Genomic DNA, 72,089 nt, shown 5'->3' with positions numbered 1-72,089 from the left:
ATGATAAAGTTATGAAACTTACCTTAGATGGTGGTGGAACAAGCCTAGAGAGGAGTTTTTCCTTTAGCACTAAAACCCTACTTCACCTCTTTTGGAATTTCTTGGTTTGGATGAACTTCACTTGAGTTTCACACACTTTGTTTCATGGATTTAATGTGGTAGATCTTGATCTCCCTTTGATTCTCTTAAATTCTTGTGGATGAAGTGTTTTGGATTACTCTAAAGAGTTCTTGAACCGTGTAGGTGAGAAATGAAATAAAATGACCTTAGGGTCCCTTTTTAATAACTCAAAATCTGATTTTTAATGAACAGCAGTCGGGGTGTACAGTGGTCGTAAACCCCACTTTACGGGCCGTATACTGGTTTAAGGTCCGTTCTCCACTACCGTATTTAAGCATATCAAAACCAGAAAGGTAGGCTGAAGATCATGGCAGTTTACGACTCAATTTACGGGCCGTATTTCAATTTACGGTCCGTATTCCAAGTCGTGTTTAACCATTTGATGCATTTGACCGAAAGTTGAAATTTTGGAAGGTTGAAGGACGATGGCACTTTACGGTCCATAAATCACTTTACGGGTCGTATTCCATTTTACGACCACTGGGATAAAATGAAATTCTGCAACTTTCTTATTTCCAAAGTTCATAAATAGTCATCCCCTACTTAGTAAAACATCGCACACTCATGCCCTTCGTTGTTCTATTCATTGTTGGCTCACAAAACATTTCCGAGGTGTAACACCCACTTTACATCACTACGATAAAGTTATAGCTTTTTTTGGGCTTTCATGCATGCTATTTATATTATATATATGTATATATGGGATATGGGAAAAGGGCGAGGCGTTATATACGCATAACCACCTGATCAGTTGGTATACTATGATATCGTCCCGGACGTGGGATGCAAGGACGCAGGATATATGGTTATGTATTGGGCTGCACGTTCTGCAGCACTTTTATGTTATATATGTATGAAAAATGTTTTTTTCAAAAGAAGCTAAGCATGCATGGTATCCGCCCTAAGATGAGAAAGAAAGGTGGCACGCTTCACATCCATAAACACGACTCTACTGGACACGGCTCGTAGACAAACCCTAGCACGAACTTGTTATACCCCGTATTTTTTGCATGTTTGGGAATTTCAGAATAATTGTGACTTGTAAAGAATAAGGCCATATTTTTTATTTCATTGGTGTATATGTTGTTGCTTATGGAAAATATTGACGCGGAAACATCGGGGAAGGCTAAGGGCGAAATTGAAATTTCGGAAATTGGTTTCGAAAATTACAAATTATGATCCATAGCCAATTGGGCTCAAAAACAAATGAGAAAACTAAGGCCCAAAGTGAAGAGGTGGCCGGCCATGTAAGGATAAAAAGGGCCCAAGCCCAAATTTTTAAAGATCATGTGATAAATACATGGTAAGGAGGGTCAAAGTCTTCATTCTTCAAGAAACTTCAAGAGCAAAAAAAATTGAGAGAAAAAAAAAGGGGCATTCGGCCCTTACAAAAAAAAAATCTAGTTCTTTACTTTTGATCCAAAAATCTTGTTTTCCTTGAATTCATAACAAGTTCAAGATTCTCTACAACGTGGTATAATTATCTTGTCAAGAAAGTGATTTTGGCGGCAAGGGGAACTTTGAAGAAAGAGGTAAGAATTTCATCCCTTTATGTTATGGAAGAAGTATATGTGCTATGATGATTAAAAGTGCATGAAAATCATGAAATTATGGTGTGTGGGTGCATGGCCGTGTGAGTGTGTAAATATGTGTGTGTGGCCGTGTGGTACTATATGTTGGGGAGGACGTGGATTTGTTGTATTTAGTATGTTAATTGTGTTGTTGTAGTCTTGTGATGAAAATGAGAAAATTGTTGTTAAGTGGTTGTCGGAAAGTAGGTGATTTTATTATAGTTTATGTAATTATAAGAATGAAGTTGTAAGATGCCAATTTGTTGTGGTTGTAAGTGAAATTGGAAGATAAGAATATGTTGTGGATGTTTATGTTGAAGATTGGAAGTTTGGGTGGATTATGGTTTTGGTGGAAAGTTTGTATATTTTGTATATCTTGTGAATATTTTGTGGAAATGATATGAAATGCTTCCGAATTGTGTTGTAATGATCTTGATTAGTAATGAATACGAGAATGTCGATATTGATTTGAAAATACGAAGTTGGAAGGAAGGTTATGACATTATGTTGGAAAGATGGCTATTTATGTTATATTGTGTTTTATATGATAGTTGTTGATGTTGTTGGATTGTTGGGTTGTTGTTGTTGATATATTAGGCCGAGCTAAGCCTCGGGGATGCTATATGTGTAGGGGAAATGCTGCCGAAATTTCGGTAGATAAACATGAATTCAAGTTGAACTCTTAGAAGCTATAACTCACAATTGGTAAATATGACCATTTGTAGATTTTGGGCGAAACGGGAATCGAATTTGAGCGAGTGTAAGGCGCAGCTAAGGTATGTAAAGTTTTCCCTTCATTCTTTGGCATGTTCTAAACATAATAGGCTCGGACGCGAGCCTTAGATACGACTCTGTTCTTAGAAATCCGAGATTGGAATTGGCCCCATTTCATTCAGTAAGATTGAACTAGTTTCGTATAAATTGTCGTTAAAGTAACCTATATGTATGCAACTTTCCTAAACGGAGTCGGAATGCCTTAAGACGATCATGGACGGCCTCATAAGGTCTATTATCCATAACTTAAGTACGCCACCTCGATCTGGTCCGAGGTGGGCCCACAAGTCCTGATATTTTCCGTATGGCTTTAATTGACTTATTTCTGTCCGATCTTCACAGGCAACATCTGGGTTATTATTCTGTTTACTATACGATAAGTGTTATGACAACCCTTATGAGTCTTATAAACTACTTCTGACATCTGGAACGCTTCTGGAAATCTTATTCTGATGTAATTTGTCGTTCCATCCCAAATGACATATATGAGTATTGTCCGATTACTTTGATTTGATCCACCGTTTGGCCTACTTCAGCTTCATTGAGTCTGTATAATGATCTGTATACATATGGTTTCTCATTAGTCTGTTCGTGGACGCCTCAATGCTTCTTTCACTGCGCCCGGGCTAGGTTCTGTTATTCGTGCACATTCCACTGCATTGTTCACCGCGTCCCTCGGTGTGCGGGCTGGGTTCTGTTTACATCTGTATATGATTTGATGATGTAATGGTATGGGGATGGCGGCCAGGATGGCATATGATCTGATTTGTCTGTCCACCGTGTCCCGTACTAAGAGGGCTGGGATCTGTTACCGCGTCCCTCACTAGAGGGCCGGGATCTGGTATATATGCTATCTGTATCTGTATATGCTTATGATTCTGCATGCATGATTCTGTCTGATATACATCTGTACATCTGATCTAGACTATGATTCTGTCTGTTGCACTTCTGAAAGTCTGATTCGGATACTGATTCTGTCTGTTGTACTTCTGTACGTCTGATTCGGATTATGAATCAGTCTGCCACACTTCTGTACCTCTGATTCAGATTACGACTCTGTCTGCTACACCCCGTACTTATGATACATGTTGTGGTTCTGTCCGTGTACTCTGTATTTCTGTTTCAGCTTCGGGTTCGATTCTGTCCGCTATATTTCTGTACTTCTTGTTCGGACTATGATTATATTTGTTACATTTCCGCTTTACATACTCGGTACATTTTTCGTACTGACCCCCTGTTCTTCGGGGGCTGCGTTACATGCCCGCAGGTACAGACGCACCGCGCGATACGCCACCAGTCTAGCATCTCTGTTCTGCTGTTTGGGAGTGCTCCTTTTGATCTGGAGCGTGTATTTTTGGTATATATCTTCTGTCATTTACCCATTCTGTATGTATGGTAACTTGGGGTACGGCGGGGCCCTGTCCCGTCATCTGATTCTGTTATGTCTGTTAGAGGCCCGTAGACATGCATGCGGGTCATGGGTTGTCACTGTTCAGGTAGGTACGTACGAGTTTGTGACTCTGTCTGCTATCATAGCCTCAACGGCTTATGTGTATAAGTATAAGTATGTTTATGTAATTATGTATTTCCGTGCGCTGTAATTATGTTGGTTTGAATCCGCGTACTTCTAAAATGAATTAGCTATTGGATACGCCACATCTGTTAGGTAAGTACGTACGGGTATCCAGTTAGGATACCAGTCGCGGCCCACGGGGTTGGGTCGTGACAGAAGTGGTATCAGAGCGGTTTGTCCTCGGAATGCCTACAGGCCGTGTCTAGTAGAGTCTTGTTTATCGGTGTGTTGTGCACCACATCTATAAACAGGAGGCTACAGGACATTTAGGATGTTACCCTTTCTTTGAATCTTAGATCGTGCGATAGAGCTGTATGGTTAGGATGTTTCTCTTCCTACGAATTGTTGTATCTACAGCGAGGCTCCAACGAGCAACAGTGTCAGCATTTGGGAAATTGTTTCTGATCCTCTTTCTGCAGGTGACTGTAGATTGACAAAGAATGAAAAGGACAGCTCCTGACGATGGGGATAGGGGTGCTAAGAAGGCCCCCAGGATATCACCAGGACCGAGTAAGCAGAGCCCCAGCTACTCGATTGAGACAGACCCTTCGGAGGATCCAGAGACAATTCCTCCAGAGTTTCTGATCCCCAGAGCAGAGGATCTCAGAGAAGATAGTTATGATACTGACCCTTCGGAAGATCCGGCGACGATACCTCCAGAGTTTCTTACCCCCAGGGAGGAGGATAGCCACGATACAGATCCACTAGAGCATTCCTCTGGGACACCGGAGGAGGAGGTTTCCGGGGACATGCCAGCAGCTCCTGTGGTGGAGCACTATGTTAGACGGGCCTCCCCGGAGAGTGTTACGCCCTACTCCAGTCCTTTGTCCTGGCCATCAGTGAACCAGGAGTTGCCGGGCTACCTATACTCCTCCGATTCGGATGCAGGTAATAGCGGGAGCCAAACGAGTGGGGGGCAGACAGACGATGATGATGGACACATTTCCCACGGCAGCTCCCCAGGTCAGGCCCGAGATTGATCATTTATAAGTATATGAGTTTCCTAGAATTTCCTATGTGTGTATGATTTCTGTAGAATATTATTCAATGACGGCAACGGAACAATTTTAAAAGGATTAACGACCCAGTGGTTAAAAGCAAGGGCGACTGAGATGTCCCCGCCACCAGTGTGAATCTAGAAACCCCAGATGAAAGTGAATATTGAAGATTCAGAAGGGCAATATGGTAATTGTATGGTTTAAACCGGAGTGGGCCCCGTTACGAGAACTTTTCGAAAATTTACTAAGACCCCGATCTGCCCTAAATCACGTGACAAAGGTCGTGTGGGGCAGTCGACGCAATTATGTTAGCATTAACGCATCAAAACGCATGAAAGTTTTGAGGCTAAGCGTGCTGGGGCCAAAGCAATTCTGGGATGGGTGACCCCCTGGGAAGGATACAAAAATTTTCATAAGTGTAAGTATAAGATATAAATGAAAATTTGGGGTGACCTAAAGAAAAAATGCAATACCGCTCGGGAATTTGGGCGAATTTGAATAGCGGTTGGAGACGTTTACAGGTAAGATAGTAGTAAACGTATATGTATGTGTATGATTTTCCTCTGGGGACCATATTGATCAAAAGCCGAGTCCCAGCGACTAATGTTGCGATAGACGGAAGGTTCTACTAAACGGAATGCATGAAACGAAGCGGAGGTTAGGATACGAATGTTGTAAAAGAATAGACAAACCCTGATTACATTACAAATTAGTCTAGCGCGACGATATCTGGAAAAGAAAATGAGTACGGACATTGGAAAAGATGAAGGATAAGAAATGTGATTAAGCAAAACCTTCGAAAGAGCCGACAAGCGACACATAAAACTATTTGTGTGGAAATTTGACGAACAAGTCTATAAATGAGTGAACAGGTTTTGATGAAATAACTCGTGGTACAACGATCGGGGTGAGTAATGAAATGTCGACAGGGAAAATTTTTGTAAATCACTGAAGCCTTAGTGGAAGTGGGCTGATTCTAATCAAAATTCTGTCTGTTATACTTCTGCGCCTCTGATTTTGATGAGGCTCTGTCTATTATGCCTCTGTACTTCTGAATCTGATTACGTTTCTGTCAGATATGCCTCTGTACGTTCGAATCTGATTACGAATTTGTCTGATACATCTCTGTACATCTGATTCTGATCACGGATTTGTCTGACATACTTCCATACGTCTGACTTTGACTACGAATCTGTCCGCCATAGTTCAGTACATCTGACTCTGATTATGGATCTGTCTGATATGCTTCTATGCGTCTGACCCTAGTTATGAATTTGTTTGATATGACGTGGGATTATGATAACATTGTAAGGAACCGAGAAGTGTGACAAGAAGTGAAAGATGTGGATGGTTGGGCCGGAAAAGAAAGGACAATAGCATTGTTGAATATAGAAGCGAAAGATATGTTAGAATAGGAAAAGCAGGAGTTGGGAAATGAATGCCCTCATAAGTGGGCTGATTAAATACGAGTACATAGTTGGTAAGGGGACCTCCCCGAAATATGATGAAGCTTCATAAGGACAGTCGAACATTCGTGGATGAATGTTCTAAAGGGGGGGGGGGGGGGGGGAGGATGTTATACCCCGTATTTTTTGCATGTTCGGGAATTTCAGAATAATTGTGACTTGTAAAGAATAAGGCCATATTTTTTATTTCATTGGTGTATATGTTGTTGCTTATGGAAAATATTGACGCGGAAACATCGGGGAAGGCTAAGGGCGAAATTGGAATTTCGGAAATTGGTTTCGGAAATTACAAATTATGATCCATAGCCAATTGGGCTCAAAAATAAAATGAGAAAACTAAGGCCCAAAGTGAAGAGGTGGCCGGCCATGTAAGGATAAAAAGGGCCCAAGCCCAAATTTTTAAAGATCATGTGATAAATACATGGTAAGAGGGTCAAAGTCTTCATTCTTCAAGAAACTTCAAGAGCAAAAAAAATTGAGAGAAAAAAAAAGGGGCATTCGGCCCTTACAAAAAAAAAAAATCTAGTTCTTTACTTTTGATCCAAAAATCTTGTTTTCCTTGAATTCATAACAAGTTCAAGATTCTCTACAACGTGGTATAATTATCTTGTCAAGAAAGTGATTTTGGCGGCAAGGGGAACTTTGAAGAAAGAGGTAAGAATTTCATCCCTTTATGTTATGGAAGAAGTATATGTGCTATGATGATTAAAAGTGCATGAAAATCATGAAATTATGGTGTGTGGGTGCATGGCCGTGTGAGTGTGTAAATATGTGTGTGTGGCCGTGTGGTACTATATGTTGGGGAGGACGTGGATTTGTTGTATTTAGTATGTTAATTGTGTTGTTGTAGTCTTGTGATGAAAATGAGAAAATTGTTGTTAAGTGGTTGTCGGAAAGTAGGTGATTTTATTATAGTTTATGTAATTATAAGAATGAAGTTGTAAGATGCCAATTTGTTGTGGTTGTAAGTGAAATTGGAAGATAAGAATATGTTGTGGATGTTTATGTTGAAGATTGGAAGTTTGGGTGGATTATGGTTTTGGTGGAAAGTTTGTATATTTTGTATATCTTGTGAATATTTTGTGGAAATGATATGAAATGCTTCCGAATTGTGTTGTAATGATCTTGATTAGTAATGAATACGAGAATGTCGATATTGATTTGAAAATACGAAGTTGGAAGGAAGGTTATGACATTATGTTGGAAAGATGACTATTTATGTTATATTGTGTTTTATATGATAGTTGTTGATGTTGTTGGATTGTTGGGTTGTTGTTGTTGATATATTAGGCCGAGCTAAGCCTCGGGGATGCTATATGTGTAGGGGAAATGCTGCCGAAATTTCGGTAGATAAACATGAATTCAAGTTGAACTCTTAGAAGCTATAACTCACAATTGGTAAATATGACCATTTGTAGATTTTGGGCGAAACGGGAATCGAATTTGAGCGAGCGTAAGGCGCAGCTAAGGTATGTAAAGTTTTCCCTTCATTCTTTGGCATGCTCTAAACATAATAGGCTCGGACGCGAGCCTTAGATACGACTCTGTTCTTAGAAATCCGAGATTGGAATTGGCCCCATTTCATTCAGTAAGATTGAACTAGTTTCTTATAAATTGTCGTTAAAGTAACCTATATGTATGCAACTTTCCTAAACGGAGTCGGAATGCCTTAAGACGATCATGGACGGCCTCATAAGGTCTATTATCCATAACTTACGTACGCCACCTCGATCTGGTCCGAGGTGGGCCCACAAGTCCTGATATTTTCCGTATGGCTTTAATTGACTTATTTCTGTCCGATCTTCACAGGCAACATCTGGGTTATTATTCTGTTTACTATACGATAAGTGTTATGACTACCCTTATGAGTCTTATAAACTACTTCTAACATCTGGAACGCTTCTGGAAATCTTATTCTGATGTAATCTGTCGTGCCATCCCAAATGACATATATGAGTATTGTCCGATTACTTTGATTTGATCCACCGTTTGGCCTACTTCAGCTTCATTGAGTCTGTATAATGATCTGTATGCATATGGTTTCTCATTAGTCTGTTCGTGGACGCCTCAATGCTTCCTTCACTGCGCCCGGGCCAGGTTCTGTTATTCGTGCACATTCCACTGCATTGTTCACCGCGTCCCTCAGTGTGCGGGCCGGGTTCTGTTTACATCTGTATATGATTTGATGATGTGATGGTATGGGGATGGCGGCCGGGATAGCGGCCAGGATGGCATATGATCTGATCTGTCTGTCCACCGCGTCCCGTACTAAGAGGGCTGGGATCTGTTACCGCGTCCCTCACTAGAGGGCCAGGATCTGGTATATATGCTATCTGTATCTGTATATGCTTATGATTCTGCATGCATGATTCTGTCTGATATACATCTGTACATCTGATCTGGACTATGATTCTGTCTGTTGCACTTCTGAAAGTCTGATTCGGATACTGATTCTGTCTGTTGTACTTCTGTACGTCTGATTCGGATTATGAATCAGTCTGCCACACTTCTGTACCTCTGATTCAGATTACGACTCTGTCTGCTACACCCCGTACTTATGATACATGTTGTGGTTCTGTCCGTGTACTCTGTATTTCTGTTTCAGCTTCGGGTTCGATTTTGTCCGCTATATTTCTGTACTTCTGGTTCGGACTATGATTATATTTGTTACATTTCCGCTTTACATACTCGGTACATTTTTCGTACTGACCCCCTGTTCTTCGGGGGCTGCGTTACATGCCCGCAGGTACAGACGCACCGCGCGATACGCCACCAGTCTAGCATCTCTGTTCTGCTGTTTGGGAGTGCTCCTTTTGATCTGGAGCGTGTATTTTTGGTATATATCTTCTGTCATTTACCCATTCTGTATGTATGGTAACTTGGGGTACGGCGGGGCCCTGTCCCGTCATCTGATTCTGTTATGTCTGTTAGAGGCCTGTAGACATGCATGCGGGTCATGGGTTGTCACTGTTCAGGTAGGTACGTACGATTTTGTGACTCTGTCTGCTATCATAGCCTCAACGGCTTATGTATATAAGTATAAGTATGTTTATGTAATTATGTATTTCCGTGCGCTGTAATTATGTTGGTTTGAATCCGTATACTTCTAAAATGAATTAGCTATTGGATACGCCACATCTGTTAGGTAAGTACGTACGGGTATCCAGTTAGGATACCAGTCGCGGCCCACGGGGTTGGGTCATGACAGAACTGCTCTAATACCACTTTTGTCACGATCCAACCCGAGGGCCATGACGGGCACCCGGAGCTAATCTATCGAGCACCTCAAAATGTACGTCTCATAGTTATATCTGAGTGGGCCATAAAGCTAACTCATAAATGCCATAATCTACAAAGGACACAAGCCCAAAAGCCATATAAATATATATATATAAATATATATATATATATATATATACACACACACGTCATTAAATTGATCTCAAGTACACAAGCCGACAAGGCTATCAAAAATATGATGACATAACAAAGTATGGATGGAGATGGTCATAGAATCTCTAATTGTACATATCTATCTACAAGCCTCTACATGGAGTACATAACATAATAAGGATGGGATAGGACCCCGCCATGCCCAAATGTACACAAAAGGATCATACCAAGCTGAGCTGCAACTCCGGAACAAGTGGAGTGCTCTTGTACTAATGCTGAGATGGAAACCTAAGGATCTATACTGTCTCCTTGTCTACCTACGGGCATGAACGCATCATTCACAAATAAGAGAACGTCAGTGCGAATAATGTACTGAGTATGTAAGGCATGAATAACAACATAATAAAGATATGAAAGCAATAAGAGATAACCTGTACATCTGAATGTCTCTTAAGGCGGATGTCATGCATGCTTTCCTTTTAAACAAAATATTTTTCATACATGTACATATATCACAATACCGTAACCGGCCATATAGGCTCGGTGCCATCTGTACCCGGTCATAATAGGCTCGGTGTTATCCGTACCTAACTGCAGTGGTGTGCACAATAGGTGTCATACCCGGTGTATATATATATATATATATATATATATATATATATATATATATATATATATATATATATATATATATATATATATATATATATATATAAAGCATGCATGAGAGCTCAAATAAAAGATATAAACCTATCAGAGTGACGTAAGGTCGGTAACCTCCGATTATCATTATGGAACTATCATCATGAGCATATCTCACCTTGAAGAAATAATAATCATAAGATGGGATCAACATCAATGAATAAGATCAATAACCATAAGATGAGATCAATAATCATAAGATAAGATCAATAATAATGAGACAAAGATCAATAATATCATAAGAACATCAAGAACCATAAGCTTCTAGTATTTCTAGGAATAGGGACATTATGGATATGTAACACTCCGTAAATTGGGGTTAGGTGTGAATATGTAAAAATCTAGTGTTAAGATGATATTATATCTATATGAATCCATTCTTGATGAATTCGGGTGGAAGATGGCCGTTTCGAAGTCAAACCAACAATTGAAGTTCTTAAGGGCTCTTAAATTCGCTTACGTTTTGGTAGGTCTTTCTTATGGGCGATTTTCATGAAAATGTGTTGCGAATTTGGAAACACTTCCTCAATGAAAGTTGTAGATCTTTGAAATATTTTTCCTACCAAGTTGTAGATCTTTGAAATATCTTTCCAATGGTAGGTCGCCCTGCCCGAGAAAAGTTATGTATAAAAAGTTAAGTCCGTTTTACTGAAGGGCACAAAAGCTGGAGATTTTGCCCAAAGGACGCCCGGAAAGTACGGGACGTCCTTTAAAGTACAGGACGTCCTTTTAGGACGTACTTCTTCTGTTTCTGGCAGAAAATGGGGTTTAAAATGGGTATGGTCTTATTTTGTTCTCATTTTTTTCATCCTTCCAAACCCTAAGGACGAAAATCGTCCCTCCAAGTCTTCAAATCAAAGGTAAGAACACCCTTAACATTACTAATCTATTCTAACATCAAACCCATGATTCTTAACATGATTCTTGTGACCAAAACCTAGGGTTTGCAGCATAATTCCTCCCAAAGTGATTCAAGCTAGGGTTTGGGTGTTCTTCATTACAAAAGTGAATTGTTAAACTTTGTTTAACGTATTAAGGTATGTCTTTTTTAAAAATCATTTTTTTTACTATAAAGATGATTTGTATGTCTCTCTTTTGAAAACTTATTTTGAATGAAAATCACTTTTGAACCTATTGTTGGAAGTATAAATTTTATTCAAGATTCTTTAACGAATGAAAGGAAAAGTAATCTTTTCATGTTTCTTGAACTCTAATGCATGTCTAAATAGTGATTAATGTGTGTGAGGGGACAAACCCACGTTAAACCTAGTTTGTAACAAACCCTAGTATTTTGCTGTAGAATTTCCTCCGACCAGCCATATTAAATTGACGTTTCCCGCTAATATAACTATTGGATCGAGCCCAAATTTTAACTGAGTTGTCCCAACATATAGGTCTTAAATGTGAATGGTGAAGATTGGATTTTGAGGTATGTAACCGTGCGTTTCAAGCTATGAACAGTAGCTGCGAATTTGGTAAATATCTATAGTTTATTGGTCATACAAATATCAATTAGATGTAGAATGATTCTTTGAATCATGGAGCTTACGTTTGGCATATTTTAACGGGATTTAAGGTATGTCTCTTTAAAAATAAAATCCTTTTTGAATATAAAGGTAATTTATATGTCTCTTTTGCAAACTCTCTTGAAAGATTGATTCTTTATGAAAGCATGATTTGAATGATATGATGAATTGGTTTTACACTCTTGAAATCTATTACATGTTTTGATTAATGGTTAATGTGCATGAGGGGACAAGCCCACATTAAACCTTGATTGTATTATCCTCTGTATATGTATATGAAATCATAATCGTTTTCTTCTATAAGAGATGATCAGTGATGATGGTTAATTGTTGGTATTGATGATTTTACGAAGGAACTATGACAAAGGAATCTTGTTTAAAGAAGTCTAAACGTTTTCAAGATTATCTATGAAATTATGGATTTTCATAATAGCATAATGAACTTTAATGTTAATTGATGGTGTGACATACCTTGAGACAATTTGTTAATCAACTTCTATGCTATGAACTTTGTTGTTGTGTTTGGCCTAGCTACTCGGGAGGAAGGGTAGCCACTATGGATCCTAGTGTGGTAATTGCTTAGCCATTCGGGAGGAAGAGTGGCCACTACCGGGTTCGCTACCCGGAGTGTGGTTTATGCCTAGCTATTCGGGAGGAAGGATAGCCATCGAGAATTACATGTTCCGGTGTGGTGCGCTGTGTTTAGGGAACCTCTACGGTCATCCCTTCGATGTGATTGATTCTTGGGCCTGTATTGGCATGTGTGATATTCTTATTCTCTCATGGAACTGTTGTTGACAATCATGATCAATTTGAAAGGCATAATTGAAAGTTGTAACTTGCCAAAAGGCTTTATAATCTGTTTTGACAATTCTTATTGAGATACACAAGCTGAACACCTTTTTTTATATTGATTAATGGCTTTGTAAACTGTTTAACAAATGATATCAAGAATCATAAAGTGGAATGGCCGTTTTATACTATCTTTTCAGAACAGATTTCTTTATGTATTATTATATTTTATTTTTATATTACTTGTTGTCCCCGATGCACTCACTGAGTACGAAAGTACTCAGGCATACCATTGTTGTTTTTGATGGTATGTTAGGTAACGAATAAGAGCCAGTTCGTGATACTCTTGATGCTTAGGAGAACTTGCTGCTGTTGTTGATTTGGTGAACCAACATCTTTGTTTGTGGGACACTTCCTATTTCATTTATTATTCTAGATTTCCGGGTTGCGTCCCGAAGTTAGATGATTGTTGTGTCTCTTAGAAGCTCCATAGATAGTTATCAGAATTGTGGGTAGATTGTCAAAGTCTCGTACGACTTAATGGGTGTTTGCCACGTTTATGAGCGTTTACTTACATTAGACTTCCGCTGATCTTATTTCATAATTGTGATCCTGATATATGCAGTTACTTATAACTTTTTTTAATTTAATAAGGAAAGATTATTAAAAAGGAACTTGATGTTACATTTATTTTATAAACTGTTGGAGGCGAATTTTGAACCCGGCGGGTTCAAGTGTTATTATTGTGTCGTTTAGGTTCTTCGGATATTGTTCATGATGTCGGATGCCGGTCACGTCTAGGGTGGGTTTTGGGGCGTGACAGGATATCATGTGAATGGGTTTGTATCGATAAGATCATGCTATAAGAAATAAAGGGGCAGCCTTAAGATACCTTGTCGTCTCCTTAACTACTCAACACCTATCCTCCCGAACTTGCAAATCTACATTCAAGATGATTCGCACTATGGTCAAGTCATTGAAACTTTTATAAGGTCAAACTAAATTAATTGGTAGGCTAGCGAAATTCGGGCAACATTTCCCCCTATATCACTTACTTACTCCAAACTTCAAACAACTCCCAAACAACAATATCAACATCAACAATTCCATAGTCAAGAGATTACATTCAAATTACACTCAAATCAATCCAAAACTTCCTTTCAAATTCCATTCATAGCAGACAACTACAACACAATACTTTATGACATTTTCTACCATGATTCTTTTTACCTTTATGACTTACTAACCTCCCAATCAACTCAATATAAGTAATAAAGGGAGAAACGTACCTTATACTTGAACTTCAACCCACACAATTTTACTTTAAAACCAAATCCATCACAACTTCAACTAAAAGCAAAAACAATCATCTTCCATGAACTAGCTTAGGGTTTTAATACTTGATTTTCACTTGAATTAGATTAAGATGTTTATGGAGGATTTAGGATGGTTGAGAGAGCTTATAGGGTATAGAAGAATCTGATTTTTTGTGAAAATGGCCCCTTTATTTATAACAAAAGAGAAAATTCCCACCGCCTCAAGTTCCTCGGTCAACTCGACAGACCGTCGATCGATCTGCTCGACGACCGTCGAGGGGTGGCGTCAAACTGCCAGATCAGAGCTGACTCTCTGATGGTGGTTCGACGGTGTGGATTGACGGACTGTCGACCTTCTACGGTCCGTCGAGATGGGCGCCGAACTGCCCAACTGTCACAATCGTTTCCTTTGATTCGTTCAACCTCCAATCTTTCCGATACTTGTTAGACATAACTTAAACTCTCATATACATAGAATAATCATGTAGAATCTCTTATGACCTTGACAAAATTTTTACTTTGTAACCCCACTTCGGCTAACTTATGGCGGAACTCAACGTATAAAGTACAGGGTGTAATAAGAATACAGATTATAAAAAAAAAATATATAAAAATTAATTTCCTTAAGATTGTTATGAACCTGTATCCAAAAATATACTTAAACCATAAACTAGTAATTTCAAAAAATAAAACCAGAATCTAAAATTGTTAGAAGAACAGACTCTGAAAAATGTAGAAGAATTAAATCGAGCCCACTGAATGCACAATGTGTCCTTAAGGAAATTATTCCCCTTAATGTACCCGAGGTTGTGGAATATGTCCTCCCAGGATAGAACGATTTACTCACCGTTGTAGCGGTACTGCAAACTCCGGCAACAGCGAATTCACTCAAAGGCTGTAAATCACACGAAAATTTATTATTGTGCAAGAAGAAGAAGAGAGGAGAAGAACAGAAACTTCGTAAGGAATATCTGAAGATCAAAACGTTATATATAGCCATGGAAGCGTTGGTTCAGAAAGTTCACACTCTTTCAGATAGGTTGTGTTCTTAGCAGATGGGCGGGAATATTTAAATTATTCCGGGAACTTAAAAACGGGTTAGAAATGGATTTGGGTCATAATTAATTCGGAACCCGGGTCATGATTTGGATAATTAATTAATAATTAAAATTAATTAAATTTGGTCCAAAATCATTAGACAAAAGCCGAAGCCGAAGCCGAACAGAGCGACAACGACGGCGCGAGGGGAGGTCCTCTTCTCAACTCTTTATGATCTAAAAGATGTGCTTCTATATATAAGCACAAGAACTTTCCTTTCCACAACCAACATGGGAATGCTTCATCCAAAAAGCAACAATGGAACAATTCAAAATTTTCATTTTCCTCCATTTCTCATTCATCTAACATTAAAACGCAACAATAATTACCTGACTGCCTGGTTGCCTCACCATATATAGTGACATATGGTGTCAGCGTAGTGTGCTAGCAATGAAGAAAAATGTCTTTTTGGGTTGGTATGAATAGCAGCAATTTAAATAATTAATATCTACGTATTAGAAAAGTTCTTTAAGCTTCAAATTGAAGTTATGAATATAACACTATATATATTAGGATTAGCCTCTATCCTTTAAAATTTTCTCTTTAGGAGAATATATATGCATATTAGTTAGATGATATATTAACCCATGATATATTAGCTTCAAAATATTAACCCATGATATATAGATCATATATATACGACAAGTTGGCATCTCGAGTTCTCGACAGGAAGTTATCTATACCTATATATATATATAATATAAAGTTAGGCATAGATAAGGTGATGTGGCACCTCTCTATGACCTCCATTAGTATTTATCTTTTTTCTCAATTTTTGACCTTTTTCTCACTAAATAAAATAAAATATTAAAGGTTCATCCCCCACATATAATAAAGACTCACTCACCATTTAATAACATTATTTGTCATTACTTCCCTTATAATTATTGTAATTACATATTTGTTCAATTAATGTGATAACTAAAAACATTCAGCACGTAGTTTTAGTAAATTTATATTAAATTATTGGTAAAGGTAAAAAAAAAAAAAAAAAACCTTTCCTCACCCCGCGTTTAAGAGTTAAGACCGACTCTTTAAGTTTTGTTTTTGTTATTTAAAGGGAATCAACTTTGTACCTACTCCCTAGAATCATCTTTGTACCTCATTCATGGTGAGAATTCTCAACCTTTTTCTCCTGATTTTTTTTTTCATGTTAAGGATTTCCTTTTTTTTCTAACTGTGTTAAACCCTCGGTCTATTTAGTAACCGACACTCCATGCGTTCCTTCAAACGGTTGTACGGTGTACCTATAAAATGTCACCTCAGTTGTAGAATCCGCCGTGCAAGTTCTTGATTCTGGCAGCATATGGGAAGAAAAGATTATGGGTTCTTACTTTAGATTGGTTAATGAGATAATAGTATGTCCTATTCAAGAGGTTCTTCAGTGATGACATCTATGAAGTTCGGGAAACAACCAGTAGTTAGACTGAATAGTACTTCCTCCAAGTTCAGTAACAACCAAAATTGACAAGGACTGCTTTTATGGAGGATCACATTGATAGGCTTCTATGGCCATCACAAGCCATTATATTATAGTTACATTTCATAATTTTGAGTTAAGAAATATTCCCGACGCTTCTCCCATTATTAATAGTCTAGATTTTCTTTTCACATTTTTTCCTTCCATATTTTATGCTCTAATTCTATTTGTATCTCTAAACTAGCAACAAGAGGGTTTGCTCTCATCATCAGGGTAAGTTTCAATTATTTTCTTTTCAAACTTACATGTAGGTTACATTACCATTATTTTTAGATTTGAATGTTACAAATTTGATTTCTAACTCAAATTTATCAAATGTTTCTTCATTAGCAAAATTAATGAATGTTGAATCAGTGCAACAAAGTATGTTGAATTTTTATTCGTACATGAGTAAAATGTGATCACGGAAAATAATATTTTAGTGTCAATTTGTTTCCGAAAACTAAGTTTTTTTTCCTCTTCTTTTCTTGGAGAGAGAAGCACTGTTGATGTTTCATTATTCTTGGTGATTGTTCACTAATCCTTCAACATATGGAATTTTAAGAGCATCATGCTTTGTTTGGATGGAGTATATACAAGTCTAATTTAAGCATCCATATATACATATATATATATATGATAGACACAGATAAGGTGATGTGGCACCTCTCCATGACGAGCATTTCTATTTATCTTTTTTTCTCTTTTTTTTTTTTTTTTTTTTTTTTTTTGCCTTTTTTTTCAAAATTTTCAACTAAGTTATATGTTCTAATTGTCAATAATATTTGGAAAAATATTGACAATAATGGAAGAACGTAACAGTTATAATAGCGGAAAGCAAGTGAAGTGGCATAATTTCCTAATGAAACGGTTGTAAAGATGGAGGAATGATGAATGAAGTAATTAGCAATAAAGATGGAGGAATGATGAATGATGTTTATGTGGCAGTTGGCAAAAATAGCATGAATGTTCTTCAATGGGCACTTGATCATGCCATCTCTCCAGGAATACAGAACGATGTATACAAGAAAACATGGGAACGTCAAGTTAGTATAATCAGCATATCTAGCAAAATAGGGAATTCAACATGATTAATAGTTTTTAAATTTATAGGATTAGGAGATTTCAGCTATAGTCGGAGACACCTTCTACCAAGTGGCCTTCGTGGAAAAAGTTAATTAAATTACTCGATGCTGAATTACGGAAGTCCTTTTCATATCCTTGAATTAATATGGACTAAATTATAAAATAATCACCTAATAATCTCTTCCTCTCGATCCCTCTTCCAATATGAGCTCTTACTTAGATAGCAATCTTTATATTTAGGAGAATCAATATCTTTTCTGCTGATACCGATTACTTTCATTTTAGCATTGTAATTCTTGTAGGATTTTGATTTTTCTTAATTTTCTTATCCAACCGATGTTCTCAGAAAAAGGCTTGAGGCTAATAAATATGTGGTATATTCTTATTTCCCTCTTTTTTTCTCTTCATCTTTATCTCTTACTTTTTATATATCTACAATTTTTATGCTTTTTAGCATGTTAGTTCTACATCTTGTGTATTTATATCGTAAAAAATACTCTCTTTGGTCGCAAAACTTGCTCCTCCTTTCTCAATTTATGTAAAGGGGTTCCGGGTCAAAATAATTAATTTTTACTATGAGTTTGGGTAAAGATCTAAATTTTTAAAATAAAATTTACATATTTGAAAACTACACAAAAAAATACAAGTCAACATAGCTAATGATTCAAAACATTTAAAAATAGTTTGAGAAAATTGTAGTAAAAATGTTGTTTGAGTTCAGAAACAGTAGTACATTCACGTAAAATGAGACGAGGCGATATTTTTCACTAAATACGCAGACTAATGTCTATAATTCTATTTTACTTATCTATCAATTTTCTTTTTGTATTTTCCAATATTGTTCTTCCATTAAATCGGTGAATTTTGTTTTGTAAGAGAATTTTTTTTTTACGATCGTGCGAAGCGCGAACACGTAGACTAATAATATGTTATTCTTAAAACAGAAGAAAGGAAGTAGTAACCTATTTGATCGACTCCAGACCGATGCCAGTTCACAAGCTGAATATAAAATCAAATCATGAACCTCATCTTTTGATCATACGATATAAGAAAGATATTAATGTGCTTCTCAAAAAAAGTAGAGGATATTAATTACTCCCTCCGTCCCAATTTATGTGATATAGTTTGACTTGGTACGAAGTTTAAGAAATAAAGGAAGACTTTGAATCTTGTGGTCTAAAATAAGCCAAAGATATTTGGGTGGTTATAGATTATCTCGTTAAGCGTGAAAGGTAAAGTTTAAAGTTAAATTATTGCCAAATAAAGAAATGTATCATTCTTTTTTAGACAGACTAAAAAAGAAACTGTTTCACATAAATTGGGACAGAGAGAGTAGTACGTACATGATTGACTTAAAACTGTATTTGAGGATTTGTTGCTTTTAACACTTTTAGAAACCATATATGTTATGTCAGTGGGAAGAATTAGCTATAGGTAACCTTTTAGTTGTGAAATTAGTATAGGTGACTCATGGGGACCACTTGAAAGCAAAACCTTTTATTTGTTTTTCATCCCCCTCCTCCTCCTCGCAACCCTCCCCCTCCCCCCGCCCAAAAAAAAAAAAATTAAAAATTTTTTTTAAAAAATTTGATTTTTTTTACCAACCCCCACTGCTCTTCCTCCTCCCACCCCTTCCCCCCTAATTGTTTTTTTAAATTTTAATTTTCTTTATTTGTTTTTTCACTCCCCCCGCCCCCGATTTTTTTTTTTATATTTTGATTTTTTTTAATCAGCCCCCACTACTCCTCCCCCCATTTTTTTTATATAATTTTTTTTTTTTAATTTTGATTTTTGTTTTTTACCTACCCCCACTCTTCTTCCTCGCCCCCAATATTTATTTTTTTAAAATTTGATTTTCCACCCCACTCCTCCTCAACCCAACCCCCCCCCCCCCTCTCCACCCCCCAATTTTTTTTAAAAAAAATTGAAAAGTTTTTCTTTTTGTTTTTTTGCACCCCCCACCTTTTCGAAAAAAAAAAAAGTTTTGAAAATTTTATTTTTTTTGCACCACGCCATCCCTCCCCCCCCCCCCCCCCCCCCCCCAAAATGTTTTTTCTTGAAAAGAAGTTTTGAAATTTGTTTTTGGTTTCTTACTTCCCCCACTCCAAAAAACATTCTTGAAAGGAAGTTTTGATTTTTTTTTTTTTTAAGGTTTAGGAAAAGTTTGGATAAAATCCAGGTTATTGTTGTTATGTGTTTGTAGTGAAATAGATGATTTTTCTATTGTTGTCCTGGTATGGTTCAGGGTTTAGGAAAATATATCCAACATATAGCTTTTTTGTTCTTGTCCTGATATTTATCTGGTTCTATTTGTAGAAGATATTTGTAGTTGTTGCAACAAATTCTACACTTTTTGCAACAAGTAGACAATCTGTTGCAACGACTCACGAATCTGTTGGACATAGCTTCAGTTATTTACTTCTGTTTGTAGAAGATATCCAACAGATTTTTAGTTGTTGCAACAAGTTCTACACTTGTTGTAACAAATAGACAATCTGTTGCAACAACTACAAATCTGTTGAACATAGCTTCAATTATTTGCTTCTGTTTGTAGAAGATATCCAACAAATGTTTAGTTGTTGCAACAAGTTCTACACTTGTTGTAATAGGTAGACAATTTGTTGCAACAACTACAAATTTGTTGGGCATAGCTTCAGCTAGGGGTGTACAAAGTAAACCGACAAACCGCACCAAACCGATAAACCGAGTCAAACCGAGAAAAAAACCCGACTAGTGGTTTGGTTTGACTTGGTTTGGTGTTGACAAAAAAAACCCGACCATAATTGGTTTGGTTTGGTTTTAACTAAAAAAAGTCAAACCGAACCAAACCAACCCGACATTACATGTATTCAATTTTTAAAATATTTTATACATAAAAATATTTATTTGTAATGTAATTTATAAATATTTTTTAAATTTTTTCGTAAATTTTTATCTATTATCATATTATTCAAGTTTGAACTTAGAATTTTGAACGTCAATAAGTTTTATATCCTATGGATGTTAGTAACTCAAATAAAGTCCAAACCAAAACCAACTCAACACTAATGCTAACAAAAGAAATTCAATTTACCATTAGGAATAACAATAATGTTGTATATCTATTCTTTAGTTTTGCATAATTGATTTAGAGAGTGAAAATACATAACTTAAGTTTTTTTCTCTGTCATGCAATTAATACTTATTTGTCGTACTTATTTTAGCATGACTTAATATTTTTAGATTATGGTCATTTTTTTTATGGCTTGTTAATTAGCAATATTTATTTTAACCGATTTTATTAGCTTTTGTTAAATATTTTAATACAATGTCATCACTCTTCTCACATTTTGTGTTATTTTCTTAAGAAACACCTTAATTATATAGTTGTACCTTACTAGGACTAAAGAAATATTTGAAGTAAAAGTTATATGTTTTGTATCAAGACTATTCCGAAAAAAACCCGAAAAACCCGAAAAACCCGAAAAAACCGAATAACCCGAAAAAACCCGAGGTTGAAAAACCCGAATTTTATTAGTTTGGTTTGGTGTATAAATTTAAAAACCCGACTCAATTGGTTTGGTTTGGTGTTTAAAAAATCCGAACCAACCCGGTCCATGTACACCCCTAGCTTCAGCTATTTGGTTCTGTTTGTAGAAGATATCCAACAGACTTTTAGTTGTTGCAACAAGTTCTACACTTGTTGTAACAAGTAGACAATCTGTTCCAACAACTACAAATTTGTTGGACATAGCTTCAGTTATTTGGTTTTGTTTGTAGAGGATATCCTATAGATTTGTAATTGTTGCAACAAGTAGACAATTTATTTATTGTTATATCCCGCATTTTGTACATTCGGATAATTCAAGACAATTGCAAGAAGTTAAGGACAAGGCTATATTTTGATCTTGTTTAATACACAAGTTGTTTATGAAAATTTTTGAAGTGGAAATATTAAGAAAGGCTAGGGGTAAAAAGGAAAATTCACAAGGTGGCTCATGAAAACATTAAGGAAAGTTTGGGGTTAAGAGTGATTTATGGAAACTTGAAATTCTTGAAATAATAGGCCAAGTGGGCCGTGTAAATGGAGTGGGCTTAGGCCCACATGGAAGCTTAATAAATAAGACAAAAGATGACTAATTCATCATTTTTTTATCATCTTCACTTAGAAATTTCAAGAAGCTTGGAGAAAACAAAAGGGAGGCTATTCGGCCAAGGGCCTAGCCGAGGAAGACCTTGGGAAAAAAAATGGATCAAAAATTATTTTCTTCTAGCAAAACAACCAACTGGAAGGTCCTTAGCAAAGTGAAGTAGTCATTGGAGCAAGTAAAACATCTATTCTTGCAAGCTACAAATCCTAGCCAAGTGAGAAGATAAGTGGGAAAAGGTAAGGTTTAATCTTCTTTTTATATGTTATGGATGATTTGTGTATGTTGTAGTATGTAAAAGCGGATGAAATTAATGAAAATATGGATGTTATGTATGGCCGTGTATATGTAGTGTGTGGCCGTGTAGGTATGGTGTGGTGTGGAAGAGAATGAATCAATTTTTCTTAGTATTTTGGTTGTTGTTGTAATGGAATCTATGATGAAAATGAAAGTTTAATGATTCTAGTTGAAGTTGTAAGTGTTGGAGAGTTGTTTAGAAGCTAATGTGATGTTAAAACCATTTCTTGTATTTATAGAAAATAATGTTGCTAGCATGCAAATTGTTGGTATAGTTCATGAATTTGAAAGGAGGAAATGTGTTGTTATTGTCCTTGTTGCATTTGGAAGGTTTCGGGTGGAGTGGCATATTGGTTAGATTCTTTTGAATATTGTGCGGAGTGTTTGAAGTGTTCTTGAATATTGTTTGAATGGTTTCGGATTAGTACTTGAATAGGTGGGCAATTATGAATTGAACATAAATGAAACGCCGTCGAAGTTTGTAGAAAGAAGTTGCTAACGTTAGTATGCGTTTTGAATTGGTTGTGGATATTGTTAGAATAACTGTTGGTATTGTTGTTGATAATTTGGCCGAGTTAAATTCTCGGATTTGTTGTTGATGATTTGGCCGAGTTGGATTCTCGGGAATAGTCGTATTTACAGGGGAAATGCTGCCGAAATTTCTGTAAATAAAGTGTTGGTTGAGGATTGGACTTCTAAGTATCTATAGCTAATGTTTGGTATATACTAATATTGTTGTAGATCTTGCGAAGCCAAGGATTTAAATTCAGATTAGCCTAGGAAGCGGGCAAGGTATGTAAGGCTTACCCTTTCTTTCTTTTGGCATGATCCTTATGAAACAAACAGACGATGTATATGTATGATTTCAAAAAAATCCTATTCTTAGAGCCACTAGGATGGCTAATATTCTTGATTTCCATAAGCTACTTCATATGGTTTTGACACGTATCTATGATTTCCGAAGCTCTATTTGATATGTTTCCAAGTTTGCCTATGATTCTTATTCACTTCTTGATATGAGTACGCTCGGTATAGTTGAGCTTATTGTATGGTTGGATAACGAGTAAAGTATAAAGAGTTCTTGTCTCTAAAAGAATTCTGTAAGTATTAATGTCTCTAACTTTTGTATACAGTCTTGGATTGCTTTGGAAACGTTCGTAAAGGTTCTGTGGTAAAAGTGTCCATAACTTTCTCATACTAAACCGGATTGACTCGAAACGTGTTTATGATCCTCAAGTGTCGATTTGCGTACCTACCTATCGAGTCTTGATTTATATGCATATAGTTTCTCACTACTCTGCTCGTGCATGCCTCAATATGTCTCTCACCGAGTCCCGGGCCGGGTATGTTATCGTGCGCACTCCACTGCATTGTTCACCGAGTCCCTCATTAGAGGGCCAGGTACGGTATATGTATATGATGACATGATGATATGTTACGGCGGCCAGGAGGGCATATGATAATTTGATTCACCGAGTCCCTCACTAGAGGGCCGGGTACGGTATGTATATATGTATATGCATGATGATATGATAGCATGCTGATATGATCACATGACTTCATTCACCGAGTCCCTCACTAGAGGGCCGGGTACGGTATACATATGATATATGATGTTGACATGCATGACTTTATTCACCGAGTCCCATAATGGGCCGGGTACGGTATACATATGATATATGATGTTGACATGCATGATTTTATTCACCGAGTCACATAATGGGCCGGGTACGGTATGTGGTATTGGTATGTTTGATTCTGTCTCGTACTGCACAGGTACAGCGGTTTCTTTATTGTCATACTTGACTCCTGGAATCTCTATTTCAGTGATGATCTTTCCAGTTGCATTTCATGCCTTACATACTCAGTACATATTCTGTACTGACCCCCTTTCCTCCGGGGCTGCGTTTCATGCCCGCAGTTACAGACGTTCACGTGAGTGACCCGACAGTTTAGGCCATCCATTCTGCTGCTTTGGAGTGCTCCCTTGTTCTGGAGCCTACATTTTGGTACAGACTCTTCCGTTGTATATATGTATGTATATATTCAGGGGTACGGCGGGGCCCTGTCCCGCCATATGATGTTGTTGTCTTTGTTAGAGGCCTGTGGACATGTATGTGGGTCATGGGTCGTTAGGGTTCAGTTATGTCTGTGTGGCTTGCGTCTAAGCGGTTCCATTTGCTATGACAGCCTTAACGGCCTGTATGTATGTATACGTATGTATATGTTTTGGGCGATATGTTTTACGACCGCCTTGCTGGCTTCTGTGTGATATATTTGTTATATGTGACCACTTAAGACGATATCTGATCTTTGTATCTGTATAAGTCAGTGTACGCCGAATCTAGATTTTCCATTCGTATGCCGATTCTGGTAAGTGGGTGTGTATGGGTGTCCAGCTCGGGCACTAGTCACGGCCCACGGGGTTGGGTCGTGACAAAAGTGGTATCAGAGCAGTTCGTCCTCGGAATGTCTACAGGCCGTGTCTAGTAGAGTCTTGTTTATCGGTGTGTGGTGCACCACATCTATAAACAGGAGGCTACATGACATTTAGGATGTCACTTTTCTTTTGATCTTAGATCGTGTCGATAGAGCTGTATTATCAGGATGGTTCCTCTTTAACGAATTGTTGTGTTTACAGCGATGTCCCAAAGAGAGCGATAGTGCCAGTATCTAGGGAGATTGTTTCTGATTTCTTTTCCTGCAGGTGATTGTAGATTGACGAAAGATGAAAAGGTCAGCTTCAGATAGTGGGGGTGCTAAGAAGGCGCCTAGAGTATCTCCAGGACCGAGTAAGAGGAGCCTCAGCTATTCTATTGAGACTGATCCTTCAGAGGACCCGGCAACAATCCCTCCAGAGTTTCTGACCCCCAGGGAAGAGAACCCCGCGGAGGGCAGTTACGATACAGATCCCTCGGAGGATCCGGCGACGATTCCTCCAGCGTTTCTGACTCCTAGGGAGGAGTACCCCACAGAGGATAGTTACGATACAGATCCATCCGAGCATTTCTCTGGGACACCGGAGGAGGAGATTTCTGGGGCCATGCCAGCTGCTCCTGTGGTGGAGCACTACGTTAGACAGGCCTCTCCGGTGAGTGTTACGGACTACTCCAGTCCCCTATCCTGGCCGTCAGTAAACCAGGAATTGCCCGATTATCTATACTCCTCAGATTCGGATACGAGTGATGACGAGAGTCAGACGAGCAGATAGAGGATAGACGATGATGAGGAGCATACTTCACACGGCAGCCTATCAGGTCAGACTAGAGACAGGTCGACTACAGGTATATGAGTTCTTTATGGAACTTTCTATGTAGATGTAACTTCTGTAGAGTATTATTTAATAGTGGTAAGCTGAAACCCAAAGATGGCCGATGACTCAATATTTATAAGTAACGGTGACTAAGGTGTTCCCGCCACCAGTGGGAATCTGGAACCTTCGGACGAGAGGTAGTCATACGTACAGATGAAAAGTGAATATTTAGGATTTAAAAGGCTAATACGGTAATTGTATAGTCGGAAGAGTAAAAGACCCTCTCTAGATCGGAGTGAGACACGTTACGAGGACCTTTTGGAAGTTGTTAAGACCCCAACTTGCCTTAGATTACGTGATAAAGGTTGTGCGGGGAAGTGGATGCAATTATACCAGCATTAATGCATCGAAATTCATCAAAGTTTCGAGGTTAAGCGTGCTAGGGCAAGAGAACTTTTGGGATGGGTGACCCCCTGGGAAGTGCACTAAGGGTTCCATAAATGTAGATATAAGAGACAGATGTGAAATAAGGGTAACCTAAAGAAAATTAGAATATGCGGAGTGGTTAGAAACCTTAAAGAGGTCGCGTAGGCTAAGGCGGACTAGATCGGTGAAGAGGAAGAAAGCGCAACGCAGCTCTGGAATCAGAGTAAGTTTGGATAGCGTTTGGAAATATTTTGTAAGAGAAATGGTAGTAAATATATGTATGCATATGATATCCCATTTATGACTGTATCGATCGATAGGTGAATCCCAGCAACCAGTGTTGCGATGTAGGGAAGACATTAACTGAACGGAATTCAAGAAACAAAACGGAAGATATAGTACAGATATTATAAGGTAAACTCATACTGGTTCCATCACTGGTTAAAGCTTGAAAGTCCTAATACAACGATATTCAGGAACAAAAAGAAAGCCAGTACGTGAAGGGTAAGGAGCTTCGAAGTATCAGAAATGTCAAAGGAAAGGAATATGGGGGAGTAAAGCCTCAGGAGAGCCGACAGGCAAAGCAGGAAACTATCTGCGTAGAAATTCGAAGAACAGGTCTGTAAAAGAATTAGAGTGTGATAGTAAGGAACAAAAGGGGGAATAGATCTGAGAAAGGTTACCAGTGAACATAGGACGAGCGTATGGGAGTACGGAGGATACTTTAATGAGTGGTGATACGAAACCGATTACTTATCAAAGGAAGGACTAAGATAATGAGTTGACGCAGTGGACTAGAAGACCCATGATATGGAATGAGGATTCATGTGAAGACCGAGGGGTTCGATTATACAAAGAAAACAGGATGAAAGATAAGGAACGGGTATGGAGGAAAGGAAAACTTGGCCGAATCTTCTATTATAGAAGGATATGATTACAAAAGGATAAATGCGTAGCCATATCGATATGGTTGCTTTGGACATAGAGAAGCCTTCCTGGAAGGTGACTTAAGAATGAAACCGATTCGCGCGTATAAAAGAATATCTTACGAACTTCAGAGCCGATGTTACAAGCAACAAGAGAATAAAGCTACTCCCTAAAGATATTGATGGCTTGATCAAAGGAAAAAGAGAGTGGTTAGGAAGTAACTGGAAACGGTTACGCACCGAAAGGTTAATGACGCTGTTAGGCATAAAATACAGGGGTATGTCAAAATGGAAAAAGTAAGCGTCGGAAATGGATTCCCTTATAAGTATTCCGATTAAATACGAGAACGTAGTTAGCAAGGAGATAGACATGACAGACTCCGCGATGAAAAAATTTCAATTGTAAGAAGATCGCGGAAGGCGAGGGTTACTGAAAAGGGCATAGGCATATATATATATATATATATATACCCTCTTAATAAAGGGGGGGGGGGGGGGGGGGGGAGAACATACTAGACCTAAAATGAAATATGACAATTCAAGCTCCAGAAAAGGAGACTTATTAGCTCGGGGCCAGAGTTCGGGGTATGTTGGCATATCGTGAAGGTTACGAAAGGACGTAGAAATGAATTGAGAATAAGTGTACTATAAGATAAACATAGGGAGAAAATATGGAAGACACCTAGAGAGGTCAACAAATATAACAAAGGACAGCCCGAAACAGCACCACATGAGGCTCTGTATGGCAGGAAGTATAGATCACTGATCAGTTGGTTCGATGTTGAGGAAACTAAGTTAATTGGCCTGCACATGGTTCAACAAGCGGTAGATAAAGTGAAGCCTATGCGGGAACAACCAATGATCATACTGGATCGTCAGGTGAAAAGACTGCGTACCAAAGACGTGGTTCCGATTAAGGTATTGTGGTGAAACAATAATAGAGAGGAGACGGCCTGGGAAGCCGAAAGAAGAGATGAAGAGGAAGTATCCCTAATTATCTTCTACGTCTACAAGCAATCTAAGCTTCTAAAACGGATATGTTAAATGACCGTATGTGACAACTATAAAGAAGACCTCCCCGAAGTATTATAATACACCATGAGGCCAGTTTAACATTCGAGGACGAATGTTCTAAAGGGGGGGAGGATGTTATATCCCGCATTTTGTACATTCGGATAATTCAAGACAATTGCAAGAAGTTAAGGACAAGGCTATATTTTGATCTTGTTTAATACACAAGTTGTTTATGAAAATTTTTGAAGTGGAAATATTGAGAAAGGCTAGGGGTAAAAAGGGAAATTCACAAGGTGGCTCATGGAAACATTAAGGAAAGTTTGGGGTTAAGAGTGATTTATGGAAACTTGAAATTCTTGAAATAATAGGCCAAGTGGGCCGTGTAAATGGAGTGGGCTTAGGCCCACATGGAAGCTTAATAAATAAGACAAAAGATGACTAATTCATCATTTTTTTATCATCTTCACTTAGAAATTTCAAGAAGCTTGGAGAAAACAAAAGGGAGGCTATTCGGCCAAAGGCCTAGCCGAGCAAGACCTTGGGAAAAAAATGGATCAAAAATTATTTTCTTCTAGCAAAACAACCAACTGAAAGGTCCCTAGCAAAGTGAAGTAGTCATTGGAGCAAGTAAAACATCTATTCTTGCAAGCTACAAATCCTAGCCAAGTGAGAAGATAAGTGGGAAAAGGTAAGGTTTAATCTTCTTTTTATATGTTATGGATGATTTGTGTATGTTTTAGTATGTAAAAGCGGATGAAATTCATGAAAATATGGATGTTATGTGTGGCCGTGTATATGTAGTGTGTGGCCGTGTAGGTATGGTGTGGTGTGGAAGAGAATGAATCAATTTTTCTTAGTATTTTGGTTGTTGTTGTAATGGAATCTATGATGAAAATGAAAGTTTAATGATTCTAGTTGAAGTTGTAAGTGTTGGAGAGTTGTTTAGAAGCTAATGTGATGTTAAAACCATTTCTTGTATTTATGAAAAATAATGTTGCTAGCATGCGAATTGTTGGTATAGTTCATGAATTTGAAAGGAGGAAATGTGTTGTTATTGTCCTTGTTGCATTTGGAAGGTTTCGGGTGGAGTGGCATATTGGTTAGATTCTTTTGAATATTGTGCGGAGTGTTTGAAGTGTTCTTGAATATTGTTTGAATGGTTTCGGATTAGTACTTGAATAGGTGGGCAATTATGAATTGAACATAAATGAAACGCCGTCGAAGTTTGTAGAAAGAAGTTGCTAACGTTAGTATGCGCTTTGAATTGATTGTGGATATTGTTAGAATAACTGTTGGTATTGTTGTTGATAATTTGGCCGAGTTAAATTCTCGAATTTGTTGTTGATGATTTGGCCGAGTTGGATTCTCGGGGATAGTCGTATTTACAGGGGAAATGCTGCCGAAATTTCTGTAAATAAAGTGTTGGTTGAGGATTGGACTTCTAAGTATCTATAGCTAATGTTTGGTATATACTAATATTGTTGTAGATCTTGCGAAGCCAAGGATTTAAATTCAGATTAGCCTAGGAAGCGGGCAAGGTATGTAAGGCTCACCCTTTCTTTCTTTTGGCATGATCCTTATGAAAGAAAGAAAGGGTAAGCCTTACACCCCGACCTTACTAGGATGTGATGGGCACCCGACCCCATATCTGGAGCCGAGCGAACCCGCTGACTCTTATTACATAAATAAACTCTGGAATCAATTCAGAATAAAATGCATAGTAAGCTCTCAATATTTTTTTTTTTTTGGAGAGTGTATCATCATATGGAACGCGTGACATGAAACGTAATAACATATTGACAGGCGAAGCCGTCTACAAAGTTGACGCTCTATACCCACGACTTTGTCTGCAAAGTCTCTAACTGCAATCGGAAACCATGGCACATATACACTGACTCGGCTACACTCCCGGGCTAACTGGAGCTCGCCAACTTCGCTGGAACATCTTCTATAAGGGCCTCAGCTCATCTGGGTGTACCTGCGCGGCATGAAACGCAACCCCCGAAGAAGAGGGGTCAATACGAGCAATGTACTGAGTATGTAAGGCATGAACGACAATACAAGGAGAGGTACCAATGGAGATAATCACAAAGGAATCATATGGCATCTCATATGGAACATATCATGTCATATCATATCATATCGTGTCATATCATATCATGTAATATCATGTCATATCGTATCATATCATGTCATATCATAGCATATCATGTCGTATCATATCATATCATGTCATATCATATCATATCGTATCCTGTCGTATCATATCATATCATGTCATATCATATCATATCATAGGGAGTCATATAGCGTATCATAGGCTGATTGAGATACCTGTACATATGAATGCCACTTAGGGCGGAAACCATGCATGATTATTTGGTCATATCATATCATTGCGCCGAACAAGTCGGCTCGCCCACATTGCGCCGAAATATGTCGGCTCGCCCATATATCCCGCGTCCGGGCATTCCGCGTCCGGGATGATAATGCCAGCTGACCAGGTGGCGATGAAACATGTTTCCCTTCCCCATGTCCCCATATACATGTATCCCTTCCCCTCTCCCATTTACATATATAGCATGCATGAGAGCCCAAGGAAAGTCATGTGTCTATCGGAGTGACGTAAGGTCGGTAACCTCCGATCGTATTATGGAATCACCTTGGTCGTCATGTCTCGCCTTGAAGGAACAATTATAAGGCGAGACTATCAATGAAGAATATCATCACGGGGAAACATGAAACAGGATCATAACATTTTATTTCATATACTTTGAAACCTTCAAAATAGTCATTATCCAAAAATAGCTTAACATTTCATATCGTCGTAATCATGGTAAGAACATATCCTTGACATATTCGTCATGGACACTTTATCATGTCTGGCATCATTATTATCGTCATAGTATCGTAGTCGTTGTTTTAGTCATAAAAACTTTCAAAATCGTAAAGCTTGGATTTTGGAGAAAAATGAATATTTTGGAAAACATTTATAACTTTTAGAAAGGAAATCATGTTTTGAATTCATAACTTCTAGCTTTTGAAAACAAAGACGTTATGGGAGCATTTATAAGACTATATCGTATGATTCATGCCATAGAAAGAAAGGGCTTAGCTTTACATACCTGCGCCGCGCCTTACTAGCTACGCTTATTCGTCCAACTTGTTAATCTACATTCAAAGGAGTTCACACATTCGTTAGATCCTTTGTCATATACTTGCCTTAACCTTTCAAACACATTCATTTATTTTCTGCCGAAATTTCGGCAGCATCTCCCCTGTAAATACACCACCCCCGAGATTCTAACTCGGCCAAATTTAGCAACAACAATCCGAGAATGGAACTCGGCCAAACCAACAACAATATTAGCAATTCATTCTAGCAACATTCCAACATTTAATTCAATTCAATTCACATAATCTTTCAACGACTCAATCCACATATTACTTTGCCCGAAACCGTCCAATTCAACAACAACCATGCATGTCATCATCATTCATGTATGCTAACTTCAACAACGACCTCCATTTCATCACATAATCCATAACAACGACAACTAGAATGTCAAATAACATCAATTTACCTTAGCTTACCAAAACGCCTATTATTTGACCATAACCACTTCCTACATATTTTCATGCATTTTCATCCATCTTTTCTATATATTACAACAAACAACATACTTCATATAATTAATCCATTCTTCCTACACAACACACCACATGCACCACACGGCCACATCTCTATATGCATGTTTTCATGTTTTTCATCCCTTTTACATTATAGAATTCATAACACAACAATCAAATTACTAAATAATATTAATTCATCATTTCAATCCAACACCACATATATTCGGCCAACATACAACTCACCACAACTTCATGAACTTCCTTCATCTACACACTCCACATCATACACAATCATCTATAACATATGAAAATAAGGTTTAAACCTTACCTTAGCACTAGTTCCTTTTCCCGGCTAGAACCTCATTTTTTGCGAAACGAATGATTCACTTGTTCTAACGAATACTCCACGTTGTAGAGAACCTTCCACTTAGTATAAAAGCTTGAAAGAAATAATTTTTCTTGATCAAATCTCCCATGGCCATGCTTGGTCATACCTTGGCCGAACCCTCTCTTTCTTTCTTTTTTTTTTTTTTTTTTTTTTGTTGTTCTTTCTTTCTCTCTAATTTAATTATGAAGATCTCTTATGTATATATATATATATAGGTCTTCCATCACTTATCCATATTTGCAATTTAGTCCCCCAATTATGGTCCCATGCCCCATTTCTTTCTTTTCTAGAATTCTCTCCCTTTTTCTTGATTTTTCTTTTCTTTTCTTGATTTTTCCTCACTTGGTCAAAGAAGACCAAGTGTCTTCTTTCATACACTTTAGTCCATCTATATTTACACTTTGCCCCCTTCACATATAAAATGGCCACATGCTCCTTTCTTTACTTACTTATTTATTTATTTATTTTTATTTTATTTTTTTCTAGAATTTTCTTGAACTTTGTGAAATTACCATTTTACCCCTAGCCTTCCATAATATCACCATGGTTCTATTTTGCGAATTTCCTTTTTCGCCCTCAACCTTTCTTAATATTTCCATAATACTAATGTTGTGAATAATATTTATAACCCACTTGTTCATTGAAATACATTTGGAAGATGGTCATTCCCTTAACTTCGTTACGACTGCCTTGGAATATCCGAATGTATAAAATACGGGATATAACAGATATGATGACATGACTTCATTCACCGAGTCTCTCACTAGAGGGCCGGGTACGGTATACATATGATATATGATGTTGACATGCATGACTTTATTCACCGAGTCCCATAATGGGCCGGGTACGGTATACATATGATATATGATATTGACATGCATGATTTTATTCACCGAGTTCCATAATGGGCCGGGTACGGTATGTGGTATTGGTATGTTTGATTCTGTCTCGTACTGCACAGGTACAGCGGTTTCTTTATTGTCATACTTGACTCCTGGAATCTCTATTTCAGTGATGATCTTTCCAGTTGCATTTCATGCCTTACATACTCAGTACATATTCCGTACTGACCCCCTTTCCTCGGGGGCTGCGTTTCATGCCCGCAGGTACAGACGTTCACGTGAGTGACCCGACAGTTTAGGCCATCCATTCTGCTGCTTTGGAGTGCTCCCTTGTTCTGGAGCCTACATTTTGGTACAGACTCTTCCGTTGTATATATGTATGTATATATTCAGGGGTACGGCGGGGCCCTGTCCCGTCATATGATGTTGTCTTTGTTAGAGGCCTGTGGACATGTATGTGGGTCATGGGTCGTTAGGGTTCAATTATGTCTGTGTGGCTTGCGTCTAAGCGGTTCCATTTGCTATGACAGCCTTAACGGCCTGTATGTATGTATGTATACGTATGTATATGTTTTGGGCGATATGTTTTACGACAGCCTTGCTGGCTTCTGTGTGATATATTTGTTATATGTGACCGCTTAAGACGATATCTGATCTTTGTATCTGTATAAGTCAGTGTACGCCGAATCTGGATTTTCCATTCGTATGCCGATTCTGGTAAGTGGGTGTGTATGGGTGTCCAGCTCGGGCACTAGTCACGGCCCACGGGGTTGGGTCATGACATTTATGAATCAGCAAATGTTGAGGAAAGATATAGTCAAATTGGCGGCCAAACATAGTCAAATTGGCGGCCAAACTGACAATCAATCCTCAGAAAGAGATGAAAAACAGAGTCAGGAAGCAGTATATACAAATGAAGAAAGTGAAGAAGAACTAGAAGATGAAGAAACTGATGATGGAAATGAAAGAGATGAAGTAGATCAAGGAAATCTGCTACACCCCATAAGGTAGTTGCTAAACAAATTATTACTTAAGTTATGGTATTTGGAGGCTGTTGAACAATTTTTTTTTTTTTTTTTGTCCTTTATGTTATTTGTCAATGATGTTTATGAACTTATTTATTTTGATTAGTTGTGGTATTTGGAGCCAAGGTGGCTGTTGAACAATTTCTATTTATGAACTTATTTATTTTGTTTACTAATTGTTGCAATAGATACATACAATAGAATTGCTTAGTTGCTTAGTTGCTTAGTTGTTGCAACAAATTACTCACCTTGTTGGAAAAGATCAAACAATTGCTTAAATTATTGTAAAAACTAAAAAAATATGTCGCAACAGATGAGTTAATTGTTGCAACAGATCATACACTTGTTGAAGAAGTTGCGACAAGTTACTAATCTGTTTCAACAGATGGATCAGTTTAAACAAGTCACTAATCTGTTTAGACAAGTTGCCTAAATGATTGCAACAGATCATACAGTTGTTGAAGAAGTTGCAACAAGTTACTAATCCGTTCCAACAAGTAACTAATCTGTTTAAATAAGTTACTAATCTGTTTAGACAAGTTGCCTAAATGATTGCAACAGATCATACAATTGTTGAAGAAGTTGCAACAAGTTACTAATCCGTTCCAACAAGTAACTAATCTGTTTAAACAAGTTACTAATCTGTTTAGACAAGTTGCCTAAATTATTGCAACAGATCCTAGAGTTGTTGAAGAAGTTGCAACACATTACTAATCTGTTTCAACAAGTTACTAATTCATTTCAATAAGTAACTAATCTATTTAAACAAGTTACTAATCTGTTGCAACAGATAGTACAGTTGTGGAAGAAGTTGCAACAAATTATTAATTTGTTTCAACAAGTTACTAATCCGTTCCAACAAATAACTAATCTGTTTAAACAAGTTACTAATTTGTTGCAACAGATCATACAGTTGGGGAAAAAGTTGCAACAAATTATTAATGATTTTAGTAGATTATATATATATATATATATATATATATATATATATATATATATATATATATATATATATATATATATATATATATATATATATATATATATTGATCACTAAATATAGTTGATTTTCACTGTTTATCACTAAATATGGGTGAATCAAGTAGTTCACTCCAATGATCACTCTGTTTAGTACGTATTGGACTTAGTTGATCATCTATCCTGACCCAAAACACCATCAAATTGCTTAAGTATATATACTGATCAATAAATATGGTTGATTTACATTGTTTATTACTAAATATGGGTGAATCAAGTAGTTCACATCAATTCACTCCAATGATCACTCCGTTTAGTGCGTATTGGACTTAGTTAATTATCTCTCCTGACCCAAAACACCATCAAATTGCTTAAGTATATATATTGATCACTAAATATGGTTGATTTGCATTGTTTATCACTAAATATGGGTGAATCAAGTAGTTCACATCAATTCACTCTAATGATCACTCCGTTTAGTGCGTATTGGACTTAGTTGATCATCTATCCTGACCCAAAACACCATCAAATTTCTTAAGTATATCTATTGATCAATAAATATGGTTGTTATGAGTTAATCAAGTAGTTCACATCAATTCACTCCAATGATCACTCCGTTTAGTGCGTATTGGACTTAGTTGATCATCTATCTTGACCCAAAACACTATCAAATTACTTAAGTATATATATTGATCAATAAATATGGTTGATTTACATTGTTTATCACTAAAGATGGGTGAATCAAGTAGTTCACATTAATTCACTCCAATGATCACTTCGTTTAGTGTGTATTAGACTTAGTTGATCATCTATCGTGACCCAAAACACCATCAAATTGCTTAAGTATATATATTGATCAATAAATATAGTTGATTTCCATTGTTTATCACTAAATATGGTTGATTTCCATTGTTTATCACTAAGTATGGCTGATTCCCTTTATTGATCACTAAATATGGGTGAACCAAGTAGTATCTGTTGCAGCAAGTGTAGTATCTGTTGCAGTAAGTGTAGTACCTGTTGGAACAACTGTAGTATTTGTTGGAACAACTGTAGTATCCTTTGTAATAACTGTAGTATCTGTTGCAGCAACTGTGGTATCTGTTGCAACAACTGTAGTATATGTTGCAGCAACTGTGGTATCTGTTGCAACAATTGTAGTATCTGTTCTAAGAATATACTTAGAATTGCCCATCTAATCCATTAAGGATGTTAGTATATATATATATATATATCGTTAATTTCATTTGTTTAACACTAAATATGGGTGAATCAAGTAGTTCACATCAATTCACTCTAATGATCACTCGATTTAGTGCATATTGACTTAGTAGATCATCTTTCCTGACTCAAAATACTATCAAATTAATTAAGTATTATTTATTGATCACTAAATATCGTTGATTTCATTTGTTTATCACTAAATATGGGTGAATCAAGTAGTTCGCATCAATTCACTCTAATGATCACTCGATTTAGTGCATACTGACTTAGTAGATCATCTTTCCTGACTCAAAATACATCAAATTGATTAAGTATTATACATTGATCACTAAATATAGTTGATTTCCTTTGTTTATCACTAAATATGAGTGAATCAAGAAGCTCACATCAATTCACTATAATAATCACTCGATTTAGTGCATACTGACTTAGTATATCATCTTTTCTGACTCAAAATACTATCAAATTGATTAAGTATTATATATTGATCACTAACTATCGTTGATTTCATTTGCTTATCACTAAATATGGGTGAATCAAGTAATTCACATCAATTCACTCTAATGATCATTGGATTTAGTGCATATTCCTGACTCAAATTACCATCAAATTGATTAAGTATTATACATTGATCACTACTTATTATTGATTTTCTTTGTTTGTCACTAAATATCGATTCTCTTTGTTGATCACTAAATATGGGCGAATCAAGTAGCATCTGTTGCAACAACTGTAATATTTGTTGCAACAAGTGTAGTATATGTTGCAACAACTGTAGTATCTGTTGCAGCAAATGACATAGTTGTTGACCAAGTCCTTACTCTTGTTGGATAAAACACAACAAGTTACCCACTTTCTGCAACAAGTCACTCCACTTGTTGGAAAAAAAACCCCAACATGTAACTTAGTTGCTGCAACAAGGCCTGTCAATTGTTGCAACAGATTGCTTATTTGCTGGAAATCTTTTAGCAGTTGGATAAAACACAAGTTACTAGTTGTTGCAACAAGTCCTGTTACTTGTTGGATAAAACCCAACAAGTTATAGAACTCTTGCTACAGATTCATTACTTGTTGAAAGCTGTTCAGCAATTTATTAGCAACAATATACACATTTGTGATTTGAACATGATCAACATATCATATAAACCAAGTTCACAAGCACCAAGAACATAAATTACCATTCTATAAAGGAATAACATTAAAATGTCATAAAGTTCCAACAAATAACTATTATTACAACACAGTGCAATTAACAACTATGGAGCATTTCGACTTGGACAACAACTACAAATCTGTTAGATATTTTCTACAAATAGAACTAAATAATTGAAACTATGTCCAACAGATTTGTAGTTGTTGGAACAGATTGTCTACTTGTTGCCACAAGTGTAAAACTTGTTGCAACAACTATAAATCCGTTGGATATCTTCTATAAACAGAACCAGATAAAATACCAGGACAAGAACAAAAAAACCATCTATTGGATATCTTTTCCTAAACTCTGAACCATAGCAGGACAACAACAGAAAAATCATCTATTTCACTACAAACACACTACAACAACCTGAATTTTATCCAAACTTTTCCTAAACCCTAAAAAAAAATCAAAACTTCTTTTCAATATTCTTTTTGACTGGGGGAGGGTTGCGAGGAGGAGGAGGACGAGGGGGTGTGAAAAAATAAATAAAAAAAATTATTCTTTTTGGGGGTGGGGGTAGTGAGGGGTGGGAGGAGGAGCGGGGGCTGGTGAAAAAATAAAAAAAAAAAAAAAAAAATTTAAAAATTTTTTTGGTGGTGGGGGGGGAGGAGTGGAGGCTGGTAAGAAAAAATCAAAACTTTTTTAAAAAAAATTTTTGGGAGGTGGTGGGGGGAGGGTTGCGAGGAGGAGGAGGAGGGGAGGGGTGAAAAAATCAATTTTTTTTAGAGGGTGAGGGGTGGGGGTAGGGTAGGGGGAGGGTTGTGAGGAGGAGGAGGAGGGGGGGCTGAAAAAAACAAATAAAGAAAATAAAAAATTTGGGGGGGGGGGGGGGGGGGTTGGGAGGAGGAGGGGGTGAAAAAAAATAAAGATTAAAAAAAAATGGCGGGGGGATGGGGCGGGGGCGGGGGCAGGGGAGGGGTGTGGGGAGCATGCGGTCTGGGCAGGGTGGGTCAAAGTTTTTGAGTGTAAAGTGTTAAAAATAAAGTTGAGGGTCAAAGTGTCAAAATGGAAACATTTGGGCAAATTCAAAACCCGTTAATCACTAATAGAAAATTATCACCTCCACCTAATAATTAAAACTTGAGTCACCTCTCCTAAAATAAAAAAACTAAAGAGTCACCAATAATTAAAAATGCCATGTCAGTGCATCATATACATAAAGATTAAGCTTAGTTATCTTCTTAAATTTTATTTTAATCTTAGGAGAAGATATTATATTTAACCCTGACTCAGAAATGAGACAAAATGATGACCTATAGTTAAACTCAGAATTTATGGCCTCCAGCTTGCAATTCCCGTATAATAATGGAAGTGAATAATGTTTACACACTAATGATACACATATTATACACTATTTAGTATAATAATGTTTACACACTAATGATACACATATTATGCGCTATTTACACAGATTTACACTGGCCAGATCTGTGTCTAACGATCATACATCTGATGATTTTACTACAGAGCATGATGATGTTCTTGTTTCCTCACAGAGAAGAATTTGTTGGGAAACCTCCCGCCGCCGAAAGAGAGCTCTGACATAGAAGAAACAAAGGGCTGGAAAGTTTACTCCCAAAAGACGTTGTCGGCGCTGGTGACAATCGAAACCTAAAACAATATCTAACACGAACCAGTCCCTTCCCCTTTCCCCCGTTAACAGCTCTGATGGGAGGAGTTCGAAAATCATGTCCGCTACAAGAGAGGGGAGAGATCCGAAAATAGATGCGTTGGCTAAAAATTGGCATTAATTTGTTCCTAGGGTTCAATTCGGGTCATTATGCCTATTTCGTGTTAAAATTTGTCTTATGTATTCCATAAAGGCCACGTGGTGTCTTTTTCCCATTTAATAATGCATGAAGATAAGGACCGACGGGAACCGATTGCCTTAGGCCCAAGAAAACGGATCAACCAAATAGACATTTTATTTCGTTTCCTTTCCTTTGCCCCCTACATCATTTTTTTTCCCGGTGGAAATAGAAATTTTATTTCATACTAAGGAGGTTCATACTGGGTGGTAGTCATGCTAGTAGAGCATATACTATCATTGATAGTGAGTACATTAAGGTTTCCTAAACTACTTAACATATTACACACAGAACTGAAATAGACTAAGGATATACTACTACTTCATTATCTGCTTGCAGTTCTTTTATAGCTACTTCCGGAGGAGTAGCTAAGATGGTTAGTTGACCACTAATCCGCTGTTTGTTTCCTTTCTTTCCCAAAACGTGAGCCACCTTATTTGTTTGACGAAAGTTATGCTGCATCACTGGATTCCCCAACTTCATCAATAGGAACGTACAAGAAGAAACAAGATGATCATAAATAGGGGTGTTTTGATCAAAGAGCTGGATTACCTCTGTTGAGTCTACTTCAATCTCTAGAGGGACTAAATTTTGTGCGACTGCCAGTTGAAGACCTTGGAGAAAAGCACAAAGTTCTAAGAAAGTGTGGCTGAAAGAGTTGATTTTGTTGTAAAAACCCACTATCCAGTCGAATTTCGACTTACCCCACCAATAACGCCTATGTTCTTCTTTGTAGAGTAAGCACCGTCAGTGTTTAATTTATAATAGCCTATAGGATGGAGAAACCATTTTATGTGGACCTCTTTTTCCCAGCGGGATTGATATTCGTAGAGGAGAGGTGCTTAAATTCTTAGGCTCGAGTAATGACTGATTGTATGCTAAGAGTGGTAAGCTGAATTTGAAAACATTTTGATTCCCTGTTCAGCCATAAATTCCAAAGAGCAAAAGGAAGTAAATCATTCCAAGTCAAACAGAGATGATGGAAGGGTATGTGCATATCAAATAGTAACTGAAACCAATGACTTCGTTGGGTAGGAAGGTTTTGAAAGTTGAGACCCAGATCCAGCCAAATCCTTTTTGCAATATAACATTCTAAGAAAATATGTTCAATGTTTTCTTCCTTATGCTTGCAGATGGAACAATAATGATCAACAGTAACACCAAGATGATTCAAGTAGTGCTTTGTGGGCAGACTATTGTGGGAACATAACCAAAGGAAAAACTTTATCTTATTTAGAGAGTGGAGGAACCAAAACCAGGAGAAAGGGTATCTAACAATTTTTTGGTTGAGAAGGGAGTAAACTGATTTAGTAGAAAAAAAATCCATTTGTATTATTGGACTAGTAATATTTATCATAAGTATGGCTCCCTGGATTGGTAACATTGGAAGCTTTAGAGGTGATGGTATCAGGTAGGTGGAGTGACAACATATCCTAATCCCAGTGGTTACCTTTCCCAAAATTTGAGAGTTTTAAATCAGCCTCTCCAATGTTCGGAGAGCCATGAATGAGATTTCTTAAGGGTGGTTCACTGGGAACCCATTTGGAGTATCAAAGGTTGATGGAATAACCACTATCAGGATTCCAAGCTCTTGCTTTTTGCAGTAAATGCCTCCTTTTAAGATGCTTTTCCAAATAAAGGAGCATACTTTGGGAGAAGATTTACAGCTGTACTAATGGATTAAATCATTTGCTCAAATAGAAGAGGTATTAGTGAACAGTCTCCATGCAAGGCTAGAGTGAACAGTCACCACGCAAGGCTAGTGAGAAGAGTAATGTTTTTATCTTTAGCTTTCTTAAGCCCAAGCCTCCAAGGTTCTTAGGCTATCCCAATTTACCAAATGCATTTTCTTTTTTCAATAGTGGATCCCTATAAGAAATCTCTTGGGATTTTATCAATGGTTTCGCAGGTTTATCGTGTGAGCAGGGATGGCACTGAGAGAGGGTTTTGCAAGAACAAGTCTATCTACAGGATTGAGAAAATTCAGTTTCCAACTAGAGAGCTTGGATCTCATATTATCAAGAATGTAGTGGAAAACATGAGCTTTCGAATTACTGTTTTGGATGGAAAATCCTAAATATTTTCCAAAGGTATTAGTAGCCTTTATGTTTAAAAGGTGAAGCACTTGGCTACGAATAGTATTTGGACAATTTTTTGGGAAAAGAACTTTTGACTTGCTGGAATTTATTTTTTGCCCCGATAATTTACAAAAGTAGTCTAGACAGTCATGAATATCCTGAATAGATTTGTCATTAGCTCTAGACATTAGAGTTAGGTCATCTACGAAAAATAGATATGAAAAAAGAGGACCATTTCCTCCATTTTTGCTAAGGGTAATGAATTCCCAGTTGAGAATGTCCACCTGGTAGTTAATGTACCTTGAGAGAAGTTCCAAGCAAAGAATAAAAATGTAAGGTTACATAGGGCCTCCTTGACGGATACCTCTAGAAGGAGAAAAATACTCAGTGTTGGTACCATTTGCCAAAATGGAAATATTAAAACTACTAATGCAATTCATGATAAGCTACTTAATGATCCTAGAGGAGAATTTAAAGTAATGGAAGGTACGATACGCAAAAGATCACTCTATTCTATCAAAGCCCTTTTCTAAATCATTTTTTAGGATAAGGCTACCTTTAGAGTGCTTAGAGTGGTTTATGTGGTTCACTAATTCTTGAACTAAAATAGCATTGTCACAAGCTCGATGACCCTTAAGGAAACTCGATTGATAGGGCCAATAAGATTATCAAGGAAAGGTTTGATACTGTTGACAATGGTTTTAGTAATGACTTTGTAAATAGTATTGCACAAACTAATAGGTTTGAATTTTTAAGATTATTGGCATTCTAAAACTTAGGGATTAAACAAAGATAGGTATTATTTAAGTAGGCAGGGATAGTTTGAAAAATCAAATATATTGTGACAGAAGTTTAAAATAGAATTTCCGACTATAGACCAGTGTTTTTGGTTGCCCTACATCATCTTCTACTGCTACCTAATTTTTGTTTTTTACCTTGACAATTTGATACTTCCAACTTTATTTCTTCATCCTGTTTTTTGTTCAACTCCTTTAACTCATTTATCTCGTGTTCCAGCTTATGAGCAGCTTCATTAGACAAACCATCAACAACAACATTTCGTAAGGAAGATTTACTGCCCCATAATAGAGAAGGGGTTGGACCAAGTCCTAAACCACGGAAATAGCCACTTTTTTCATTTCCCAACACTTGAGAATACAAATCTCCTTCCCAAGCAACACTGCCTTGATGTTGTTCATAAGGAGTCTCACTATTACTCATCTTCTCTTTCATCATGTCCTAAGAGTAATTATGATAACAATTTATGACATAGTGCAGCGGAGGACGAACTAACATTAAGATAAGGATAAGGCTGAGAAGGGGAAATCTTACAATTGTATTTGAAGACTCCTCATCCAATGGTCTACCATCCTTACGCTTTGTATGAGTCAATATGTAAACGTCTGCACGTGTAGGCTCTATTCCACCTATAGCCTAATAAAGTTAAATTGATATCAAACAATCAGACATGACAAAATAAAAGTTCGAGATTCTTAAAGTATGTAAGTCACGCATGAATACCTTTTCATTCATCAAGGTTGCTATGCTTTTGGATCCTCCCGTGTGAGGCATTTTTTGCTTAGCCCTACTGATTCTATTTCTTGACTGCGCTCCTGTCATTGCAACACAAATATTACTCACTAATAGTACTTAAGCATATAAGGTAAAATAATAATCAAAGTCTGTAACAGCATAACAGTCCATATCCCTTTATACATGCCTTTGTAACAGCAAATTAAACTTTCTCTTTCTTAGTAAAGTTTCTTTCAATATCCTAAGTGTTTAACGGAACACTTGTAGGGGAGCCTCACAAATTCTGAGTCAAGTATGTACTCACTAACCTTTGCTTTATCAGAAAGCCAATACGAGACGAGACCAGTCCATTGATCCCTTGGTAAGTGACTTGGTCTATTTTTCATCAAGGCATCTTTGGTCTTGTATTTGGTCACATACATAGTCTTCAAATCACATTTATAGTCCTTCCATTTCTTTCCTATTGACTTTTTTACAAACTCTTCTCCACGTACAGGGATTGAGAACTTTCTCTGAAAAGATAGAGCAAGTGTTTACAAGATAATATCATGTATAAAAAGAAATGATATGCACTAAGAATAATAATTTCATACCTTCACAAACTCCACCAATTTCAACTTTTCTTCTTTGTCAAACACTCGCCAATCATCCACGTTTAATGGTGTCAATTCTGGGGTCCTAGCAACCATGCCTAGAAAGCTAGCGAGCTTTTGACCCTCTTTTCCAATAGCTTGATTACGACTATTAAAGTGCACAACAATTGTCTTCCCCGATGGTAGATTCCAAACATCTTTTAATAGTGTAGGTCCGCGAGCTTTTCTTACTCCTAAAAGACCTGAAAATCGATTCACAACTCATTTTAAGGAAGAAACTGAGTAAGCTAAGCACCAAGATCCCTTTCAGGTGAAAAGCCAAACTTCAGACAAACCAAAAACCATCAAAGTGGTGGCTAGTTTCAGAAAAGTATTAAAGATACCATCCTTGTGGGAGTAGTTACAATGACAAAACATTAAACTACAGGGCATCAACAAAAACCTTTCGATTGATCTAATTATCCTTGATCTAGTTTCACTTGTTAATCTTAATCATTTCACTCTCACTTGTTGTTCACATGTTGTTAGTCATAATTTAATACATAGGTTTCTACCCCCATACCCCACAAATCATTTAACTCTTCTATTAAAGGTTCGAGAAAGACATCAATATTATTTCCAGGTCCTTTTGGCCCGGGAATGAGCAAGGGCAAAATGAAGAACTGATGTTTCATGCACAACCATGGTGGAAGATTATATGGCATCAAAATCACTGGCCATGTACTGTAAATACTTCGCATCGTGCCAAACGGATTAAAGCCATCACTAGCTAATCCTAGGTGAACATTGCGGGAATCTTTAGCGCATTCTAAATGTCCAGTGTCAAAAGCTTTCCAAGCTTCAAAATCTGCAGGATGTCGTAGTACTCCATCTCTATTCCGTTCTTCGTGATGCCATTGCATCAATTTAGATGTTTTTGAAGACACCAATAATCTCTGGAGTCTTGGTTTTAGAGGAAAGTGTCTTAGGATCTTGGCTGAAGTTTTTTGACACTATTTTTCCATCTAGAAGCCCCACACATTAAGAAATTATTGACATCCTTATTAGCAAATTCCTTCCTAAAAAGCATGCAATCGTTGGGACAAGCATGGATCTTTTTGTAATTTAACCCCAAGCCCTCAACTAACTTTTTGGTCTCATAAAATGAAGGAGGCAACTTCTCACCCTCTGGTAATGCATCCTTCAATAAACCAAGCAAAGCATTAAAAGACTCATTTGGCCATTTGAACAATAGTTTTATACGGTAAAGTTGAAGCAAAAATGACAGTTTACTGAATTTCTTGCACCCAGGATAAAGTTCTTCATTTGCATCTTTCATGAGTTGTTCAAACTTATCCACCTCTGGATGAGGTTGGTTTCCCGATGAATGAGGAGTATTCTCCTCTAAGTTTGGCTCTATCTCTCCCACTTCACTGGTGTTATCATCCATAAAATGGGTGATGCTTCCAAAAGCATCATGTATCATTCCTCTCATATCATCGCCCCTGAAAGCTTCTTGCCTGTCGTTATTTTCTTCGATACTTGTTGATCCATTGAATGACTCCCCATGACAAAACCAATTATCGTATGAAGGCATAATACCATGAACCACGAGATGATCATATGCCATTGCCCGATTTACTTGATAGAATAGCACACATTGTGTACATGGGCATGAAATTGTTTCCCCGTTATGTTTTTCACGAAAGGCGTAGTTCAGAAATTTTTCTACTCCGTCTAAATACTCTTTAACTATAATCGATCCATCTTTTACTTCTAGAGTTCTCCATGATTGTACAAGAAACTGATTACTTTTCTGCAATTACAATACAAACACTTCAGCATACTTGTAAAGTTAAATTATAGGAACAAAAGTTAAAGCTTTGAAATCAGATCACCTATCCAGAATTTCAGTAGGAGCACATAGCTATTTTGAAATTCTGAAAACTTGTGGCACACGGTTTGAAACTCGATACATAATAGGTCTGCCCCTCTAAGCTTCCGGACTTAAATACCAAACTTTTGTATGCGTTGGAGTTCGAATAGAACCCATGACGTGTGTCTAACCTACACATCACAATTTATGTTCCTACCACAAGACCAAAGCCTCGGGAGCAGGACATAGTCATTCCAATCTTAACATAATAAACAAGAAAGATACAAGACATTCCCACTGTGACAACAAGTTGGAGCAGCAAAGTATCTACAGAATCCTTTAAGAACCTACTTATACATGTCACACTGAGTGAAGCACAAATAAGGTATCCACAAACTACATTATCACATCTTACCTTCAAAAGGAAGCGTTTAGCCCACGTTTTACCTCTAAAAAAGCGTTACGCTAAGGTGATTTCTTATTCAACCAACTGAGGCTATTTGTAAGTATTTTATGGACCATATTGAACCCCCATCCAGTTAAAAACAAAGAAAAAACAACTTAGAAGGTAAAACAGAAGAGAACCCATGAATAGAACAAAAACTAGTTCATTTTCTTTCCAATTAGAACATGCTAAACAAGAAAGTTTTAAGTCATTACCCACATTGACATCTACTTCCACATTGACAGCAACTTGGAGCAGCGAAGTCTCTACTAATATATATCACACTGAGTGCAGCACAAATAAACTATCCCTAATAACAAGTGTTGCCTTATCACCCACTAAATTGTCGGTACCGAAGTAATTTCCACTCATTTTGGTGAATAATCAGAGTATTTAAACACTTAATCGACACTTATTCGAGTTCACTAATGTCATTTCGGTATATAGTTTACAGGTTTTGTTGGTTTTTTTGCTGGATCGATGCGATGATGCTAAAAATACATTACCTACGCACACTTAAACATGCTTTTAGCATATGCTCAATTTAGAATAGAAAATATCAGTGTTGCCTAATAAACCACACATAATTGTTCGTTACAGAAGCAGAGATTACTGAGATTTGAAATATAGACCAGAAAATCGCTTCGACTAACGTGCATAGAAATGGATACATGAGTAAAAATCAAACAAGCATTCCAGATCACCTAATCATCTTCAAATACACCTGACACTCACAATTTTTCGAACTCGCCTAATCGTCTTCAAATACATAATGTTTCACCTTCTTACCTAAAAAATCGGATGCCTGAGCCCAACTACTGATGATGAATAGCGAAGGGAAAGTTCTGCGATTTTGCAAAGGAAAATTTCTATAAGAGTTTGTAAAAAATTTATGCGATATCATATATATATAGATCGTATGGGAAAATTCAAAATCAAGCTAAATTGAGAGAGCTATATGTACAGGGAGCGCAAGCAAGAGAGAAACAAAGAGCATCGACATCAATTCCAGTAAAATAATCAACTGAGTCACATAAGCTAGCAATCAGTGCCTAAGTTTCTCAACTTACTGCAAAAAATCATCAATTCCAGTAAAATCACAAATTAAGTCACATAAACCAGCAATCAAAGCCCTCTTTTCTCAACTTAGTGCCAAAAATCACACAAAAACTAATCACTTCCGGAAAATACTAAAATGATCAATTGAATCACATAAAGCAGCAATCAAAGCCCTAATTTCTCAACTTATCGCCAAAAATCAAACAAAAACTCATCAATTCCAATAATACAATCAAATTAGTCACATAATCCAGCAATACTACCAAAAATCAAATAAAACTCATCAATTCCACTAAAATGATTAATTGTCACATAAACCAGCAATCAAAGCCCTAATTTCTCAACTTACCACCAAAAATCACACAAAAAATCACCAATTCCAGTAAAACGATCAATTGAATCACATAATCACCAAACAACACATTGCAAATTCACAATCGTCAAAGCAAACTGATGAAACTGAATTCAAACAAAAATTCGAGCTGAACTTACATAAGCTATGGACATTAGAGACAGAGATAGAGGGGATAGAGAAAGAGTGAGCGTTAGAGAGAGAGAGAGAGAGAGATTTGAATTGGGGACGGGGGGGGGGGGGGGGGGGGCGGTGATTTTAGAGAGTAAAATATCTGTTTTCTCTATTAGAATTGGAGGGAAGAAATGTTTATTCTCTGAATTGGGGGGGATTTAAGCCGACAGCTTTTCTTCATGTTTTCTTTTCTTTTTCATTTTTTTAAAATGGTTCTAACATCTATCTATTTTATACTTCATTTATATTTGAACACGTCTTTAGATTTCCATTGTTGTTAAATTTAAACGTAAATAATTTTTTTTCCTACCTTCTTTTTAATTGAACTTGTTCTTGGACACGTGCAACATTTTCAAACTAATTAGTACAAATTTCTCAAAACAATACTCTATTTATCGCATTTTTCATTTACACGCCCCTTAAGAAAGCATTTATTTCATTTAATCTCTCCTCAATAAATATCTACTCTATTAAGGGTAAGAACCTCTTAAATATTGTTAATTAAAACAAGGGTAAAATGAGAAAAAGTTACTTAGTTTTGTCTTGATGGATAAAATGACAAATATTTTGAGACAAGTATTTTTAGTAAGGTCGACAAATATTTTGAGACGGGAGAGTAGAAATTATATTAGAATAAGTGTGCTATCAATGCGTTATAGGAAATATGAAAGGAAAAAGTTAAAGCTCAAACATGAATGGTGAGTATACACAATCATATTTATTGTTATTGCAAAAGCACAATCTTACTAGAATACAATTAGCGACAACTAAGTTATTGCCGTTAACTAATTGCCGCTAAAAGCATATTTTGTTGTAGTGAGCTCGTGCACGCTAGTACAAACCTTTTAACTATTTACTAATTTATTAAAAGAATATATATTAAATGTAAAATTACATTATCAAGCTGAGGCTTGAAATCTCCACTAAATTAAGCTAGTAACGTGCTTGAGCAGTAGGACTAGGAAATGCATTTGGTTTGATACCGTCAAGTTATGTTATGTACGAATATTCTTACATTTTATTACGTAGTAAAATTTTCCAATGATAATCACCCTATCCTTTAAAATTTTCTCGTTTGGAGAATACATATGCATATTAGTTGGATGATTATTATTGGAATGACTCTTTCGTTTTCAAAATCTTATGGAAGGTGTAAATCCTTCATCGTGATATACAGGCCGAGTCAATAAAATGAATTGAGAGACTTAAACTTCTAATTGTCAAAATATTAACCAATGATATGTAGATCATATGTATACGACCAGTTGACATCTCGACAAGAAGTAATAATATGTGATTTCTTGAAACAGAGGAAAGGAAGTAAACATATATGATCGTCTCAAGACGGATGTCAGTTCACATGCTGAATAGAAAATCAAATCATGAGCCTCTTCTTTTGATCATATGATATAAAAAAGCTATTAATGCTTCTCAAAACAAATGGATGTTATTAATACATGATTGAATTTTAAACTGTATTTCAGGTTGTGTTGCTTTTAACACTTTTGGGAACCATATAGGTGATGTCAGTACATTTATATACATAAGGATTAAACTTATCTTCTTAAATTTTATTCTAATTATTTGAATCTTGGGAGAAGAAATTATATTTAACCCTGACTAAGCATTAAGACAAAATGATGACCTGTAGTTAAACTCAAAATCTATGGCCTCTAGTTTGCAATTCCCGTATAATAATGGAAGTGAATGCATTTCCCTACAAAATCTCTCTTCCACTCTCCCTTCCCTTCATCTCCTTCCAAACATTCTATTTCTTCTTTACTTCCTTCTTCTATTTTTTCTTTGCCTTTTCTTCTCATATTAACGTTTTCGTTTTTCTTTATGCCGGAAGATCTGAAAAAAATAAAGAAATAACGACAAGAGAAGGCCAACCACCACCAGAATGTTTGTTGAGACGACTAGAAACATTGTTCACTCTGATCCCAACATATCGACGTCAAACATTAATCATATTGAGGATGCAGATAATAATTACAATGCAAGACACAGTAGTTTCTCTGCCTATGAAGCCAATCGTCTTAGTGGTGAAGGCTCTCCTATGATGATGTCCCCATGGAACCAAGGCTCTCCTTTTACCAAATCCCCTTGGTCCAAATTTGATGACCAAGATGGTAGTAACTCCCAAAATATCCCTCAAAATGGTCTTATTGGTTCACTTGTACGTGAAGAGGGTCACATTTATTCTTTGGCTACCAAAAACGATCTTCTTTACACAGGCTCTGATAGCAAGAACATACGTGTTTGGAAGAACCTCAAGGAATTTGCAGCTTTCAAATCCAATAGTGGCCTTGTCAAAGCTATCATTATCGCAGGAGAGAAAATATTCACGGGTCATCAAGATGGAAAAGTTCGTGTTTGGAAGATCCAAGCAAAGAATCCTGATAGCTACAAACGCGCTGGGACCTTGCCAAGTTTCTTCGATATATTCAAGGCATCCATTAAGCCTAGCAATTACGTAGAAGTCAAGAGCAATAGGAGTGGTTTATGGATCAAGCATGTTGACGCAATATCATGCTTGAGCATGGATCAAAGCCAAGGCCTTCTTTATTCTGCTTCGTGGGACAGAACATTTAAGGTTAGTGGACTACGCATAATTATGATTATGACATTTAAATAAATGAATAGACAATCAGCTTACTATAATAACATCGTATTATTATTTATCACTTAATATCCGAATTTTATCTTAGAGGATGATAAAAAGGGAAGGTTATTTCACAGGGACAAGGCTTATCAAAGGAATATTCTTTTTATTGAGGCGACCACTCTAAAAAGACAAATTGTCAATATTGTGCAGAGGACCTAATTTAAATCCCTCATGGCAAAATAAGAACCCCACATTCAACCCCCCTTCTACCATTAGGAAAAACCTACTTCAGTTGAATATGTTAAGGAAATCGAACAACTATTTCAAATACAATACCATGGTCTGGTTAACAAACGAGACTCAAAAATTTTCAAACCCACGTATTGATATTCGAACCTCCAACCTTTATTAGGTGACTAACACCCTTGACCAAATGTCATTTTATATTATCAGTGTCAAACTTCTTTTCCATATTATTTAGTAAAAATATCGACCGTTTGGTCTAACGTGCATCTGCCGTGTATATAAGGTATGGAACGTTGAAAACTCAAAATGCATAGAATCAGTGAAAGCACATGATGATGCTGTGAACTCTGTGGTGACGAGCGTGGAAGGCATAGTGTATACAGGATCAGCTGATGGAACAGTGAAGGTTTGGCAGAGGGAAAGCACTGGAAAACACCCAAAACATGTATTTGTTCAGACACTTTTGAATCAAGAATGTGCAGTGACAGCATTGGCTGTTAGCAAATCTGGTTCAGTGGTTTACTGCGGTTCATCTGATGGTGTTGTGAATTTCTGGGAACGCGAGAAGCAATTGTCACATGGTGGAGTCCTCAAGGGCCACAAATTGGCAATTTTATGCCTTGCAGCAGCTGGGAATTTGCTGATGAGTGGATCAGCTGACAAAACTATATGTGTTTGGAGAAGGGACAAGTCTGTACACACATTATTATCTGTTTTAACTGGTCACAATGGGCCAGTGAAATGTCTAGCAGTTGAGGAGGACAAAAAGTCCACTGGAAGTGATCAGAAATGGGTGGTTTATAGTGGAAGTCTTGATAAATCAGTAAAGGTTTGGAGTGTTTCAGAGAAGGCACCTATGATGATGCAGAATAATATGAATGGAGATAATGTCTCTTGGGATTCAGTCTCATCTGCTAAATATTGATTCAAAATGGCAAGGGATTAATTATTCTTCTGTATGTAATTATAAGTGATACGTGACATTATGGTGAGTAAATTTTTGGCCAATGACTCCTGCATAATTGAAGGTATGGAATTGGATGGACGAATAAAATTCTTTTTATTTCTTTTCATTATTTGAATAATACTATGAACATTGATTGTAGGATTGAATCGATTGATATGCCAATTGATCTGTATAAATTAATTGTTTTTTTGCAATATTATATGTTCATATCTAGTTATTTACTTCATATTCTTTATTAGGAGTATTTCGTTAGTCTAATAAATATAACAAGGATTGCCAGCCACCACTCCCAAGTCTCATTCAACGATTCCTCCTAAGAACAAGTTTTGTTAAATACTTAAATGTCATTGTATATTCCAAGTTCCAACCTCCTAGACACTAAGGATGTCGATTCAATCGTCGTTAAATAATAAGCCTATCATAATAAGAGCAGGAAAAGAAGTACAATAAAAAAAGATACACGCAGATTTATGTCACGCCCACGAAAGAGGTTCACACAAGTGTTTCCCAAACTATTAGCCTGTCTATATTTTCTCACATTCTGAAAGATGTTAAAAGCGAAGAAAAGACATCCTTTTATAGGAGTTCATACTCCTTCCCATGTTGGCATTTCTTCAAAGTGAGGGAAACCAATCCATATGGTAAGAAAAGCAGGGCATCAAACTAACAATTTATCTCGTCCAAACTTCAATTATTTTCTCTTGTTATTAAGTAATACAACATTCCTAGCTGCAAACTCACACCCTCCCTGACCCTCCTTCTTTATCTCTATCTTTTCATGGTTCCTTTTGTTTCACTTTAAGTCCTATTTATTGAAAATAAAATAAAAATACATATCACTTAACCATGAATAAGTGATAAATGTGTGTGTAAAAAAAAAATGTCTTGCATTCCTTAGTTGGGCATAAACACCTGGAACGAGTAAGGTTTTACCTATACTGACAGGGCCGAGTTTTTTCAGGAGGAAAGTTTTGAACCTAACACTGTATATCAATTCTAATAACTATATATCCCAAAGGAACAACTGTGATATGTTGGATAGCAGGACAGTTTGCAAAGAAAAAATAGAAAAGAGGGTACCATGCAGAGTCCACCGCATTATTGCATATAACACTTCGACTAATAATCTTCACCTCCTCAGAGTGCAAAACTCACCAGTCGCCAACATTCCTGTTGTGGTCACTTCTCTGTACTTGTACTTGTCTACAAAAATCAGTATCAACTTGAAACCCGAGAAACTTTGCTTTTTCTACTACTTAACCAAGTGACCGGCGCATCCCTTGAGACCCACTCCTAACCTGATCAAATCCTCCTCCGTAAGAATTTTTTTATCTGAGAAGCCATTTGTTGTGTTGTTTAAGCTTCATAATTAAAATATTTAGAGGTATTATCTAAAGGCGGCGCTATGTGTTGACAAGATGAACAGAAAGGAGGAGGTATAAATGAAACTCACGATAAGGGAATGCCTTCCTGATGTTAGAGTTGCCACAGTGAATAATCAGGTTTTGGTTCTTCTTCATTTTTACTAGTGAAAAGACTGAATGGAATTTACAGTTTTTCCGGCTTAAACATTGTGATCAACAATGTGGCTTTTACAAATGCAATGGATTGTTTTACGATCATATTCATTTTGCTGATAGACAGGTGAAAATTCTCCGGACTGAATATGTCATACAGGGGACTTCACATTTATAGAAGAAATACAGCAAAACACGAAATATGCAACATATTTAAACATAATGTTCATGATTAGCTAACAGTTTAAAGCTTTCAATCATGCAATCACATGATGTAGGAGAAAAGCTGTAGATGTAACTGGCCCATTTTCTGGTAAAAACATTTCCCCGAAACTAACTGACCAAGGTAATATTATAAACTAGGAGGGACGGAGTAATTTGCAATCACCATTTTCCAATTTTAATAACTCAATGGGAATACTAATCGAGTGTAATACCTCTACTAGAGACCAAAAAAGGCTAGTAAAGTAAAATACTGGCAGTTTGGCACGTATCAAAAATTAAAAGATTTGGTTTTGGGGATCCGCCGATCTGAAAAGAACCAAATGTAAACAGGAAGGTTAAAAAAATTGTTTATATGTGTTGCTTAGGAATTTAGGAACTAACCTCGAAGAAAGTAACTCAAACTAGAGAATCTCAGATATGAAAATTTGCAAGAAACTTACATGGAACTCTTGGTTCACTAACTCTTGGTTCATTGAGTGGGGATTGCTCCTTTAACCTTCAAGCTAGGGCTGAATGCATCTCAAATTGGTCAAGTCATTTAAGTCCCAGGTCTTTACACGAGAGATTTTATAATGGGGAAATTTCAATAATGTAAAATCAGCATACAAAATTACATCCACGTAGCCATATTTTTAATTTACATTCGCATAGCTAATTCTTCCCGATATATAACATTATACTACAATATACAACTTTATACGCCTACTGTAGACAATGTATCAACCTTATATAAAAGTGTATAATAATGTATAAGAGGTGTTTATACACACTTTTACACTAGTGTGTACAATATTATACAAACTTATACAAGAGGTGTTTATACATAAAAGGAGTTTATACATAATGTATAAGAGGTGTTTATACACACTTTACCCGGTTGTTTTTGCTAAGACCGGATCAGATCCCTTTGAACCTACCCCCGACCATAAAAACATGAGGGATTGTTGTTTTTATCAATTTGTCGATCAAATTGTCACTCTTTTTTAACTGGACACTAGCAAGGGCTTTTCGCCCAAGTAGTCTTTCACGATGCGCAACAAAGCAAGTGCTTCAATAGGAAATTCATTCGATGCCGAATTGAAGTACCTAAGAGAATCAGATTAGGGAAAAAGGATTATCACTTCTGGAAGCAAAACGGTGGTTGCCGTGATTTGGTTGTCACGCTCTCAGCGGAGAGGATGAAGGAGACGAACACTCCAGCGGCTATAACGAGGGTAAAAAATAAAAAATGGGCTAAACCAAGTAATTACTTTTCCCAAATCGAGTGTAATAAAAGCATCCTGTTAAATAATACATCATTGAGTGCCCGTTACTAGTGCCCCTACATTATCTCTTTATACATCGCCAAACTTCGTCAATCTAAATATTTACTAACATCAAAGTGAAGTATTTTGAGCTGCATCTTACTGATGGAACGATGTCAGTTAAAGAGCTTTAGCCTTTAGTTAACATTTAACCCGCAGCCCGCCCCACCTAAATTTTTCATAAGATTATTTTAACTTGCCCCGTCCCACCCCATTGGCATCCCGATCTGGGAGATGTTCCATTGAGAACTAATATGAGACTTTAGGTGAAACACAATAAGGCTCTCAGCCTCTCATAGAGGTTTAAGCAATTATGATATTTACAAAGGCTTCAATGTATGATATCTCGGATGTCATAAAGAAGCAACTATCAAGAGAAAGTAAGAGAATTCCATATATAGTTGTATTGTTTCCATGACCTAAACAAATCACCCTGTTTGAGGCATCCTGCGCCTAAGAATCTGAAAATATTAGTGGCAAAATGTCAGTTTTTCGCCTTGATGTTGTTTCATTCTTATGTAGAGGAAATTCTTTTAAGAAACTGATTATGCAGTGATAACAAGCAAATATCTACTTTCTTCAAAGCTTTTCGATGTGTTGCTTAAGCCTTAAAGAGAGAAGCTCAATCTAGAGAGTCTGAGAGATGAAATTTTGCAAGGCAATTTACATGGAACTCTTGCTCCAGTAAGAAGATCAAGGACTGCTTCTTTCTCATATCAATCATTCAAGTCCCAGGTCTTACCCAAAGGAGATAAAGAATTAAGAGAGGGGAACTAAGTATACTTTGTTAGGAATTATGAAAATGCAGAAACACTTTGTTCATCAATGTAAAAAGTAGTTGATTAAAAGGAGTGAAGCACCAGATAGGTAGAAAATAAACCTGGTTATAATCTGGTTGTAAATTTGGCCTCTCTGGAGGGCACATACTCAAGAAAACTAGGTTGGGGAGAGAATCCCACTATGCTCGTCCATACAACACCATACAGCCAAGGGATGATAGTTGTTGAAATATCATTGAAAATCCACGAGAATGCATTAAAATACACTTCTTAGAAGGGACCGAAAATCAAGTAACTTAACCTAGCTAGACGGCAAAGTGTATACTGTTCATTTTTTGTCGCACCAAAAGATCACCCAGTTGCTCCAGAGACGGACATCACTCTAGCATTTCACTTAGCAACTGTTTAACTCATTATACCCGCTATACAAGGCGATGGGATGGAAGTCAAATAACGTTGTCCATTGGGAACAGAAACGTAGACAAAATTGAGGAAGCATAATTTAACGGTGTGTTCGGTATTGAGGAAAAAAAATCACCGAAAATGTTTACTGAAAAATGCATTCTTGAAAAATAAGTAAATTTCTTACTGCTTTTTTTATGTTCGGTTGGTTTGTAGAAAACATTTTTCAAAAAATACTCACCCAAGTCTCACCAACCCCACCACCCCACACCACACCAACCCCACTCCCACTCATCCACCACCCACCCTATCCATCGTCCAACCAAATCTCACCCCCACTCAACAACCTCCGTCGAACGCACTTCATTTTCACCCACTCCTACACACACCACCACCCATGCCAACCCCACCCCACCCACCCCACCCAAAATTTAACCACACAAATTTTATATTTTTTATAAAATTTTAATAAAAGTAAAACAAAATATATGAAGTAGAAAATTTGGGAGGGGGTAGGGGTGCGGGATAGGGGGCGAGGGGGTTGGTGGTTGGTGTAGAAAACCAAAAAAATAATAATTTTAAAAGCAATAAAAAAAATTTGGAAGGTGTGCTGGGGTGTTGGGTCTTGGGGGGCGGGTCGCAGGGGGTGGGTGGTGTGAAAAACCAAATAAAAACTTTTTAAAAACAAAAATTAAATATTTTTAGAGGGTCGTGGGGGTGGGTGTTCAGGCTAGCCAAGGCTAGGGAGAAGAGGGCACGTGATCTGGATCAAGTGAAGTGCATCAAGGATGAGGATGGAAAAGTATTGGTGGAGGAAGCTCTCATTAGGCGAAAATAGCAGTCATACTTCCATAAACTCTTGAATGAAGAAGGGGACAAAGACATTGTATTGGGAAATTTGGAGTACTCTGAGAGGTGCCGCAATTTTGGGTATTGTATGATTATAAAGATTGAGGAGGTTAAGGGTGACGTTCGTAGTATTCACAGGGGAAGAGCGACCGGGCCTGACAAGATTCCTCGGGAAATTTGGAAGAGCGTAGGCAGAGCAGGTATGGAGTGGTTGACTGGGTTGTTTAATGTCATTTTGAAGATGGCGAAGATGCCCGAAGAGTGGAGGTTAAGTACAATGATTCCTTTGTACAAGAACAAGGGTGACATTCAAAGTTGACACAACTATAGAGGTATCAAGCTGCTAAGCCACACTATGAAAGTGTGGGAAAGGGTGGTGGAGATGAGGGTGAGGAGAGGCGTGTCTATTTCAGAGAACCAGTACAGATTCATGCCGGGGTTCTGAACTACAAAAGCTATTCATCTTGTGAGGAGACAGATGGAGTAGTATAGGGAGAGGAAGAACTTACACATGGTATTCATCGAACTAGAAAAGGCTTACAACAAAGTGCCAAGGGGGGGTTCTATGGAGATGCTTGGAGGCTAGAGGGGTACCTGTGGCGTATGTTAGGGTGATAAAGGACATGTATGATGGAGCCAAGATCAGGGTAAGGACAGTGGGAGGGGGCTCGGAGCACTTCCTAGCTATGGTGGGCTTGCACCAGGGTTCAGCTCTTAGCTTATTTTTAGTTTCCTTAGTGACGGATGGATTGACGCGGAAAATTCAAGGTGAGGTGCCATGGTTTATGTTATTCGCAGATGAAATAGTCTTTGTTGACGAGACTCACAACAGAGTTAACGCTAAGCTGGAGGGTTGGAGACAAACTCTAGAGTTTAAAGGGTTCAAGTTGAGTAGGACCAAGATAGAGTACTTGGAGTGCAAGTTCAGTGACATACCCCATGAGGATGATGTGGAAGTGAGGCTTGGTACCTAGGCCATCCAAAAGAAAGGAAGTTTCAAGTATCTCGGGTCTATTATACAAGGAAATGGGGATATTGACGATGATGTCACACACCGTATTGGTACAGGGTGGATGAAATGGAGGATCAATCAACAATTCTCACGTTCAGAAGATGAAAGTTGCGGAAATGAGAATGATGCGATGGATGTGTAGGCACACTAGGAGAGATAGGATTAGAAATGAAGATATTCGAGACAAGGTGGGAGTGGCCTCGGCGGAGGACAAGAGGACAAGATGCGGGAAGCGAGGCTAAGATGGTTTGGGCATGTGAAGAGGAGAGACACCGATGCCCCAGTATGGAGGTGTGAGAGGTTGGCTATGGATAGTTTCAGGAGAAGTAGAGGTAGGCCAAAGAAGTATTGTGGAGAAGTGATTAGACAGGACATGGCGTAGTTCCAGCTTATCGAGAACATGACCTTAGATAGGAGGTTATGGAGGACATTGATTAGGGTAGAAGGCTAGTAGGTAGTCCCGCTTACCCTTTGGTATTAGTAGTCGCAGTTATGCCCTATAGTTTCTTGTCCTTTGTTGTGTTACTATTGGTTGTTTCTTGTACTTCGATTATTTTATTTATCTTTTTTTTTAGCAAAGCCACCAGAAAGGTGGAAATTTATTGATAAACAAAATATTTACATATCAATCCAAAAGTGATTGATCAAATAAATAAAACAAGAACAGAAAAGGAAATCAACAAGTGGAAAATGGAAATACATATTTAGTTTGAAACAGACTATTAACAGCTAATAATCCAAGGGCCTTGACTTGATAACATCTATCACATCTTCAAAGTCTCACAGGTGGAATGTTTCAAATCAGTTGAATCATTCTTCAGGCCACTTAAATATAGTTGTTCTTCTGTAGAAACTAGCATCTGTGTGGAAGCAAAGACCACTCTCAACTTTGTACCATTGTCAAAAGATCATGAATCCTAGCCTGGACATGTGTAGCATCCATATTAAGAAATGATACCACCTTAATATAGTTATTTTATCTGTCCATGCTAGTTCATACAACATTTGAATCTGACTCTTCTACATATCTTGATCATCAGCCTGGTGCTCTTTCATAGGCTGTCCATTTTCTTTCAATGTTCAAACTCTCCCTAGCTTGACCTTTTGCATGGAAACCAGATCTCTATAGTACTTGATCCATAACTAGTACAATCTGCTACTTATATCATGAGCATCACGCCATTTATACTAAGGAATGAGCATGCCAAGCACACTGATACCACCCTAATACAGATGCTGCAAATACTCACAATCTGTTGGAAAACTGTACTCAGTAATAGTTATAGTTCTGTTGTCAAGGACTAATCTGGTGCTTTGTCTTGAAGTGTTCTTATTCTCAAGTTAGGAATTCCTCTTTTCTCCATATTCAGAATCCTCTTAGCTTGACTTGGTAATTCCTGAAAATTATGAAACTGAACTGAACCTACAAAAACAAAAACCAAGTTAGTTAAAAAAATCTGCAAGCCCATTTCCTTCTCTATGTATATACTCCACATATACTCTTTGATCATCCATCATCCTCTTAATATCATCCACCAACATTGAAATGCTCCAAGGGATCTTCCATTCAGCATTTAAAATCTTCTTCATGATCACGGAATCAGTCTCTATAATCAATGGAAAAAGCTGCTTTTCCACAGTACCTCAGTCCCATTCTAATAGCCTCAGCCACAATATTTGTACCATCTGTCAAAATTTTAGCAGCTGCATACACCAAATCTCCCTCTTCATTTCTGATACAAAAAGCAGCAAAACTTGGTCCTAGATTTCCTTTAGCAGCTCCATCAGTATTACACTTGTAGAATCCAGATGCAGGTCTCATCCATTTAATAATTCTGCATATAACAGTAGGCTTATATCCTTCAAAGAACTGAATAATATGATGCCATCTAGTTGGAATATTCAGCCCAGGAAACTGAACTTTACATAACATATAAATGTTCAGATTTATGTCATATAGAACTCTATTCAGATTCATATTACCACCATGAAGCCTATTATTTCTCCATTTTCATATTTGCCACACAATAAAAGCAGGCACTGCTTTGTATATGGTCTTCATTTTGAAATGGCATTTTGCTTCCCACCAACTTCTTATGGCATGTTTGACCTGAATACAATTCATGCTCAATCCAGCCCCCATATTAAAGTATCTCCATACCTTTGTAGCCAAATCTCCACATAGAAACAGATGGTTTATAGTCTCCATCTGAGCAGTATGACAACAACAACACTTTGAGACTATTGGAATGCCAATACTTGCCACCACTTCATCAATTGGCACTTTAAACTTCCACAATCTCCACATGAAGAATGAAATTTTAAAAGGCACACCTTTGATCCACATATTTTGAAATGGCACTGTTACATTAGCTTTTTGTCTCAATAACTTCCATGCACTACTTACTGTAAACCTCCCTGTACTTGTCATCATCCACCAAGGTCTGTCCCATTCATTTGATGCATATTTAATATCAATTTCCTGTATTATATGCTGCACAATATCTTCAGGAAACAGCTGCATAAGTTTGTTGATATTCCACCCTCCATTTGACATAAGTTCAGAAACATCTTCAGTATGATCATTGATTTGCCAAGACTGGGGAATCACATAGCTAAGAGCACCTAGCTTAGTCCAATTGTCAAACCAAATGTTTGAACTTCCAATCTTTGGCTCCCACCAGATTTCCTGCTCTATACTTTCCCTTGCTTCCAACATCATCTTCCAGACTTGTGACCCCCCCCCTTCCATTGAACCACATGAGGAATTTGCTTTTTACAGTATTTATTCCACATGAAATTAGCCCAAAGAGAACTAGAGGTTCTAAACTTCCACCAGATTTTATCACATAAATCTTTGGACATGTCATAAATAGACCTGAAACTCAAACCTCCTTCATGTTTGGGAATGCACATGTTAAGCCAAGATGCCCAGTGTCTGCACCTTCCTTCCTCCTTATTATTACAAAAGAACCTGACAAAGATCCTGTGTAGTTCCTTTATAACACATTTAGGAGGCCTTATAGTAGATAGAACATGAATTGGGATACTTTGAAGGACACTTGTTATCAACACTGCTTTTCCTCCATAAGACAGTAACTTGCCTTTCCAAGTTTGTAACTTGTCTTTGACTTTCTTCAATAAATCAGTATAATCCACTTTCCTTTTTCTGGCATGAGTAATTGGTACTCCAAGATATGTAAAAGGAAATTGTCCTCTCACAAATCCTGTTACTGCTGCAACCTGCTGACTTAACTCATCTGATACTTTGTTGAACATATAAAAAGAAATTTTCCTCTTGTTTATCAGCTGTCCAGATATTTTCTCATATTCCTGAAGAGTATCCATGATCATCTGTAAAGATTGGTTATCTGCTACAGAAAAAATGATTGTATCATCTGCATATGCCAGATGATTCAGCTCAGCACTCCACTTTGGCATCCCATATCCAACAAAACCAGGCTGATCAAACAAAGAATTTAATGCCCTTGAAAGAACTTCTGCAGCTATAACGAAAAGAGCAGGAGAGAGTGGATCCCTTGCTTGACACCCCTTGTAGAATGAAAGAAACCATGTTCTTGGCCATTTAGGAGTACAGAATACCAATTATTTGCCAACAACCTCCATATAAGGTCAATGAAAACTGAAGAGAATCCCATCTTTCCCATCACTTTACAGAGGTACAACCATGAGACCCTATCATATGCTTTTGTCATATCCAACTTAGTCACAACATTTGCTGGTTTTCCTCTCTTCCTTATATCAGTTACAATTTCTTGTGCCAACAGTACATTCTCAATTATATTCCTGCCCTTAACAAAACCAGATTGATTTGGAGAGATCACCCTTGTGAGTAACTTGTCTAGTCTGTCATGAACTACTCTTGATATGACCTTATTGATAAAGTTGCTAAGACTTATAGGTCTCATATCAGAGAATGCCTCAACAACATTCTTCTATGGCAGCAAAACTAGATTAGTGTGAGTGGTTGACTTGGGAAGAGTCTGTCCTTCAAAGAAAGCTTTAACAACACTAAATACATAAGCCTTGATCACCTCCCAACACTTCTGATAAAATATACCAGAAAATCCATCAGGGCCACAGGTACTGTCCCCATTTAATTCAAATACTGCCTTCTGTACTTCTTCCATAGCAGGTTGTTCAGCAAGCAGTATATTATCCTCCTTTCTAATCAGCTCAGGAATGTGATTAAGAATTGGAGAATCTTCACTAACCTCGTCATGAGTAAACTGCTTATGGAAAAAGTTAACAGCTTCAGCAGCAACACTATCAGCATCCTCTAGCCAATTACCAGTATCATCTTTAATCCTCTTAATCTGGATTCTTTTCCTTCTTCCTTTTACCAGACTATGGAAATATCTTGTATTCTTATCACCTTCAGAGAAACAGTCCATCCCAGCTTTTTGCCTCCAGAATTCCTCCTCATAGTGAAGATACAGCTTAAGTTCTGCTTGTACGCTTTGCATGACCATTCTATTTTCTTCAGATGGATTCTCCTCAAACAACTGCTCTTTAATCTTAACTATATCCTCTCTGATTACAAGTTGTTTAAAAATGTCCCCAAAAGTAGTCTTACTCCATGTACTTAAAGCAACTTTTAGTTTCTTCATCTTGAGCTTAAATGACAGAAACACATTATCAGTTAAGACTGTTTCCCATTGCTGCTTAACAAAATCAAGAAAAGTATCATGTTCCACCCAGAATTTGAGAAATCTGAATGGTTTGATAAAATTTTCTACTTGATCTCCACATGATACAAGTAATGGTGCATGATCAGAACCAGTGCTTGACAAATGTTCCACTTCTAGGTGTCCAAACCAATTCTAAAATGTATCATTATGCACAATCCTGTCCAATCTCTTAAAAATGCAGTCATTAGCAGCCCTACCATTCCACCAGGTGAAAGGACTCCCTTTGAAAGGCATCTCATGCAACTCACAAGAATTTAGATAAAAAGTAAAATCTTCATATTCTTGTGGCAATACTGGTAAACCTCCTATTTTTTCTTCTTCATTCAGTATAACATTGAAATCTCCACTAACCAGCCAAGGAGATGTCATATTACTAGCCAAGAAGTATAAGCTGTCCCACAACTGCATTCTCTCCACTTCTGAACATTTAGCATACACCATTGTAACCACCATATCTCTATTGAAATCATAAAACTGCAGCTTTATAGTAATAGATTGCTCAGTATCCAACAGAACCTCAACATCAACATTGTGTTGCACAAAAAACCAGATTTTACCATTACAGTTGGAATTAGCATAAGGCATTCCAAGTCTCCTTCTATATTTCTGAATCTATCTCTGATGCTGAAAAGGTTCCATCAGAGCTACCAAAAAGAACTCGTGATGCTTATTTAACATTTGAACTCTATTAAATGCTTGTTGGGACTTCACTGATCTTATGTTCCAGAATAAGGATTTAACAACCATTTAACATATTTCTTAGAGTTACTCCTTGTTGAGTACCTCACTGTTTGTGGAACATCAGAATTTTGCTTTCTGCCTTTTTTTGTCCCTTTGCTTTGTGATTTTGGAGATAATCCTGCTTCTACACACATCTGCTGAAGTTTCATATCAATAGCATCACCATCAGCATCTTCCTTCTTATTGGTGACCAAAGTCAAGTTACCATTTTCCTCTTGTAACTTGTGAGAGACTACCTCATGTAAAGCTTTATTAGGTGATATCCTTACAACAACACTCAGAGTCTGAATATCTTTAATATCAGGAATAATGGCTAAAGCTAAATTCCTTTGTTTTGCTTCAGCAACTTTCTCAGGATAATAGCCAACCAACTGCAAGTTACAATTAGAGTTGTGTACCTCCTCATTAGAAATATCCTTCAGAATTAATGCCTGAGTAAAATCCTCATGATCCATGGAACCAGTTATACCTTGCATCTTCTTATTAGAACCATCATTCAAATACAGATCACCTACTTGAGTACATTCAGATATCTAATTTTCCAGACAAACTTCAGAGGCCTCATTTCCATCATGAATCCTATTAACATCAAGCCTCTGATGAAAATCTTCATCTGCATCCATACCACCCCTATTTTCAACTCCTAGTTGCTGATCATCTGTATCTTTATTTTGGTCAACTTCATCTTCTCCATTAATTCTTCCCTGCACCATTACAGACTCTTGAACATCTTCAGATAATTCAGTATTCTCCTGTTCTTGACAGTCATGAGACTTCTTTGAACCATAATCCACTTTAACCTCCAGAGATTCTGCTTTGCCATCCAGTTGTGGATTATTAATCTCTTTTTGTACAGGATCATCATTAGGCTGCTGTGTTTTGGCAATAGCTACTACACTTTGATTATCAGCTTCACTATTGTGCACCTTAGCAATTTCATTCTCATAAAATTCACTCTCTTCCAGAGACTTGGTTCCATTTGTAGCCTGATGTTTGTCTAGAAACAAACTTGCAACATCCACACCATCATGCACCTTATTATGATCCTTCTTGCCATCTATACAGGCAGCTGTAACCCTTTGTTCTATAGAAACATCCTCTTCAATCACATGCTCCTCATGACTTTTATTATTACTCAACTTACTAACATCAGCATCCTCTACTCCTTAGTTCAATACCTCAAATTTGTTTGACACCTTAACTTCTTTGTTTCCATTATCCCTCCCAGTTGGAATCACTTTGTTCTTGTGCTGCCCTTTGTTTCCAAGGTAAGTTACCACAGTACCACTGGATAATACTTTTGGTAAATATTGTTGCACTGGATTTTTCCACCCCCTATATCCTCCATATCTTCCTTGTTGGATCTGCCCTTGTTTACTTGTTACAGGCGCATCTGCTACAACTACAGCCTTTCCCTTGTTCTGAATCCCTTCTCCATTATCTGCCATCTCATTTTCTAACAGTTCTGGATGAAGCACCCAACATTCATCATTGGAATGACTTTGTAAAAAACACTTTGTGCAATACTTTGGTAGGTAGTCATATTGAATATTAACTTTGATAGACCTGATCTCCTTTGTAACATCATCTTCAATCTCCATCCACACAAACTTAGGCAAATCTGCAAGCAAATCTACCTGCACTTTCACTCTTGCACAGTTTGGCCTAGTTTTGTTAATAGTAGCAGCATCTAGCTGAATTGGCTTGCCCACAACTGAAGCTAATGTAAACAAAGATTCCTTGACAAAAAAGGTAGGAAGAAGGTTTGGAAACGAAATCCAAGCCATAGCAATTGAAGTCTCCTTTTCAATACTGAACTTAGAATCATTTATTAATGGTCTCATTTGATAAGAATGACCATCCTTTGACTTCAACCAAAAGAAACCTTTTGATGAGATAGTAATAAAATCTTCCCTTAGATCACATCTTATTAGAACATGCCTATCTCTCAAAAGGCCTACACGACAGTTACACTTTACTCCACACTGCTGAGGTATAATAGTTCGTAACTCTTCTAGCTCGGGCCATCCATACGAAAACTTACCAACAATGGAATTTTGTAGGTTTTCAATCCTTTCCATTCGTAATACTTCAGAAGAGGACCATCTTACGACGTGTTTACCATCTATTAGCTCAACCTTCTTCATAGGAATGGATTCAGACGTTTGCATGGGATTTTTATCACTTTCATGCATTAGGGTATGACGATAATTCTGTACTGTGTTCGTAGGGTTTACTGTTTGTGGCTACTGAGAATTGCTGGACAAGGAGAGAGGAGGGAAATCTTGAGGAGAGAAAGACTGACCAACCACCAGATGCGGCGGCTGGCCAGTGGCCGGAGTGGCCATAACACTGTTAGGGTTTTCAAACTAGGGTTTGCATGGGAGGAGAGAGAAGAGAGCTACTCGAGGGGATTATTTTATTTATCTATGATAGCTACTGCTTTTTTTTTCCAGACTGTTTTATCATGGTTTTCAGACTATTTTATCATGGTTCTTCGCTTTCCTTATTTCATTTCCATGCTGCTTTGAATTGCTTGTCCTTATCTGACCTTTTTTCCATGCTTTTCTTGAGCCGAGGGTCTTTCAGAAACAGCCTCCCTACCTTTCGAGGTAGGGGTAAGGTCTGCGTACACTTTACCCTCCCCAGACCCTACATTGTGAAATTTCACTAGGTATACTGTTGTTGTTGTTGTGGTGATGGTGGGGCGGGCTGGTGTAGAAAAAAATAAATTAAAACAAAAAAAAATTAGAGGGGGTTGGGAGGGGGTAGGGGTGGGGTGGGGTGGTAGAGTCGTGGGGTGGGGTGGGTGGGAGTGGTTGGGGTTTGATGGGGTGGGTGGGTTGGTTCGATAGTGGTGGGGTGGTTGGTGGAATGCGACTTGTGAGACTTGTTTTCCCTACTTTCATTAGAGAAGTCATTTTTCTCATTTTTAAGGAACTTGTTTTCCTAAAGAATAAAAACTACTCAATTGATACTTAAAAAATTATTTTGAGCCTACTGCCAATGACAAAGGACCATTTTTGCTATTTTCTTGCTCGATCAGTATGGAAAGATATAGGTCAATTTGGGATATGACTACAGTGTCGGCTCTGCAAATTCTCAATATGTGTGTAGCATGTCTTTTGCAAGACATGTGAGCTCATTTTTTTTCCGGAAACAACTGTATTTTATGTTACGATCTGTTTGGTCATTTAGGCCTTTTGACCATTCTCCTAGCTCCATTAGAGCTTGTTTGGCTTAAGGGATGGGTAGCGTTGTTCCCTCGGCGATTCGGAAGGGTTTTGAGGGAATTAGAAGCTTAAGGTGAAAAAACGTTGGCCAATAGTTGATTTTTGGGTAAACGAACCTTATTGGGAATTCCGTCTATTTCATGAGGTTCGAAGAGTCATTTATAACTTGGTGGGGTGATTGGTTCGGTTCCGGAGGCGCTCGGGAGCATTTTGAATCTTTGGTTGGAAACTTGTCTTTGGGGTTGTCTAGGTCAAAACGATTTCCGCTGGGAATTTTGAGGGCACGGGTGAGTTTGTAGCATCATTTTTAGTCAGTTTGCATATTTTGTTTATCCGGAAGGTTCCGAATGAGTCTCGGGATTTCGGGGGTGTTGGAGTCAAAAACCAAATTTTTCTGGTTTCAGCAGTTACTGGTGTCCTTCTTCACGATCGCGAAGAAGGCATCGCGGTCACGAGGCTGGGGGAAACAAGTGTTATACCCCATTTTAACCGGGTCAAATCGGAGTACAACCTATTGGTTATTCCTAATTATTTAATTTAAGGAGTCGCCACCTAATTATTTTAACGGTGAATTAGGACACCTATTTTAACTAAGTGCTAAAAAAGTTAACTCTGATTAATAGTCTACTTAACTCAATGATTCTAGGTAAGGGTTCTTAGTTATCCCAAAGGGAAGGGGCAAGGCATCCTTTAAGATCCGCTTAAATACGGCTAACCGGTCAAACTTAGGTTAATTAAAATAGGAACTAAAATATATAGTATTTTACAAGTGTAGAAAATAACTCATAGTTAAATGATTTTTTACAAAATATGACCTAGGAAAACAACTAAGTAAATGAAAATGTATAAATATTCTTCTGTGTTGAAAAGTGTTTTTTTTTTTGCAAAAGTTCTGAACTCTGAAAGGAGATTAATTTCTTTATATGCTTGAGGAATTCTCGTCTGGTTTAAGATTTGGATTCGTAAGAAATCAAGCTTAAGGTGAATTTGGCAAAAAGGACTTTCAAAAGCATTATTTAAAGAATGGCTTCTCATGCTGCTCTGAAAATATTAATGAGCTAAGTAAACTATCAGGAAAATAAATTGATATGCTAATGGCGAGTAAGAAAAACAATTTTAAAAGATCCCTAGGTTAGCTAATATTATATCCTTTCATGGCAAAACAAATGGTTAAGTCATAAGCCTAGATTAAGAATCCTAAACGAGTAAAAGAAATTCATCAGATTCTATGTTAAACATAGATCCTAACACAAATCACAAAAAAGCGTGAAAAAAAATTCAAAAGAAACTAAGCATAATGAATGCCAAAATAAAAGAAAGATTGCTCCAAGCGAGTTTCGCTTGTCCGATATGGTTCAAGAAATATGGAACGTGTTGACTCCATGCATGAGTATGGTATTAGCACCGAGTTTCATTTTGAAACTCCGTTTTGAGAGAGTCCCGATTTATGACTCCATTTGCTCCCAAAGTGTACATGCAAAAAGAAGGGAAAATAAGGAATTAATGAGGCAATTCAAATATTTAAGAGTGTAAAGAAGAAAATTCCCAGAATTTGATATATTGTCATGGAGAACATCTTCTCCTAAGAAATCCCAGAAAATCCTTTTAAAAACTCAATCAAGTTGAAACCTCGTTATTACTTGATTATCCCTTCAATATTTTAGAACAAGAGCAATCATTTGGCTGATTAAACAGTTATAGGACCAGTGCTTTAGATACTTAATAAAAAGAATGAATTAGACCCATTTTGGTGTAAAACTTAACACACAAAAGACTCAATTGCACAAAGAAGTTTTGATTTCTTATGGTACAACCCCAAACCTTGTTCTTGGATTTAAGCATAACCAATCAAACCTTCTGTCATATAACCACATAGTTCATGAGTTAACTTGTCAAAACAAAACACTAACAGAGAGTGGACTAAGCTCTTTGGACATAACTCACAATGATCATTTCCACACTTAGTCAGTTACAGGATTTATGACCACAACCAGCAACCAAAAAGCTCTCTTAGAGTATCATTATGAACTAAATTAAAGGGTGAGGCGTATTATGGTTCTACACAGAATTGCTACCTTGATAATGTTCAAACAAAAACAGAAAACTAATTCATCAACCAAGGACAGTAACCATTTTCGTAATACTTTACCTGGTTAAAAAAAAAAAAGATCTATAAGAGATTCAAAATTCAGCTTCTACAGGAAATGGTCTTAAGACAAGACTGACAATCAGCATACTTGCGTAAAGAGTCACTCATACAAGCACAAATCAACTGAGATTGTAATTTTAAACTTTAAACCATATTATAGAGAGAAAGGCTCCAATTCCTACTAAAACTATCAACCAAGCCATTTCTAGCCAAAAGATGATAATTTAAAGCTTAGAATTAATGTGAAAACCATACCATCAATCAAAAGATCAATTGCAACATAACTCTAAATTTCTATTCAGCATTTTGAGGATAAAGTGAAAAATGCCTCACTGTTAGGCAGACCAGTCATGTCTTCCAGAGAGCGAAAACAATGCTAAACTCATTGTTATTATTGGCAAAATGCTGAATTTATCTTTGAGAATAGAGCACTTTGACTAATAAAAGGAGCAATTTTGATTTCTATTCTACAGTCCAGTATTTCATTGAATTAGCTTATCTAAGCAACATGCTTTATTGTAGAAGAGGTCAATACATCTCAAAGCTATATCATTATCAGATTGGATCTGGACAGAAAACTAGGAACAAGCCTACGCAAGTGACATGCAATTTGAAAGCTTTAAGAAGTTTTAAAGGATCTGGATCAACTTAAACCAAGTAAACTAAAGAATTCGTGAGATACTTTCTAAGTATCTATATTGATAAGTGAAGTGAAACAGAAATGGATTTTCCTTATATAAATGATCGTTGCATATTCTCATTGTTAGGCTAAACTTGAACAAAGGTACTTAATCATGTTTAAACAAATTAGCATATCTCAAGAATTTAATCATGTCATTACACAGAACCCTACACAAACAGTATCTAAACATATCAATATTCAAACTAGTACATGTTTTGAGTTAATTCCTCAATATGACAGCTAAGGGAAACCATTGGACTTAAAACATCTTTAGTAAATAGGAACTGATTGTTTGAATCATTCTAGTAATAAATGAGGGAAAAGAAGGGAGTATAAACAACAGAGCCAGTTCATTATAGTCTCTCACTAAGGTGGACTCCTGTTAATACTTAATATTATACTTAGCTGGTAAACATGTAACCAGGACAGAAATTTATCGCATTTATACAGGTTTAAACAAATATTAACATATATTTTGACTTGAATCTGGAACAACTAGGTTCATGTCACATTAGTCAAGCTAGTCAAAACGAGAGTTAAGCTACACTAAACCAGTACAAACACAATAATCTTTATCACCCAACTAAACAATCCCATCCTATATAACTATAAAATACTCTAATTCACACAGTAATACAAACAAACACTAAAAATACTAATCGCACACCAATAATGTACTAAACATAAATTAAGACGGAATTTAAAGGATAGAAACTAGGGATTACACTGACCTTTTTTGGGTGCAGCGAATTGGGGTGCGGGGTCTTAGATGTATGCTTGAACACTAAAGCAACTCCGAGCTTGAATACGCTCAAATTCGAAGTGGTGGCAGAGGCAAAAGAGAGAATAAAATAACTTAGTACTTCCAGTAAATACAAAGAGGTATTGGGACTGAAGAGGATTAATACTTTCAAGGGGAATAGAGGCGGCCCCCTTTTAAGGTTCGAAAGATTCGTATTTATAGGTCCATATTAGGGTTCCTAGAGTGATACGGGACTCTTCACAAAGTGAAATTCGTTCAATTTAATTTCAAATCCGCATCTTTTTGAAAAGATTCTAATTTTTTCCTTGGCAAAGGAGGGAAACATCAAAAGAAATTAAAATCAGATATTACCGTTCATGCTTAAGGAAAACAAACAAAAACCATAAAAGCTATGCCAAAAATTCAGGAACAAATGCTGATGACGCGGAAACTCACAGTATTTTTAGCCCAATGGCTTTCGCGTGCATAGAGGTTGAAGGAGACAACGACATTGCTTAACTGTAGACTTAGGGTTTATTTGGTTGCTGATTTGGGTAAACGAAGAACAAATGGTTTTTTGGGAATTAAAATGAGAGATTGGGTTGGGTCTTTTGATTTGGGTTGGGCGAATATTACTGAAATTTAGGCTGAAAATAACTGAAAATATGGGCCTCGGGTGTGGACTTTTTCTTTCTTCCTTTAATTCTTTGACTTGCAAATTTAAATGAAAGACACTCTTTAGTTAATTATGTATTAACGTGTGGTAAAGTATTACCTAATAATAATAAAAAATATTTATTAATACTCAAACAAAATTATACAATATCGGAATAGCCGCGCGATAATATGTTTTAAAGTTCAACAGTGAGTAATGCTATCGTCTAGATATGTAAAATAAATGCGATGCGTAAGATGTTAAAAGTGATGCAATATAACGAAAATAATAATAATAATAATAATAATAATAATAATAATAATAATAATAATAATAATAATAATAATAATAATAATAACGGTAATAAAAAATGATAATAGCTAATGACTATAGTAGGATAATGAAAAACGACGTTATTAATAGAAAGCTAATGATTGTGGTAAAGTATAAATAACTATTCTTAAGTTGTCAAAAATATTAGCAGCGCAAGTAAATATTTTGAAAGAAAGACGGGACAAAATTGGGTTTCAACAACAAGCCTTCGCAATCGCGTGGTGAGGTCCCGCGATCGCTTGGAGGTGCGTGTTTGAGTGGGTCAGTCGCGGTGTTTTGTGATCACGTGCCATGGTCTCGCGCTCGCGATGGTTCCTCAGAGCGGGTCAGATTTTCCTCTGCGCGATCGCGATGGTATCACTGTAGCAACAGTGGATTTAATCCCTAGAATCCAAGAGTTCATCACCATTTCCAAATTCTAAGGTCTTGAGGTTGTTTTCAAGAGGCTTATACTAATCTAAGTTTTGGGGTAAGTTCCTCATCCTGGTTTCATGTTTTTCATTTGATTCTTGTCATTATGTAGTGGTTGTAATCATATTGGGTTGAGGATTAGAAATGTATAAACCCTAGGTTGAAATTGGGGGTTTTGGGATATTAATGAAATTGAAGGCTTTATTGTGAGTAGAATTCTATGAAATTAAGGATGATGATTATCTAGACTTCGGCTAGCGTAATTTTACCTTTAATTTCCCATTTTACCCTTGTGGGCCCGGAGTTACATTTTGGGGTTTTTCCGAAAGCATAACAGTAATTATATTGTTAGAATCATAGTCTATTATAGATCATTTAATTTCTAGACTTTGAACGTTCAGAGGCTATCCCGAAGGGGAAAGCCTAGATTTGACAGTTCGAGGCTCGCGTTCGGCAATCGAGGTAGGTTATGGCTTACCTTTGTGAGACTTTGATTAGCGATTTGCATATGCTACATAGTATTGACGGGGAAAGTATGATAGGCCTTCGGGCATGGTGTGGAGTGGTGATCCAATTAGGTTGGTATGATTTTTGATTATGTGGGCTCGTCGCTGTTATTTACGCAATTATTGACATGTGGTGTACTAGACTATGTGATTATGGAGATGTAGGATGTGCTAGATGTATTATGGTAATTGGAATTGAATATTTGATACGTTTCCATGATAATTTGATAATTCATGCAAGATTTGAATTGGCTTATGGTGCTTTGTGATCTCCATATCATATTTATTGGCATTGATTTCATTTGGTTTTTCATTCTTGCATTCATACATTCATTCATGATGAAAGAGTTGTGGAAACAGTTTGATGAGAAAGTTATGGAAATGTTTGAAAAGGAAAGAAAGAGTAAAGTGAACGTATATTATTATTGCTATCGATCCGAGGTATGTGCGGAAGTATAGTGGCAGAGTCAAATTGGGCTTTGTGGGGAGTGACTGGTACATGGACTCCGCGAGTCCCCCATGGGTCATGACTATTGAGACGTCGAGATTTATGTCCTTAGCATGTGTGTACATGTTTGAGTATTGGCCATTGCATTGCACGACATCCCATCTCATTGCATTAGAATTCTCATTATCACATTATACATTAATTTATTGGATTTGTTGGTATGTACTTGTGTTGTAGCCTACATTGAGGAATTACTGAGGACTTGGCAGACTTGTGTTATAGAAGCTTTAGGCTATGACTTGGTTTTTGTGTTGTTTCGTAACTCTTGACGGTTATTGTTTGCCTATCTGTTTGACTTGTTGATTCTGTATTCATATGCGTGGACTAATCTTAGTCGGCCTATGATGCTTACCGGTACGTGTGTACTGACACTACTCTTGCTGCACTTTTTCTGAGTGTAGAGTTT

At 37.1% G+C, this 72,089-nt stretch overlaps 2 protein-coding genes across 12 annotated transcripts; one reads left to right on the top strand and one right to left on the bottom strand.

Moving 5' to 3' along the window:
- Positions 1 to 29,619: 29,619 nt before the first annotated feature.
- LOC132616513 (uncharacterized) lies at positions 29,620 to 47,191 on the bottom strand. 11 transcript variants are annotated; one of them, XM_060330954.1, is made up of 8 exons: positions 47,069 to 47,098; positions 44,382 to 45,012; positions 43,218 to 43,459; positions 42,933 to 43,136; positions 42,613 to 42,704; positions 42,424 to 42,525; positions 31,043 to 31,088; positions 29,620 to 29,895 (listed from the first exon to the last, which is right to left on the bottom strand). In XM_060330954.1, the coding sequence occupies exons 1-5, from the start codon at positions 47,081 to 47,083 to the stop codon at positions 42,633 to 42,635; spliced, it is 1,164 nt and encodes a 387-aa protein (XP_060186937.1). In that variant the 5' UTR covers positions 47,084 to 47,098; the 3' UTR covers positions 29,620 to 29,895; positions 31,043 to 31,088; positions 42,424 to 42,525; positions 42,613 to 42,632. The 11 variants fall into 11 exon arrangements, with proteins under 11 accessions (XP_060186937.1, XP_060186940.1, XP_060186936.1 ...); XM_060330957.1 differs by having other exon boundaries at positions 42,424 to 42,518; XM_060330960.1 differs by lacking the exons at positions 29,620 to 29,895; positions 31,043 to 31,088 and adding exons at positions 40,906 to 42,330; positions 45,095 to 46,362 and having other exon boundaries at positions 47,069 to 47,191.
- A 1,706-nt stretch (positions 47,192 to 48,897) lies between these two features.
- Positions 48,898 to 51,137, top strand: LOC132617943 (protein JINGUBANG-like). The gene is made up of 2 exons (XM_060333009.1): positions 48,898 to 49,698; positions 50,240 to 51,137. The coding sequence occupies exons 1-2, from the start codon at positions 49,006 to 49,008 to the stop codon at positions 50,879 to 50,881; spliced, it is 1,335 nt and encodes a 444-aa protein (XP_060188992.1). The 5' UTR covers positions 48,898 to 49,005; the 3' UTR covers positions 50,882 to 51,137.
- Positions 51,138 to 72,089: the final 20,952 nt, after the last annotated feature.

Source organism: Lycium barbarum, chromosome 11 (genome assembly GCF_019175385.1).
Source record: "Lycium barbarum isolate Lr01 chromosome 11, ASM1917538v2, whole genome shotgun sequence".
NCBI lineage: Eukaryota > Viridiplantae > Streptophyta > Magnoliopsida > Solanales > Solanaceae > Lycium > Lycium barbarum.
This window is presented reverse-complemented; position numbering and strand designations above follow the sequence as displayed.

Coding starts and splice junctions, on each gene's coding strand:
- LOC132616513 (XM_060330954.1), bottom strand. Junction 43,460..44,381: donor GAAGGATGCATTACCAGAGG/GTGAGAAGTTGC, acceptor ATCGATTTTCAG/GTCTTTTAGGAGTAAGAAAA. Junction 42,705..42,932: donor GGCTTTCTGATAAAGCAAAG/GTTAGTGAGTAC, acceptor TTGCAATGACAG/GAGCGCAGTCAAGAAATAGA.
- LOC132617943 (XM_060333009.1), top strand. CDS start 49,006: ATGTTTGTTGAGACGACTAGAAACATTGTTCACTCTGATCCCAACATA. Junction 49,699..50,239: donor CGTGGGACAGAACATTTAAG/GTTAGTGGACTA, acceptor CGTGTATATAAG/GTATGGAACGTTGAAAACTC.